The sequence below is a fragment of the Rissa tridactyla genome, chromosome 3 (assembly GCF_028500815.1).
Source record: "Rissa tridactyla isolate bRisTri1 chromosome 3, bRisTri1.patW.cur.20221130, whole genome shotgun sequence".
Lineage (NCBI taxonomy): Eukaryota > Metazoa > Chordata > Aves > Charadriiformes > Laridae > Rissa > Rissa tridactyla.
This window is the reverse complement of record NC_071468.1, coordinates 88,017,192-88,089,280: the sequence shown is the minus strand read 5'-3', so window position 1 is coordinate 88,089,280 and position 72,089 is coordinate 88,017,192. Positions and strand designations below refer to the sequence as shown.

Genomic DNA, 72,089 nt, shown 5'->3' with positions numbered 1-72,089 from the left:
TCAGAGACTCCAATTTGAAATTTTTAGCTAAGTTTCAGCGGGAATCAGTGCCAGAGCTGCAGTCAGCGCTCCAAAATCCCCAACTGTCCAATCTCCTAGTTCTCTCACACCAAAGCTGCCTCCCCTCCTCAAAAACAGCCCAGGAAGAAAAAACCACTAATGATCTTCACCCTTGCAAAGAAAACCATCTGAGTTTTGCGTTTGTGCAGCAAGAACTTCTTCTGTCCTTTCCCATAACAACCTGCTTAGATATTTTTTAAACAGCTGTAACCGATGCCGTTCTCAATAAAGTAAACGAAAGAGAGGAAAAACACGCGCCGCAGCACATTTGACAGTCAGACACCTAGAAGAGAAGTGGTTCAGGCCCCAGGGGACACGGCGTCAGCGCTCCACCGCCTGAAACTCCCCACGCCGGCTACGCTTGGAAAGTGTCATGTTTTTGACACCTTTCCCGCAGAAATGCTTCCCTGTGGCAGATGCTGCTGTGATTAACATTAGGGAAGCTGAGGAAGGGCATGACGTCATTGTGACATCATTCCCCCCTGTCCCTGGGGTACCTGGGAAGCAGAGCTTCCAGATACAATGCAGCACCCGCAACCGCCTTCCTAGGTGTGTTTTAAGGCAGCGAAGCTTTTAAAGCCTGTCTCCCGTCCTCTCACATCCCTAAGCTTGGCGTGAGCACCCTGTCCAGATTTACACTCCCTGTTTTACTAGCACATCAGGCCTGGGACATACCCTCTGGCAGAGACGTATGGAATGTAAGTAAGTGACTGTGTTATTTGGCAAAAGACAATTTCTCTGAGAAGCTAAAGATCTGAGGGTTTTTGCATAAAGCACTTTCTTTTTTTTTTTTTCCCCCCCTGAAGAAAGGTCAAAATTGAAGCTTTGGAATAGTCTAACACGTTTCCCAGACCAGTCCCACATGTAGTCCTGTTCCCGTCTTGCTAACCACTAGTCCTCCTCCACCTTATCCTTTGTTGGAAGTGTAAGAACATCTTGTGCATGTGTATATAGCTGGATAGATGCTGAAGCCTTCAAAATGGTCTGTTGGCTTGGAAGGGAACAGAGCAGCCAGTGCCTTTTTTCTTGGATCCTCTCAATAATGAGCATTTGATTAAAATGTTCTTGGCACCTCCCTTTTATTCCATCCAGCAAATAGAGCCTCTTTGAAAATGCCTAGTTTTCCTGTATCAAAACTCAGCATCTTTGAGGGAACGCTTCATTTACTCCACCAAGATGGGTCAGGATGACGAAGCAGCACACTAAAGATTTAACGATCATTTCTGGGTAGGTCTCCTCTTGCTTCATTTATTATAAAAATTAGGGTTCATGCCCATTCCTGGTGCAATGCAATTGCCTGTACCAACAGACAAGGGCTGAATTTAACCTCTTAATGCATACAGGACTAGATCACTCTTGGGGAGGAGCCCAGAAAACTTCTGCCTTGCCAGTTAAAAGCAAAATTTGAGCATGAGCGGGTTCTTACTGCATATATGAAGAATTCAGTAAAAAATAGTTTGGGCCCCATTGTGCTGGCCCCAAGGAAGATAGATCCTGCTGGGTTTTACATATAGCGCTTTTAAGAGAAGTATTTTGTGGACAAGAAAAACATTGAGAGAACCTGTCTGCAGGCGCTTTCAAGGAAACTGAATCCTGGACATCCAGAACCAAATACAGATCATGTGTGCATGACCAGAGCTCCACTGTTGTCAGTCATTTACCCTGCATCTGACTGTGGCTCTTTAGGCTTATTGCCTGTAAATGCGGGGCACAAGACCTGGATGGTTTTAAGAGATTTGCCACTTCCATAGATGAGAGATGGTCCAAAAGAGAGATTTCTTCTTTCTAATACAGTGGCTGTCATACCAAAGGACTACCTTTGCTGTGCCATACCTTTTAGCCAACTCAGAGAGGACACGTCTGGCTTATATTTGGCATGTCCTCCTGGGGAAAGAAAGGCAATTCCCTGTGATTCACCTTAGTTGTTTAGAAAAGACAAAACATTTCAGTGAGTAATGGCCTGTTGAAAAGACTGATCCTCTGGAGAATAACTCTTCCTTAAAGAGAAGATGGCCACTGGAGAGGAAAAGTGAGAGAAGAGGTGCTGAGCATTGTCACACGTTGGAACCACGTGCTGGGCTATAAATCATGGAGATATCCTTGGCTGCGATAAGGCATGGGCTCAGAACAATTCCCAACGAGGGGTTCTAGATGCTTGCTATTTCAGGATCTTATCTTGATGAATGGACGATGGCACTTCAGTGGATATTGCATTAGCCATTCTGCACTTTTACTGCTAATTGGCTGTAGGGTGAAGACAAATTGTCTCCTTTCCCCTCTGAACACTGTCAAGATTAAACAGTGAAAGGACATGGAAAGAATAATTGCTTAAGGCTCTGGCGTGATGTTTTCTCCTGTACAAACATACAATTAGGCTGTCTTAACCTCCCAATGTAGCAATAAACACCACTTCACAAACTAATTTACAGGCAAAAGTCAGAGACGGGGCTGGAGCTCTGCTCTGCAAGGCGAGGGCCCTGTCATTCAGCCAAAGGGGCAGTTCCACTAATTTAAGCCAGCAAAAATCCTTGTATGCTTTCCTCCAACTCAAATGAGACTGAAATAAAGTCTATACATTTGAATCACTGAGCAAACCAGCTAATAAAAACTGCATTTGTGACTGGTCATAAAAAAAGAATGTAATTGGTCATACTCAAGGAACTACTCGGAACAGGGAAGCGAGGGGAGCAAGGTCTTAATAATATTGACTTTTCTAACACTTCGACATTTTTCTGCCTCCATCGCTATCTGTCAGTCAGTAACACCTACGGACGGGAACTGCGAGCGCACATTTCTTCAGTCGGGCTGATGGCAGGGCCAGGTTTGCACTGGAGACCCTGTGCTTTTCATGCACCACGCGCTGCCCTCTTCTCACCAAGGGGGTCACCCGAACCATATTCCGTGCTGGATTTGCAATGACAGGACAAGCTTTTATTTTCTAAATGCAAAGAGCAGAGAGCAGTACAAACTGTGAAATACGAATTGACACTCCTCAGCACAGCAGGGGTTACAAGGGAAAGCTGCCCCGGGTCCTCCTCAGGCTGGCAGGGGTCCCACGTCCACCCCCATGCCACACTGGGCACTGCCCCAGCTGTAGGGCTACTGAGCCATGTGCAGCTCCGTGTGAAGGACAGGTCTCTGGGGAGATCTTAAGAGCTTTCCGGACTCTAAAGTTTGCTGCTCCAATTTATCTGACTTCAGTGAAAACAACCAAAAAGACACAGCAACTTGAGCGAGCTGCTCCAGGCTCCTGTATAAACCTGGAGTTGAGATACAGGCACTGCCTAAAACCCAAGTCATCTTGTTTTCACAGTGAATTCAGATTGAAATACAACACTTGGATTATCTAACCAGAGTTAGGAATGTACTTTTTTTGGCAATGCTTATCCGTGCTAGACCAAGAAATCCACAGCGTAAACTTTGAGAACTACACTGGTGTAAATAATCCCAAATTGTTGCCCATGACCCCTCTTGCACATACTCTCGGTGAAGCTGACCGTAATCCCAGTGTCACTGGCAACACTGGGAGGGATCCGGTCCACTCAGTCCTTTGGATGCCTGACATGAGTGAATTCTAGTTTCAGGTTTTGGTCCCTATCCCAGGAAGCAGATGGAGTCCTCAGCTCCCTTCATCCCCACCGCATCTCCATGCTTGGGCTTTGCCACAACCCCAGGTGGAGCTGAGGCTCCTCTCCAACCAACTCTGGGTCACAGAAGACTTCTGGGAGAGTGTGTGGGGGCAGATGGACATCCCCTTCCCAGAACAGGTACTTCTGGCCACTAACATTCATTGCTCCAGGATCCTTCAACCTAAGGAGAGAAGCATATAATGAATTTAGCTGCCTGTGAGCTTAGGAAAGTGGCTAGACCAGACTCTTCTTTAGGTCTTAGGTTCTGGAGTCTCCATTTAGGAGAAATTAATCCCACACTGTATAAAGAGGCATCATAAAAATATTCCCTGCCTCAGGGGGATCCACTCACTGGCTTAGGCGACGTGCATCACGCGTTATTCTCCACATCCATCACTGGCTAGTCACTGCAGTAAGTGTCACCTTTTTTTTTCATATACTCAGTGTGCATGATAGGTGTTTTCACTTTCTGTGACAAGCCAGGACGATCGATATTTTTGCCATTTTCAAAGCCATAATGCACTGATCTTTGCCTGCTGTTTTCATGTCAGCTTCACAAAAGCATAGTAAGCTGTATTTCCTTCATTTATTTCTTCCCATAAGCTGTCAGTATGGCCCATTGTCCATTGTTTTTTCTAATGTGTCCCTTAAGGGTAAACATGGCTCCGGATGACAATAACATTTTGCGGAGGCTCCTAACTAGCCCTTACTGTAAGGCTGTGTCTGGCTTTGTCGAAAGCAGTATCACTTTCTTCAATAAAATATCTTTGAACAGCAACAGCACCTCTGTATTTTGGAAGGTGGGCCAGCTCTAGCTGTGCCGCTGAGAAACTGCAGTCTTTCCATTCTTCCACAGCCTCCAACAGTATAACAAATAATAAGGTTACCAGAGGGTATGCAGCCTAGTGTGTAAAAAAAAAACCCTAATCAGATATCTTTATTTCCCATAAACACTTACAGCTGCAGCTTCTCTGCCAAAAAAAAAAAAGGGTGGTTTTTCCAGTGGGATTGCTAAATTCAGTCTCTCACTGGGAAATATCAATGGAGGGGAGGGCAAGAGAGTTTTTAACTTCCATATGACTAATGAAGGTAAATCCCAGGAGGAGCGAAAGACCTATCTCCAAGTAAAAGCCACCTGTGCTGCTCTGAATTGAGGATTTAGAGCAAGATATCTACCACAGGGTAAGCAAACACTCTTCCAGCAGTGAAGATGTAGCCTAAGAACAAAGTTGTTTCCAAGAATTTTAAAACTGATATAGATGTCTTTTCCTCTGAAAGCTGAGTAAATGCTGGTGGGATACTGATGAAGACCGCAGATGATATTACATCTTCAGGGTTGGACAGATGTCTTACACAGCAAAAGTTAAAAAATACCTTGAGGGCACCTGTGTGGGGAAACTGGGCAGCAGGAGAGAACGTGATTTAGGAAATGTTCCTGACTAGGACTCACCTAGAGGTTCTACATTCCAAGACAGGATACTGGCACCTCCCCAAGGCAACATTTTTGTAAATCTCAGTTTTTGAAATGTGTCTCAAGCCAATGTCTCTGAAGTAATCCTGGAAAATATGAGTCGTAACCAGGGTGGGCTTCATCTACACGCCAGGAGGCATTAGGCTCCTTTCATCATCAGAGACAGAGGCACTTGGAGGGTGCAGTTCACCTCAGCCTACCTTAGGCGCTTAGGGCTCTGGCCTGAGATGAATCCTGACCAGAATGTCCCCATGGCATGGTGCAGTGCCAACCAGGACACCCACCCCAGCTCTGAACTAGCATGCAGAGCAAACACCACAGTGGCCTAATGTCCCAGCCAGGCTAATATCTATGGGAAGGCTTCTTGAACTGCTGGGCACTGCACCACAGTAAAGGGACCCTACCTTGGGTCATCATGGGCATAGCAACCATGAGATTGGTTTTCTTTTTTACATATTCAGGGAATTGCTGGTTTACCATCAGGTTCCTGGGACTGCAGAGGTTCACCCAAATCCTGCTTATCAGGGGTGTCAAGCTTTCATCTCTACCTGTGGTAATCAGATGTGTACTTTTTGTCTGTTCTGACAGTAAAACCTTCCTGATGAAGTTGGTGGGAAAGGCCACCGAGTATTACAGCCCTGCATGTGAGCTCTGTGAGGATGCAGACAGCCAGAGCCAGCTGAAAGCCATAAAATCTCTGGGTAGGCAACTCAGTCTCCCCATTAACCTTGGTGCAGGGGTTGGACACGTGACCCTTCTGATGAACAGAGCAATTTCTAAAGGGAAGACACAAAAAGGCTCAATCCCCCCCTGGTTATCTCATGCTCCCATCCCACCCCACCCAAACATCAGTCATCTGGGGGAAGGCACAATGCCATTGCCTGTATAAAATCACTGGTTTGGAGGGTCAGCAGTCTCTTTGAGGTCCTACGCTGACCTGGTGTGGGAGATCCTGTCACTCAGCTCCCACCGTCTTCCCAGGCTTTGGATTTGGGGGAGTATTTCGATAGCAAATCTCTGGCAACTGCATCTTACTCTGGGAATCCGCTTTGCCCGGGAGCATGCGCCTTCAGTCTGGCAGGGCTAGCAGGCTGTTCACAACACACATTTTCAAAAGCGTATGGGCCAAAAGTCAATGAGACTTTTTTCCTGAGCAATGAGGCTGGGTTATCCAACATCAACACGCAGCTATTTCTGCAAATGTGTGACACCATGCCACAAACCTGCAGAGCAGTCTTCCCAAGAAATGCCACCAATGCATTAGGCTTCCTGCCATGATATTCTGGGCTTATGAGCGGCAGCAAGGCAGCCTGGGATCCACTCAAGAGCTGCAGCAAAAGCTGGGGTTTGCCTGGGAGCAGCATTCTTCTCTAAATTAAAACCCTGATATTTTATACTATGGAAGTCAGACTTGGAAAATGGGGGGCTTCGTCAAGGTAAGGAACAATTTAGTAGTTTAATTATGGGCCCTTTAATGTCTTTTCATAATCAGTTAATAAATACCTTAACAATAAAATTGAATTTAAGCTTTTAATAGGCTGTGTTGGATTGAACCTAAACAAAAGAATTAGCAGCTCCAGGCATTGTGCAATAACTTCTCACTGCTTGGTGCCAGGAGAAACAAAGCATTTCAAGTACATTTTTTTGTACCTCACTATAATAAACGCTTGTAATATTCCCCAATTTCTGGAGTGTAAGATGCAGATCTTATTTATCACAGTATGTGACACATCTGGCACATGGATCAGGAAACAACTGTTTTACTTCATTTCTGTCATCACCTTCCAACAGATTTCTTTCACATTCCAATTTGGACGAGAGAACTTGGACTTTCTCTCCATAAGTTCTCCATTAACAGTTTCACAGCAACGAGCACTATTGGTTCGTTCTCCTTCCACAGCAATTAGTTACACCAAGCTGCATATTTTGACTTTTATTACAAGCGAACATGTAAAAATTGCTGGTATTTACTCCTATCTGCTCCCAGCGCCTCTGTCGCAGGCAGAGCCGAGAGATGCTTGCTGACTGTCATTACCTCCGTTTAGTACCACTTTCAAGCAACGTTGCTGCCTGGATGCGCGTTGCCGGTTTCTGCCGCCCCCCGTCACTGTTATTAACATGTGTTTTATTTACAGTAGGGCTTTTGTTATGTCACAGAGTGTGTTTCACAGCTGAAGAGAGCACTCTGTCTTCTGCTCGAGCAGGGGCAGGCGTATCAAACTCGCCGAGATGGGAGCTTTGCAAGCTGCACAAACGACCGTGCACTAATAAAGCTTGAAAAGCTTGAATTACACTGGAACCCACAAAAATTTTCAAATTAAAAAGCCATATTTAGAGGCCCCCTGTGGACCATGATTTTATTTAGTTTAATCCCCTCTCGAGGCCAATTAGGTAGACACCCTTCTGCACATGCACACACCAGGACAAAAAAAAATAAAATATATAAGAGTAGTTAAAAAGGGGGGGTAGTATATCACTCATCCATTCAAAGACTGAAATTCTTTTCCCTTCTGTTGTCCCTGAAAATAACATGGCTGTCAGAAATCAATAAAAGTACACGCAAACAGTACTCATTTTATTTTTCTAGGCTGTGCTTTAACTTTACCTTGTTTCTTTCTGCAACATCTAGTAAATTTTCACCGTCGCATACTGTTTCACCAAATGTCTAATAAGTGCAAAACCTCCAGTGTTACTGGCAGGGAAGGGCCGCATGCCTTGTTTCTTAGCCTGGGAAGTAAAGAGGGGCTGTGAAATGAAATTCCTCAGGCAATCGATTGAAATTTATCATTTCTGCGTAAAGTGCATGCACAGGGTGGGGTAGGGACGCGCTCCACTCCCTAGCTGAATACCATTAAGTGCAATAGGCTTGTCCCAGCAGTGAGCCCAAAGAAAGTGTGACTCTATATGCACAGATTTAATTCATGCCTCCCCATCATTTTTTTTTGTTATTTTTTTTTCATGGACTGTTGGCAAGGAGCCAGCCTCCTCACTGCTGCTCTTTGCATCAGAAACTTTGCAAACTTTGTCTCCTTTGTACCAAGTGGCAGACACCACATGTCCCATATGAAAAAGGAGTTAATAAAACGCACACTGAAAATATAAAAGAAGGTCAGAGGTGATGTTTTGGTAATGAGGACTTCTCCAAGTGGGGAAAACAAAAGATCAAAGTTATTGTAACTGTTACAGCTGTCTACAGCAATGGGCAAATAACAAATAAATATCCCTGCTAGCCAACTGTCACTACTAGAGTGGGTTAAGAGCCCAAAATAATAAGTTCTTAAAACTTTGTCAGATATTTAGCAACAAAAGCACTTTTCCTGAAGGTAACACGCTCATGCTGAAGTATTTACAGGAGGGGAGTGTTTTATCCTGCCTGGATAAAACAGCCACCACAGCATGTCGTGGACCAAGCCGCCTCCTGGCCTGGGCACGGGCTCTGGGCACAGGCAGCACAGCGGTCTGCAGAGCCGCCCCCAGCGTATTTTGGGAGCAAACACGAGCTATGGCTAGGAGCCCCAGGCTGCCACCATGGTATAGGCAAAGCAAGCCCTGGTATGCAAAAGGAAAAGCCGATTCGTGAAATTCAGCAGCTCAAGTGAATTTTCAGGATAAGTGTCTTTCTGATTATCCGAGGAACTGCATGGGGTCTGTGCTCAGATACACTGACTTAAATCTTCAAGAACAACATAATGAAAACAAGGGCTAAGGAAACGTGCCTGAAATAAATGCAATTTTACGGCACTTTAAAACAGATTAGGGCAAAAATTCTATTTTGTTTTACAGGGGCTCTTATCCTGTGCTCACTGCTGTAGCATTGGAGCAGCGCTTAGCATCTCCCATGTGTTGTTTATTCTCTCATCTGCCACACAGGGGCAATGCGTCTGCAACAACTGTCATGTGTGGGGAGGCTCCTGCTTCGCTTTTTCAGAGAGATTGCACAGAGACGGCGGAGGGGGGGCACTGCTGCCAACACACGTTGCTTGGGATTTATGTTTGAGAAAGTCAGGTGAAAAAGGGAAAGCCTCTTCAAAACTAAACTAAGCAAATTCAGCCAGTTTTTCCACGGATAAAGCTGCATGGGAGAATCCTTATTCAAGTTACAGCTCGGGTAAAAAAAGTCACTTAAGACAAAGTGAATAATATTCTAAAAAGACTAAGGCTGTCATAACTTTGCAGATACTTAAAAGCATACAACACGCATACACAGACAATGTACAGAGCCACCTCTGGATCTGATTCAAAGCCTGGGAAAAGATGTCCTTCAGGCTCAAACTGAGATCTGGGCAAACCAAGGGAAGAAATCTTGCTGAAAAAAAATGACAATTTGTGAACTCAGCCACTGCAGCGTACCCCAATTTTACCCTGGTCCGACTGGAATGCAGCTTTGCAGAGCGCAAGAGAAAGGAGGAGAAGGTGGAAAAGACTCAGCACACACCCCCCCCCGCAGGAGATAAAACCGTGGACCAGATTGCCAAAGTCTTCTCCACGTCCTCCACAGGGCCAGCATCTGCCTCCCATCAGACACCTTCACGTGCACAGAGCTGGGTCTGGGGCAGTCCCCAAGTTCAGTTCCTGGGCTCATGAAGGTAGCTGCTGCTGTAGTGATATGAATCAACAAGTGCTACTATACCTCATCTGCATCAGACAAATAGGTTTGTTTACAAACTTGAGAGAAATTACACATATTGTATATTTACATACATATATACATACACACAAAGCACACATAATCCGGGGAGCATTATAACCATCGTGCATAATTTCATGGCAACAATGCGATTTTAATTTATTCTAAAACCACAGCAGATCTCCCACTGCCCGTTAGGTCTGCAGGAACTCAAAGGCTGCAATTTACGGCCAAACACTGTGCCGGTGTGAAGGTCTGACAGGGTGCCTGCAACGCTGCACGGCCACACAGCTCCCACCCATCTCGTGCAACACAAAACTTATTTACCTGCTTTTTAAAAATGCACCTGTGAGTGGCACCTAATGATAACTGCAAAAGCAGAGTCTGTAGGACAGTTAACTAGAAAAGATGTTCCTGACTCTTTGGGTTTCCCAGCATCTGTAAATTAGGGAGGCAGCTATTTTTTTTTTTTTTTTGTCCTGTGGAGAAAGCAAGCCCTAAGTCCTTACCATCCCCCTCCCATGGAGAAATGAGCAGGAAACTGCACGCTGAAATTCATTGAGTTTCCTCTACCCTACATGTGTTACTCCCCTGTAGGGGAGAATGGGGCCTTTTATACCTCTATAGCTCTGGGCTCTTTGAGTAATGAAGGGAACGCATTTATTGGTACAAGGTTTGGTGTTTATTGATGCTACCCATTTTTCACCAGGTTTAGCACTCTGTGGGGAAGGCACACGGACTTTCCAAAACACATTTTATAATCAAGCCATTTCAAGGTTTATGCAGTATAATATGTTTAACTGTTAAATTGTAAATAAAAGTCACTGCCCAATGCTGAGCCTCCTTCAAGGCATTATAGTCAGCTCCATCTTTAATTATCTGATTTATAAGCAACTCGCCAGCACTGCTGCACGTTACACACACATGCTGTTTACCTGGCAGATGCAGCATGCAAAATTATCCTTCTAGAAGGGGTTGTGGGCTTAACCTACCCCTGCCTCACCCTTGACTCGGCAAATAGGGGAAAAAAGCCCTTTCCCACCGTAAAAACAAAACATATTCCTGCCTCATCCTCTTCTCAAGTAGGCCTTCACTTTTTAACAAACCTGCCAAATGATTTGCCTTTGCTGCTGGGTGTTTCTTAAAGGATGCCTCCTGGCCCTCCCCGGCAGCTGCGCTCCCTCTTGTGGCAGCGCCGGCCCCGAGGAAACCCCAGAGCGCAGGGGATTTATTCCCAGCGAAGGGCCGGGAAGAAAACGCAGCTCCAGATATCCTGGGGGAAGGTGTTTTAGGAGGCAAAACCACAGGCATATGCACAAAAGCCCAGGCACCCCCAACCCGCACCAGATATTTCCCAGACTGTATATTCCTAATATAAATCAGCGGGGAATTACCTTGCTGAGTGTAAGAAATCCCGCGCTGTAGTTCAACGGAGGAGACACTGCTGCCCATCGCTCCGCACGCAGAGCTCCCCGGCTCTTTCGGGAGGCCATGCACAGGGCTCCGTTTGATGAGGCATATACTCCTCATGGAGTATTAACCGTTTCCAAAATCCTGCATCCGGTATTGATTTAACAAAGTCTGGCCCTGGCAAACACTCTTAGCACAAGAAAGGCTTGCAGGAGGGATCGTTCTGCCCTCCTTTGCCTTTCCCCTGCCAGCTACAAATGCTCCAACTATTTACTTCTCAGTTTGTTATTCCTCACCAAGAAGAAAACCCTTTAAGGAAGGAACAAACAAATAAAAACATTCCATCTCAGATTAAGGCTGAGAAACAGGTACCCCATCAGTTTTCATTAGTAAATCAAAATCTGCAGATGATGAAGTAGCGCTTATCTTTTATGACAGCACAACCAGATCAAACACTTTTCATGCCAAGAGACAAACCCACAGGGGGGAGCTCTCCTTTGCAGAGATTCATTTGCTACCCAGTATTGATGTGTTACTTAATTTATTGATCCAGAGAGGAACGGGAATCCAAAGGCAGTACAAACTGCATTCTGCATAGGTTCTTAGGGAGAAAAAGTTTTTCTCCTCTTCCTTCTTATAACAGTTTCTGAAAGTGGACACCCCTGTCATGGTCTCAGTATATTGTCATGGTACAAAAAAATTCAGGTTAGTTAAACCTGACGGCTTGTCAATACGGCTGTACAACAGGCCTTACTCTCCAGTTCATTCCTGTTGCTCACTTTGTCAGTACAAACTCTGCAGCTATCAATTTAAATAAATAACTTGCATGGAAACACGCTCTTTCATCCTTATTCTTCCTTTCAACTCAGGTTGAGATCTGTATTGCTAACTGCAGTTGGGTTGGTGAAATCTCACATAATAACAAAAACCTCTGAAAGAAGAATTGCAGAGTCTGGGACACGTTGCACCTGATTACTCTTTGCACCAAGTCTGCTGCTATTTACATTTTTCTTAGTGCCCATTTCAGTTGTCAGCAGAGTAGGACCAGGATTTCAGGTTTTATCTGGGGGACACATGGTGCTCCCAGCTCTTGATGTGTTGTACAGGGTTCCAGGTTCCACCATAACTGAAGCTTGTGACTCCTATTTCACCTTCCTTAATTTCAGCAACTGCCCCTGTAGGAATATGTGCTATCAAACAGTGGGATGTCATCAGCACTACCCTGCAATTGCTTCTTTCCGCAGTTCAAAGTCTTCCAATTGGGGCTCCATTTGATCAGAGATTTACTGCCTTCACATTGTCTAGATATCCTGTGGATATCCTTGACTTAGCAGCTGCTGAGAAATTAATAAGAAGGCTGAAGAAATTATGCCAAACATTTGCAGTTCTGACAGGTCTAGAACTTCTTTCCACAGTACTGCTCAAACACTTGAACTCTTTAGTAATAAAAATACTGGGTAACTAATTAAAAAGCAGAAATACTTCTTAAAAGTTTTTACCCAATGAAAGAGTCCCATTTTTTTAAACTTATTTCCTACCAAAGGAATTTTTCTCTCAGATTTATCACATCAAATTTTGCGATTGTCCCAAGAAACTATACAAGCAAAAATATAAAATCCCCCAAATATGCAAGTAGAAGGGTACGTTTGTTGAATATATCCTGTCTAGATTTTTGTCTAGACTCTTGAGCTCATTATTATTAAAGTCATGACCATGCATCCTACAGTGTTTCCTGATCTATTTACTGGTCTTCACACGTCTGCTGTGAGAGTTTACATTTTTTAATGCCTTTCATTTCCTTTTTAAATGGTCAAGCACAATTTTGGTTCTGGTTTAGTCCCTTAATGGAGTTTTTTCTCAAGTGGCAATTGTGAGAAGAGTTGGCAATGGGTGCCTTCCTTTATCAGGACTCAGAATCAGTAACTTCAGAGTTATCCTTGTGCATCTGCAGCCCAGAGTAAACTGGGGTTACACACTTACTCCTCTGATGCTGTTTTTATCCTCTTTGCCTACCTCATTCCTTTTTATGACACTGAAAAAATATTTACAAAAGCAATGAAAACAAAGCCAGAATGGTGCCTCTTGATCCTACCCTCGAGGCCCCCATGATGTAGATTTGACCATGAGCCAGCAATGTACCCTTGCAGCCAAGACTGCCAACAGCCTTCCGGGCTGCATGAGTGGGAGCATTACCAGGAGGTCAAGAGAGGTGATCCTTCCTCTCTGCTCAGCTCTGGTGAGATACATCTGGAGTGCCGGCTCCAGTTCTGGGGTCCCCAGATTCTTCCCAGTGGTATCCAGTGACAAAGCAAATGGGCACAAACTGAAACATGGGAGGTTCCCTCTGAGCATCAGAAAACACTCTGTTACTGTGAGGGTGACTGAGCACTGGAGAAAGTTGCCCAGAGAGTTGCCCCAGAGAACCTGTGGAGTTTCCATGCTTGGAGATATTCAAAACTGCTCTGGCTGACCCTGCTTGACCAGGGAGATTGGACCAGATGACCTCCAGAGGTCCCTTCCAAACTCATCTATTTCATGATTCTGTGTTATATGACACTGGATTCTCAGCTGACACCGCGGCTTTGGGCAAACCACGCTGAGCACCCCAAGAGAAGGAAAGCACGGCGGTGCAAAAGATTGTCTCACATCTGTAAACTTGCCATTGAGAAAGGGATATCAATGGGGATAGTCAAGAACAGGTTATTAAACTCTAGCTTTTGGGTGTGGAAAAAAAATATTATATAAATGCCTTCACAACTTTTATAGAGAACTTAGTTTATGCTATGAAAGTGGCATGCTGCTTATTTGAGGTATTATGTTTTCACTAGATCACCCAGACAGTATTGATGTCTCTCCTTTTCTCATCTGGGAGGAAGGACAAGAAGAGCTGTCTCCCTCCAGGCTGATTAACCCTTCAGTAAGAAGGAAATCCAAAAGATGCACACTCTTTTCCCACTGCAGGAACCAGGTGTCAGTAAGACCAAGGACTCATGGTTTCTCCTAGCTTCTTACACTTCAGCCAGGTACAAGTGACTAGACTCCAGCTTACCTGAAAAATCGTACCGAAAGTTTGGCTTTCACCAAAGCACTGGCTATAACTTTGCAAGGCTGCAGTAGGGAATTCACACACTCAGAAATTGTGGGGCTTGCAAAAATAAAGGTCTCGTCAGCTTTCATTTTTCCCTGTGGTCAATGACCATGCACATGGTGGCCATCTGGCCTCAAAACAATGCCACAGTAAAAAAAAAGCAACCTGTAAAGACTATATTACATTGCTTGCAAAAGATAATTCAGCAAACAAAAGATGCAATTCAATACGGAACTCCCTTAGCTGGTAGATGGACAAGCAAGAATATGGATACTGTATCATTCGGATTCTTGACATAACAAAAACAAGTATTGATCTTGTACAACTCGTGATCTTTACATGTTCAGTATGTCAGTGATCTTGGGCGCAGGACAGAGGGTACCACTCCAGTGTGGTACTGCTTGTTTGGAAACTCTGGATGGTGAGGGCTGAAAGAGAGAAGAAAAATAAGGAGAAATCTCACAATCATACAAACTAATGGCTCCCATTTGCCTCTTTGCCGCCAGCAGTACATTAAACCTGTGAACACAAGCACAATGCCTAAGAAAGTATTTCTTTTGTAATTGTCCACCCTTCTCTTGGTCTCCAGTGATCATTATTAATTGAATGTCCAACATATGTTTGCATTAAAGTGTATTAGGAAATGGTATGGTCTCCACCCATCTTCAGTGGGATTTCAGGACTATTTATCGGCATGACTCTGCTCCCATTTCAGTGAGAGGTAGTTTTTCATTGACTTGAGCAAAGACAGTGTTAGGCCTATATTGAGAGTTTTAGAGGAGAAAAAAAATTACCCATTACAACTGGCTCCAGACAATAACAGTATCGCTTTCTTATATTCAGAGCAGTAAAGCAAATATAAAACAAACAACAAAAAAATTGTCAAAAAAGGGAGTTCATTCTAAGTTCAGTCCATTAAGAATTTCAGTTTGATACTGTTGATTTCCCCTGAGTTCAATAAAGATAAACTCACAAAAAAATAAGCATATCTCTCCTTTTCCAAAAGGCATTAATGAAGGAAGGTAGTAATGAGATCTGACTTTATCTAATCAATGAATAACTCCAGCAATACAATTTTGTCTCCTGAAGTCACCGAGCTGCTGACAATCATAGTGTTACATGTAAAACTATGACGATGCAGTGATAAAAGCTGTTTTTAAATTAACAGGTTGTTAAGGGCACAGAATTATCTTCACACACGCAGTCAGCACACTGAGGAGTGGTTTCTCTCTGAGATCAAAGCTCCGACATGGAAGGATCTACATGAGAGTGTCTGTGGGCAAGAGGAGGATCAAAGCTCCCACCGTACTTGGTGGAGCTCCTAGTGCAGTTGGAGAAGCCTTGGCAGTGATTCATCTCATCCTTAGCTTGTCACTGAGAGCTCAGTCCAATTGACTAATATAGATGTCCAGTGTCATTTGAGATGCTCCATGGTATCCAAGACACCCTCATGGGGCTGGCAGATCTGACATGGGACCCTGGGGACACCTGTGACTGTCTTAAGCAAAAGCTGAAAGCTGACGGGATGCCTGTGAGCAATTCAAATACCACTATGTGCTTAAGTTTAGGCAACTGAGCCCCTTTACTGCCCCCCATGAGGACATCTAATTGTAAATTACTAAGTTAAGGTGCCTTATTCTTGAACTTAACCCCATCAAAGACAGATGAAGATACCAAAGAGGTCAAAAAGTTAAAAAACCCCAAATCCATAGTAATGCCCCTTTTCATGAATGCATAATAGTTTCGTCCTTCATCAGCCTGTAGGTAAACAAATAAAACAATCCAGCCACTATGGTATTTGCAGTCACCTTGATGAGTATCTTGCATCAAACACAAAAAAATAAAACCCACCCGGCTCTTCACAGTCTGCACTGAATGCTTATGGGAATAAAGCTGAAAGTGTTATTTTTGGCCTTGAAAGTTAAGCTGTGCAAAGTTAAGTAATGTTGGAAATTAGCATGGCATTGTCTAATGATGCATCCTTAGAGGTCTACTTCCCTTCTTTCTCTCCATCTGCATCCTCATCCACCCTGGGGGTGATGCAGCACAATATCTTTCGTCTGTCCACATTTTTCCATATGTGGCAATGCAAAATGTTTTGGTTTACTGCATTGTTTATTTACAGCTATCTGTTCCTTACTGCTCTCTATATGATACTAACCAGCTCAATAATTTCCATGCTCTCTTGAACTGCAATGGTACGTGCAGCTACTCCATTTTTTTACTTTTCTGAAATAACTTTTTTCTATCCCCTGCAGATTTGTAATTTTTTTTCTGCTTGCAATTGTTTTCCTTTAACAATCTGGTCACAGATCAGTCTTGTGACAACGCAAGTTCAGATATTTACAGATTTTCTGCCCAGCATGTATGGTTTTTAAATGCAAAATATTTAGAGCAATTTCGAAACAGAAAAAAAAGTAAAGCAATATAAGAGAAAAAGAAGTCCAGTTTCAGCATAAAGCTTTGAAACTCTGCACTTTTATCAGCAATCTGAATCCACCTCACACTTCTGACCATAAATCCTTACTGTCTTTATGTAATGAGCTGAACACATGAGCTCAGTTTCCAAAAGATGGGTATAAACATAATCTGTGGGCATTTTTGGTGGTAGATGCCAAATAGGATTCGTGTTTCAGAAATTACTGTTTCTTCTCCCATCACTGTTTTCTTCAAGGCAAATCGGAAGTAGGTTACTGAGATATTTCTGCCATTCCTGTGTCTGGTCCACACATACATGAAGGACTATTACATCTCATCATAGCATAACAGTTAAGAATATGTTAGGTTTAAAGATAAAAGCTATGAGTATCCATATGGTTTGAAAGATATGGTTGGAAATTTATGGAATCCACAGAAGCCATCTTATGAAGCTTATGAAACCCTTGAGTAGGAAGTGGTTGGAGCTGGGAATTATTACTGGGAGGTATCATATAGGCTTCACCTGACATGCTTGACTCCAGGTATCTCATTTTGGCCACACTTAAAGACTCGACACTAAACTTTCAGTCTAACCTAATATGTATGATTTTTGGTTTTTATATTCTTATATACATTCAAGAAGCAGACACAACACTGAAACGTGAAAGAAACTATAAAGGTTACCTCAAGCAGTCAAGGGTTACTAGATCAAAGTTGCCAATATGCCTGAGAAACAAAGACCCTCATTTGGAGGAAATACAGATCTGACATAAATACTCTGTCAAAAATATACCATGAACAATTGGACAATGAATAAAAGGTGGGAGATTTCTCTCCTAGAAATGGAAAATAATCTGAAAATAAATATCCACACACATGAGAAACTTTTTGCAAATCTCGTAAGCATATATTGCACGGCAGAAAGACAAAGACTATCTGCAAAGTAAACCTCTCCATCTTTCTTTTAATTTAACAGCTAAGGAATCACTGCACAATCAGCTACAAATTTAGTGGTGGATTTTGCGGGCTGTGAGAGTAAAACATGTTGACGAGCAACATCTTGGAAATAAACTTACATGAATTAAAATTTAATATCTTATGAAGAACAAAGTCTTTTGCACTTTTACAGCCTGATCCAACTCCTTATGAAGACAAAAGAAATATTCCCATTCGTTTGTGTGAGTGCTGGACTAGATCAATACCAAGAAAATAACAACACATATGGTTCTTATTCCACTGGTGTCTTGGTTGTGAAGAATAGTCACCTCTTTCTTTGACTAAGGAAGTACTATTACTCTCAAAAGAGAGTAAACCCTGATTTACACCATTTTGGGAGGAGAGTCTGGCCTGCCCTTGAGTGCATGCCTTCTTAACCCCTTAACACGTGGCAGTAAGTAAATCCTGCAGAAAAGCTGCTGAATTGCACACGCAGTAACTTCTAAAGTAAACTCCATGGCTGCCAAAAAGCGTATGAGGAAGCAGAAATAACTTACAATATGGCAGGTGTTACAGTGCAATAAGGGCATGTCTCAGGTACGTTATAAAACACAGACTGAAGTGGTTCCAGGATCTGAGAGTTATTACAATACAGCCTGTGAGGTTGCTATTTAGATGAAATTTCTCCTACCGTGTCTTCAAACCATTTTTTTCCCCCTTATTTGCTCCATTCACCACATTTAGATGCCACCATCTTGGATTTCCTTCTCTGCAAAGGAAATCCCCACTTCTCAGCATGAAACTTGAAAAGCTTTCAGTCGTAAAAGGAGCTGCTGAGCCTACGTCCTACACCCAGGTAACCTAAGCCATGTGGAAATAGGAACTGTTCACAACCTTCAAGTCCTCCAAAGCTGGCCAAGCTCAGGACCTAAGCCAGGACCTTTAGTACCTCAAGCAGCAGGCGGCAGCGGTTAGTGGGAAAGTCAAAAGTCAAGGGAGTGGGGAGAGTTGCCAAAGCACCTAAGAATATGTATGCATTAAACACCACTCTTGGAAAAGAGATGTTTGCACTAGTTCTGCGCGTGCCGGTACATCCCTATGACAATGTTGATATAGAAGAAGTAGCTGACTTTTGTCCCGAAAGTAGGATGCTGCCTCCCAACTAATAAGACCTGTCTCCGGTGGGATGCTGCCTCCTGACTAACAGTCCTTGTCTCCAGCCCACCGCAGCGTTGCTCCTGCACAGCAGCGCAGCCCCCCACCAGGTCGGCATGACCTTGGTGCCTGTGAGAAAGACATCTTTAGGTAGGGTATGTGCTCTACGACCACAAAGAGACAGGCTTCAGGGGAACTCTTGAGTCAAACCCGTGGGATTTCACAGCTCTAAGAATCTGACTTTTTGGCCCTTTTGAAAAATCTCACACCAGATCTTACAAAACTGGCAGTATCCACAAGAGTATAAATTAGGACTTCAAAAAGAATTACTCTGAGAAGTAAAACCCAGCCTTTCATTAAGCCAAGGTTTCATCCTGCAATGGCAAAAACCAGAAACCAGGACCACATTGCCCCATCTCTAATGTGAGACAAGAAAAGCTTTGGATACAGCTACAGTCAGGATTTTGCTTCACAGGAGGAAATCCAAGATGGTGACTGCGAAGTGACAAATTCCTGCTCGTGCTGTTTTATTTCAGCTGGACGTAATGAGGTTGTTTAACTAGCCTGGCCTTCACATGAAGTTAATTCCCGCACACACACGGCTTCATATTTTCTGGATCAGTAGCGCAGATATCGTGAGAAACACTTTTCATTTCAGTTTCCCTAGAAGGGTACTAAGAATATGGAGCAATAAAGCAAAACTTGTCTTCTCAAACCTGGATTTAGTCTCCAATTTATATAAAAAACTTTTTTTCACTTGCTGACAGGAAAACTATATACCTTCTTCAGTTCTGGGGTTTTGTTGGCTTGATTATTTTTATTTCTCAAGGCAGTAGAACTGTCTCCCCTCCCACACCCCCAGATGAGTGCAAGGTGGTAAAAATATATGCTGGTTTAGCCCGGGGCTTGTTTGGGGAGGAGGCCTGTCAGATTTTTTAAATCGTTAAGGTGGTTCCTTCTGTGGTGCTAACCCTTTCTCCTTCCCGGATATTATTCCTTATTGACTTCTCTCTTCTATCTGAGATCTGCTTTATTTGGTCTCTTCTCACCCTTTTTTCACATTGCAATGCAGCACGTCACACAGCAGCCATATCACAGAGCAGAGACACTACTACAGCTGGCAAATGGCTCCCTTCTCATCCAGGATTTCAGCTTCATTTGGCTTGTGATTAGTAGTCCTGGACTCCCTAACACAGAGGTGGACTCTCTTTTGCTCCTTTGCTCTGCCTCCTTTTTTTAATCCTCCACCGTGCCAAAAAAATTATTTGAAAGGTATTTGGAAGCTTTTCGACTTGAACATTTTTCAAGGTGTCAGGCTGGGACTTTCCCCAAAAATAGCAATAGTTAACTTAGCTAGCTATCATGTTTTAAATGTTTGTTATATTTTTAAAGAGGTTTTTTCCTTTCTTCTGAAATGTGCCAGAAATATGGGGTTTCTGTTCCATGCAGTGGTTCCCCTCACTTTTATTTTCTTGTTTTTAGTGGGAAAGTCAATGAACAGTGGTTTAGGAAGACGGGAAGGAGGCAGAGCAAATAGTAAGCACAAATCAAGGAGAATTTCCTTGTTCTTCCCTCAGAAAACCATGTCTCCTTTGTCTCTGGCTTTTTTTAAGGAACAGAAAAAAGTCACTCAAGTTAGCAAAAAAAGTCCCATTCCAGATGAACAACTGATATAGCTGAAAGTTATAGTGATAAGTGAGTATGTTATGAAGATGAAACCTGACCAGCTTAGACACTTTACTTGGACATCTTTTACTTAGCCACCGAAACGCGAGGGGTTGCCCTGTGCCTGCAAGCAGCTGCATGCAGATGGTGATGCATTGAACTCGCCCACAAGATTTTGAACGGCAAAGCATACAGTAAATCCATTTTGGATTGTAAACACGTGGGTTTTTTTTTTTCAAATTCCTTCTCATTTTCACTCATCCTGGCAAATTTTTGCCCTTCATGAGCTTCACAAGTCAAATCAGGCAAGGAGGACGCCACTTATTGTTCAACTCCAAGTGACAAAGGGTGGAGAAAGGATTCGTCATCGCACTAAGTTATGGGAAGGGTTTTGCTTCCCTAAGATTCCACTGTAGTCAGTGGAGAGAGATGGCAACTCCCGGCTCAAATTGCAGGTATGTGAAAGCACTCTCTGGAAAGGCTCTTTTCTCCCTCCGTGACTTTGGAAAGAACCCAGGTAATGAAGACAGATACAGATAGACAACAGCTGTAGAGAAAACCCCTCTTTTCTTCTTTTTATCAGTCATTGCTGTAAGGAGGAAAATGTTCACACACACCCTCTTTCTCTCTCTGTCCCCACTGCTACATTTTACAGCCCCAGGAAATGTAAGATACCTGACCCGGAATCAGGCCAGGACCCTGGGACTTAAATGTGCTACAAGTGCATATATATTTACATGCTTTACACAGCAAATGCATAAATGCTTGCACAGCATCAGGTACATAACTCAGCTTTGCATTCATGCAAGGTACCATGCTGGCTTTAGACTAAATTGTGCCCTTGCACACCAGCAATATTCATGTGAGGAAAACTGGATTTCACTTTAGTTTGGTGCAACTTGGTCAGGGAACTATTGTAGCAGGAAGAGAGCTGTATATTCCAGGCTAATGCTGGGGTTATGTGTCATCTGTCTCGGCAGCTCTGGGGCATTAACTGACATCGCGTATCAGGTTAGGTTAATAATCTACCACTTGGTTCTGCTTGAGCAGATCTGCATGCCCAGGGTAGAGATCAGTGACAAACACGGAGTCTCGGAGGGAACGGATTAGTTGCTGTGTGATCAGCGGGATGGCACTTGCACCACAAGACATACAGACTTAGTGCCTGGATCTGCTGTGAATCAGAAGCTACATCTGGAAAGTAGCAATACAAATCTGGCTCTCCAGGGATGCCCACAGCAGTGAAAGCAGGCTTGGATGACAAAATGACAGATACTGGCAACTCGGATGGGATATTACCAGAATGGGAGAAAAACTTAAAGGATATGAAAATACCTGCCTGTTTTAACAAGATGCCCCAAGAGACTGGGAAGACCTTCCCTCACTCCAAACAAGTTGGGAACTACCTAGTAGGCAAAATGATCAACAAGGGCTCCTTTGCCAAGGTGATGGAGGGGCTGCACATCCCCACGGGGGAGAAGGTAAGCTCCTAATTAACCCTAAGAGGGTACCACGCACTAGGAATCGCAAGTAACCTCACACTAACTTATGTCAGAGAATTTCAGACCATTTAATCCGCAAACCACAATCTACTCAGTGAATTATCCTCTGAACCTTATCCTCATAAATTAACCTCATAAATTGAGTTTATTGCTCATGTATAATCAGTCACATGTGTGAATATGTACTGAGTGCAACTGTTTTCACAATTATAAAACAATATAGAGAACAAAGATGCCCTCCTGCTGAAAGAGAATAGGATAATGGCAGGAGGACAATTTCATATCTGTTTTCCCTGATAATCCTCATTGAGTAATTAGTGACATGTATTTGACCTATAAAGTTATGGACAACACTTATGGAAAAGCCAGCCACTCCAACAGCAATCATTTATATGGTAGGATACAGATAACATCTGTTATCTCTAGCTCAGTCGGGCTAAAATAACATACCACTCGATGTAACTGTGGAAAGGTGGATTACTATCGAGTGCCTTTTTGATTTTTACTTTTCTTATGGCTTTAGCAGCTTCACTGGCTGACTAGCTGCCCAAATTGCAAAGGGTCTAATCCCAGCCCATTATAGCCAGTATCTTGAATGGCTTTTAGACCAAGTCAGAAGGAAGCATGTTAGAAAAAAAAATGTGGTAGAGTACAGATGCAGTTAACAGTCAAGCACGTAGGGACTTTTTGCATTTGAGAACATTTCATATATGTGTATTTATTAATGCAATCAGATAGGCAGATACAACAGTTCAGCCTTCTTGTTTTGGCTTCAAGAGAAATAAAAAGCGTATTCTTCCATCAAGAATGTTTCCCCCTGTGATACAGATTATCAACGTCACGTCAAAACCAGCTTCTCCCACATGTCAGCTTACTCACCATCCTTTTTGAAAATTAATGCAGGTTGCAAAGCTTGTTGACAATTTGAATATGTCCTACAATGTAGGTAGCCATAAAGGTCATTGACAAGAGAAAAGCCAAGCAGGATTCCTATGTTTTGAAAAATATGAAGCGTGAGACACGGATACACCAGATGATTAAGCACCCCAACGTTGTTCGGCTATATGAGACCTTGGAGACTGACAACTCCTATTACATGGTGATGGAGCTGTGCCTCGGCGGGGACCTCCTGGACAGAATTTGTGACAAAAAGAGACTCGCGGAAAGGGAAGTAAGGAGATACACCAGGCAAATTCTGTCTGCAGTGGAGCACCTGCATTGCCAGGGGATTGTTCACAGGTAAGATGTTTTCCTCCCTCCAAAGAACAGTAGGAAAAGAAAGTGCAAAAACACAGAGTACTCTTCTCTGAGAGCATTTCTTTCACTTTCCTTGTAAAAAAAGGGATTGCCAAGAAGACTATGTTCCCTCAGCCCATCTAAATAAAGCATTTTATTCTCAGTGGTGGTAGAAGATAAGCTGTCACACGCTCCTTGGGGAGTAAAGTAACAAAATCCAGGGATAAGAGCTGATGAGCGCAACAAATTAGTACTTTGCCACGATTATCTCAGAATTAGCTGGTGACAAGACTGTATCTAATTCAAATATTTCAGTGTGGCTGTGCATATAAATATTGATTTCATTTGCTTAGCCACAACATATTGAAATAAACACACATCACTCAGAAGAGAAGAACGAGGAATCACAGCTCAGTGTCTGCGCAGAGGACATGGTCCTGCGGGTCCAGAACTGTGGCAGGTCGCTGACCTTCCCCGCTGGCTTTTGCATTACAGGGACAGAACAAGACTTCAGCCACTGCTAGAGGGACCTGAGCAGCACATGCAAGGAGAGCTGATCTTCTTCCCCTCACCAGGGATGCCAAGATGCACATATGCCAAGAGCAGCAGAATAAGGACTGCCATTTTAGGTGGGAGAATAGGCAAGAAGGAGTTTTTCCCACCAGTTTTCTGTTTTACTTAATACTTCACGGTCAATCAGATCCTTAATTTTAAATGGTAAATGCACTCATCAAGCAAGCCTCCAGGACCTAGCAAGTAATCCAGTTGACTGTATTGTTACAGTAACAAATAAGCTCTGACTATGATGGCTAAGAATTTACAAGTACTTTGTGACTTGAAATGCTTACAGTACAGCACTTAATTATATTGGATTTGTTAATTAATAAGGAATGGTCAAGAAAGAAATAGTCAGTATCTGACCTAGAGAATTTAAACAAACAAACAAACAAAAAAACCCATGCCAGAAAACAAACCAAAGGTGCTTCACCCATTTAGTCCAGGCTGACATCCCTGCCTTGCTGGTTCCCTAACTAATCTATTTTGCAGCATTTCTTCAGTGCCCATGATCATAACATTTACATTCTTCCCATGACAACATGCCTCATGAATTTCTCAAGCCCTCTTCCCTTCTTTTTGTTTGGAAACAACCCTTCCCACTGAGCAGGGGAGTAGCCTTTCTTCTCCCGCTTTTCTTCTGTTGGTATCATTTTGCTGGGAAAGCTTTGTGAGAGAGAAGATTTTTGCTGCACAACCTGAGAGCAGCCAGGTATGAAGTGGTGTGAGCTCCTCCAGAGACTTGCTTTATTATCAAACCCCCCTGACCAAAGGAAAATTCATCCCTGGCTCTCAAGCGCCTTGTCATAGGGTTTATGAAATTGCATGGTCCGGCAGGAGCCCAGCTGTCTCGCTAGGTCGCGGGCACAGGTTCGGTCTTTGGTACCTCAACTCATGATCTGCTGCTAGCTTTGAGTTTCAGAGCTGCGGCCTTGACTTCATACCAGAAGCAGACTGGGAAGGATGTGGAAGGGCTTCCCCGCTCAGCTCCAGCTGCAGTGATTTATAGCAACTCACTGCGGAGGTTAAACCCATGAGGATAATTGTGGGCGTATCCTCTTCTGAAAAGGCGGCAACAATGCTTCCAGAAAGATGAGCAGAGAAATAGGAAAGTTACCTCACAAAGTCAATCTGACTTTCTCATCTAAGCACTGAGCAAAGCTCAACTCTTTGCGTTGCTTTAACACAAGGAAAGGAGGGTTCCCAAACTGCCTGGTGGGAATGGCTGCTGCTCCACGCTTACCCTGTAACCCCACATGTGTCAGGGCACTGCTGGGGAGGGTGCTGGTAAAATCACACCAGGTATCATAGTCATAATTTCATGAGATGGACAATTGTGTGCCAGTCATTGGGTCTATGCCTGGGGCCTCTTTATTTTACTAGAATGAAGGAGCCTGGTGATTGCAAGATCTCATTCCTAAGTGATGAGCTTCAGAATTTGCTAATCTAATTTACTTTTGCTCAGAAGTGTCTTATGGGCATTCCTGATTTTTAACTCTGGGATATACCTCGGAAAAACAATATTTTCTATTGTCTTAATAATATATACTTGATGAAAAACTGGCCGGTTTTATAACTATTTTTATTCCGAATTAATGTTGCTCATCAGAAATCCTGTGCTGTGTTTTGACAGCTATTTTGTTTCCTGAGCTTTTCTTTTCCTATTCAGCACTAAAATCAGCACTGATCCAACAAATCCTTATGGCTTAAATTAAGGTTGAGTCTACTTTTCACAGTAAAGGTAGTGCCTTTCTTGCCCACGCAAGACCACAGTTGATTTTGATGCCACAGTTGCCAAAATGATCAAGAAAATGGAGGATTGACTCGCTTGCCTATTCATCCAGCACGCAGCGTTTTACTGTGCCAGATATAAGAGGGCTCAGGCACAAGATCAGGTTCAACAGCTTCACAAGCTAACACTCATCGACTGAGCTCTGCTAACTATCCCTATGCCTGCTCTAGACATGGCCAAGTGGTGAGGTAATGCATCTGAGCTTAAAAACCTCCAATAAAGACATATAAGCTAAATCGCATTACCTCGCAATTGGATTGGGCTAGCGCATGCACACAGTCAGCTACCAACTCCTACAGCTGGCACTCGCTAAGTGACGGTAACTTGCTTGTATGTACAGTTCCTAATTTTTCCTGGATATTTTCCCTTCTCCCATATAAAAATGTCATATATCCTTTTGAATCACTACTGGACCAAAGACCTGGAGAAGCATCACAAGCTGCCTCCTAGGCACTCTCTCCGAAGTCCCCATGGGAATGAGAAAAAATTCGTGATGTGGCTTAAACTTACAGCATTTCTGGTAAGGTTTCCTTTGGAAAAAAAAGAACAAGATGTATCTTTGATGCATCTTAACTTCTGACACTATGTAAACTTTAATAGTGACCATTATCAGGTTTTTCAGGCAAGAAAGCGTACATTTTTATTAACTGTGTGAGCACTCAGCTCAGCCTATAGAACAGCAGTTGCGGCAATCCAATGTAACATTATTTAATTGTAGTGTAGTAAAAGTCATCAGAGTGCACTGTGGGGTGCTAAATCCAACAGAAATGTCAGATTTGCAGTGGCCTGAAAAACAACTAGTTTTAAACCACACAGTTTTAGTGCATGGGGATATGTCACAGGGATAGGCTATGAACAAAGTTATTTTAAATGTACCTCCCAGCTTTTGGGCACTGGCTTATTTGCCACTCTAGAAAACATGCTATTCAAATTAAAACTGATTTAAAAATTATCATTAAAACCCTCTCCATCCCATTCTCAGCCTGGGGCAGCAGAGGGTATTGACTGCAATGCTGTTCTTTCCAGAACCACGCAGATAAAAGGAAACTCCGATAAAACCACCCATGGGGACCACCGGGTACACCTCCAGATTTAAATCCCCTGCAGCAGTGCAGTGCTGTTCATGCAGTCATGTTCAAGGTTCTCACAGACCTTGCTCCTCGCTCCTCGCTCCTGCCCTTGTTTCCATCCCTCCTTCTGGTTTCTCCTCCTGTACTCTCCAAGGTCTTTGGGCTGACAAAAGCGCTTCACGACTTCAGAGAGGGTGGGAGGGATATCCACGTACCCAGAGCCGCTTCTCAAATTTGCTCTGTCCCCCCGCGTCCCCCGCAGAGCCGAGGGAAGCCCCCAGTGGCACGCGGGAGGCCGGGATGGGAGTCAGCAAAGCATCGCAGGCTCCTGGACCGCTTCCCAACACCCAAATTACACTGGCTGAGGATTCCCCCGTGCTGCGAAAGATTTCAGCTGCCACTTCAGGCACTCCCCACAGTGCAGCAATATTCCGGCTTTTGGTTTTAATTTGTAAGGATATAAATGTTCCCACAATAAGCAAGTACACGCCTGAGTCAGCTAACAGCATTTTTTCCTGCAGCTCTGAATTACGTCCTCCTGCAGGGGCGGCTGATACTGGTTGACCCTGTTTACATAAACATCACTGCGGAGATGTCTCCACGTTCAGGGTATCTGTCCCCGACCCAGCTTTGGTACACATCCTCTCCTCCACAGGGTCTTACTTTCCAGTTCCCTTCTTATCCTTCATACCTCTCAGGCACGATTTACTCACACGCACAAAAAAAAAGCAGAAATACTCAACACAGCTCAGTAGTTCAAAGACAAAAAAACTCCAGGTCCAACTATGTGCAACTTTCGTTTTTTACTCAAATGTAGAGATAAATACTCTTCATTTTTTTAAAAAAATACGTCAGTAGAATGGATGATTCCTAAAATTAATTGTCTATTTAAAATATATATTTGTAAAATACTGCCTGAAATACAGAAAGTTTCCATTTTCCCAACTGAAAACTTCAGGAAGGAATAAGGATCTTGTTACAATTGTAGGCAGAGCTGTGCAGAACTATTGTTATTATTTCAATTAAACTTTGCTAAAAACTATCTGCAAATGATTGGCTGGGACATCAGGCATCTTAAAAGTTTGCTTTCTGGCTTCGTTTCAGGGACCTAAAAATCGAAAATTTTCTTCTTGATGAGAACAACAACATCAAAATTGTCGGTAGGTGCACGTTATCTTTGAAGCTTGTTTTCAGCTTTTTGTGTGGTTTTCAGTGGCAGTTCAGCTACTATTGAAATAGCACATTTTATTAGTGAGCTTGTGATTATTCAACAAACATATTCGAGCTTTTAGAATAAATAAAAGTTATGAAGTATAACTTAACAGCTTGTTTATTTGAGCTTTAACTAAAACATATTTTTAAGAGAACAAGGAAAACAATTTTGCCTATTGTTTTCCCTTGTGTATTGCTGGAGAAGCAAGAAACAATTACAGCTTTTATGTGTAGAAAGCTGTTCCTAGCACGAGTGATTTGTAGACAAAGAAATAAATCTTCTGGGGTGAAATGCAGGTATGGACACATTAGCTTCTGTCGAGTCATTACTCCAACTAGAAACCTCATCATTTGGTATGTGTTAAAAAAAAAAAAAAAAAAAAAGACTTTTTTTGGTCACTGACAGAAACCTTGCTAGGGTTGTGAAGCAAACATTTATAAAAATGAGGGAATTTGCACCAAGCAGTTAACACAGCTCAGAGAAACATTAATTTTATTCTATGGAAACCACACAGAAAAATCCCCACAAGGGAAGCTCACTCTTAGAGACGCCACATGTTTAACCCAGTGTTTCCCAAACTTTTAAAAGCTTAACACCTCTGAGAAAAAAGGCACCAACTCTTCACCCCTGTTTTATAGCCAGCCAGTCCTTTACAATCACACCTTTCTCTTCCTCCCCCCCTTGCACACATGCACATACACAGAGAAAAAGGCTTAAGTTAGCACATTTTACCCCACGTTTTCAACGGGCTAAAGCAGACCCAGCTGAGCTGAATGCCGTAGCTCATTAAGCCGTGCTAGTGCAGCTGCACAGCTAAGCTCTTGTACCAGCATACAGTCAACCAAGGCAAACTAAAATAGCTAAACCAAAATCAACCAAACCAGGCCGATGGCCCCGTGGCTGGGTAACTTCACTGTTACACCTGCTAATTCTCGGCACATTTATTCGAACCCAAATTGGTATCCACAGCTGAGATGTCACCAGATGCTACAGACAGCTGACGTTTTCATCTTTCTCCTATCTTCAACCAATTCGTAAAGTTAAACTATTTTGAGAAGAGACTAAAACTTCTTCCTTGTTTTTGTGACCATCAGATTTCGGACTGAGCAATACTGCAAAGTTTGAGGGTCTCTCTCAGGAGCTGTTACATACCCAGTGTGGAAGCCCAGCTTATGCTGCCCCAGAACTCCTTGCTCAAAGGAAATATGGTCCAAAGGTGGACATCTGGTCCATGTAAGTAGATCTAAAAAGATGCTTATTGAACCACTCTCAGCACTGAATGGTTTAGACAAGACTCTGCTATAAATAGGTTAGTGGCACTCTGCTTTGGGGCATCAGTGTGGAAAGCAGAGATATATTGGAGAAGGGTTGCCGGAAAAAAAAATATTTACGGGTGTGAAAAATATATCTTGAAGTGTGTATTCATTGCGGAACACTGGAGAGAAAAATGAATGAGCAATGCACATGTTATTCTGGAGTAAGCCTGCAGCAAGGGAAGTCAGCAGAAGGTAGGGTATCCAGCTTTAAGAGCCTGCTCTGAACACACACAGAAAAGGCTTGTATGTATCAGCCCCCCCCAGACGAACCCGCCCCACCCTCTTGGCATTATGGCACACAGGTACAGCTGATATCTGAGTCACTTCTGTTAAAATCAGAAGCCCTGGAAACCCTGGGCTGACAAATGGGCATTTCTGTCTACTTTGACTAAAGAAGAAATACAAACAGAAAAATTGAGTCTCAGAGACACACAAAACAAAGATGTGGCTACAGCAGAGCCAGAAGACCTTCATCTGTACCTTGGCTAGGCCCTTATATCAGATTATGATTAAAAAATGGAGTTATTTACTTCATAGGTGGCACAAACCTGAGCGGACTCCATTTTATTTGTTCATTACATCTATAGGGTATGTCCCTTACAACAAAGAATAATGCAGAAGGTGCCATCAGAAGAGTAATTTTTCATATAAATCATCTCAGAGTTTTCAACTGTGTTTGCAGTTTGCAATTTTAGCAGTCAAGTTTGGGTTTTTTTTATTTTTTTTTCAGTTTTTCTGGATGGATCTGAGAAAATGATAGTATATTAAGTCCAATTTTGTATCCTTTGATCTTCATGGATCAGGATAGGAGAACTGTTCTCCATGTCCATCATTTGTACAAAGGCAGTTCATGTTTATCTGTAAGTATATGCGCCCACATATCAGCTTCTCCTCAGCTGTGTTCCACCCAGAACACATTTTTAAGCCCATTTCTAGCAGGTATGATTCAGGGCATAGAAGATGAGTATGAGTAACATAGACTAAGCCAAACCTTCATCTAGAGCAGTAAGATTCAAAAACGCAGCAGCTGGTCAAATGCACCTTTGTCCTGACTCCTCCCACCTATTTACAACTGCAACCATATTTCCCTGCAGTATCTCAACTAACAAGCGGTAGGGTAAAAGTCAGGGTGCTGTTGAAGACAATGAAAAAAGCCTGTGGATTTCAAACAGCTCAGAAGGCTTGTCAGTGTATTTGGGCTTTTTGGCTTAGAAGTGCCGCCTCCCACCCCACCCCACCCCACAACCGTGTCGGTCTAACGGATCTTAATGTTCTGCTTCTGTTCAACACACAACGCTGCATTTGATCCAAATCCAAACCACCTCACCCTGGTCACCTGCCAGAAGGGAATGGAGGTCTGGATGTACAGAACTGCTCGGAACTGGGATATTCCACCTGCTCATCCAGCTGCAAGAATATGGAGTCTCCTTGAGGAGTTCTCAGCAGTCTTTACTAAACCATGTATCTACAGAGGACAAAGGGGTTTAGTTCGATCTGCAAGGTTGCTGGTACCTACATATAGGATCTGATTTAGATGTCTAAAGTAGAAGCTAAGCACTCCTATATGGTCGAAAGAGAAAGAGGATTTATATACACATAAATACATAATGCACATTATTCCTCTCAAGACCTGCTTCTGGCAGACACACTATTAATTCGGGTTTTGACTTAACTATGATTCTTATACCTCAGCTTCCTCTAAATTTACAGGATATGAACAGTACAGAAAATTAAGGATGGAGGGAGAAGTTCTACAAAATTACTTCAGTATAAGTCTGGATTTCAAGAGTACTACTCTGGATTTATGTAGACATAACACAGAAAAATCAGGTCTAGAGGATGCTGTCACCACTTAAATAGGATTATACTTATTTCACATTTTAGATGTCTGAATGAAGGCAAAGCAGTAACCTAAGAACCATTTACTGAGCTCACTCTGTTAATAAACAGCACATAACAGGTCAAGGGCTACATAAAAATTATATAAGGCCCTTGGTATTTAACATAGACATATTCTACATTTTAGGCAGAAAACATATTTACCATTTAACCTGAATTATTTATATTATCATCATGGAAAAGGGAATTCTGATGAACTAAAATATTAATTAGAAAGATAAGTTACTTCTATTGTCACAAAATAAGTAAAGGATTACAGATGGACTGGACTCTGGCAAAAACCTCTAATGTGGTGGAGAAATTCTGACTCTGTGCAGCAGGACTGACAAGGAATCTTTACAACGGGAACCAGAAAGCCATATTCAGTCAGAAGCACATTCAGAAAACCAACCAGACCAAGGACACTACAGCTAAGGCTCCTGTGAGGCAACAGCGAACAGCAATCACTGTTTTGCCTAATCATGACTTTTGTGCATAGGATTTTAAAGATTCTTCGGAGGGAGGACTGCAAAGTTATTCGCTTTCGTGCATCAGCTGAATTGAGGAAACAGCTGTTGTACTCAAATCCAGATAGTTCAGTGGGATAGAGAAGAAGCAGTCTGTTGTAGTTAATAAACTTTCAAGTTTAACATGCCGTCAGATCCCAGCTACAATTAACTGCTAAGTGCATTACTGTTAACTAGGTACATTTAGTGCATAAGATTTTGAAAGAGATTTTTAGGATGGCAGGTACATCCACTCCCCAAATTCCTGTACCTTGGGGATTTCCCCATCCAGTAGGCTGATGAAAAGAACTATTGCCAGTTTAAAGCACCAATCATGTATATCATCACCAGCAATTTGAAGTGCATGGTAGTGTTTGCAGTGTTGAAAAGAAAAATGTATTCAATGTTGTAATGACATTAGAGGTCCATTTGCACTGCATGTTACTTCCACTCATCAGGGAATATCCAGGGACCCTTCTCTTGCTTCAACTCCAGTTACTTTTACTCCACATGTTATTATGTATTATAGAATGACAATCCTTGCTACTTCAGTCAACGCAATGTCATTTAATTTTCCTTTGTATCTCTGGGTTGGTTTTTTTTTACTCAAAGGATTAATCAGGAACATTTTGGAAAGCATTACATTCAAGGACGAGATTCGTCAGAAGGTTTGGTAAAGTGAGAAGAGAATTGATCTCACCTAAATTTAGCCATTTAACAACCAGGCATCTGGGTTATACCAGGCAGTTAGTGTCAGTGCAGGGAGATAGTTCATCTCCTGAGATACTTAACTGCAGCCTAAAATAGCTGTATAACATAGCTGTGATGAATCTCTCTTGGAGAGGCCTGTCTCTTTCCATTGATAACTACTGATATCTAGGTTTTAGATGGTTAAAGTGAGACAAGATAAGTCCTAGTCAAAAGTAATAAAAAGCATTTATCCATCGGTTACCGGTTCAAATGCAATCCAATGCAACATTTAGAAAAAGGTGCCACCATCTTCTCACGGCTTTTCAGTGATGCTATTGTCTTCTCATGGTTTTTCAACGGTTTGAAAACATTAAAAAAAGATTGTAGCTGTGCACGCCACGAAGAGATAACATTGTCATCATCTGCACTACTGTACGAGCCAGATCGATTAAATCAGAATTGCCTGAATTCCTAAAATGACCGTCTTGACTGAGTTCAATGGAGACACGGCAAAGAGTGGCGAAGAGAAGCGCTGCTGTGGTGGCCCCGCTCAGCTGGAGCAAGGAAGTACCATGGAGAGTGTTCAAGGAAACCTCCCCGTTCCCAAACTCGGGACAGCTAAGCAAGTTTTCCAAACGTTGGTACTTCTCCAAACAGAATGGCAAACCTTCACAAAGTCTGCTGATCGCTGCTAGCAGGTTGTTAGTCTTTCGCAAGAGCTAAAGTTTTAAGTTTTTAGCCAAGAGCAAGCTGTTACCAAATGAATGCCTTCTAGGCATAAGTCGCACCTAATTTAGCAATCTGAGCAAAGCAAGAAGAACTGAATTACTATTTGGAACAGGATCTATCGCATCAGTCCCAGCTCTGTGTTGTCACTCAGCCTCCAAACTGAAATGCTTTATTCTGATGGGCTGGGAACACTACACTGACACTCCAATGAGCTTATTTTAAAATAAACAGCAGGTTTCCACTTTCAACACTGCAGGCTTTCCAGTCACTCACTGTACAGTCTATTTTATATACACTTCCCACAACATTCTTTTCTAGATAAAATGGCATGTACACAAAGAAAAAAGGCGTAAGATGTGTATTCAGTACAAATTGCTGCTTAGAGGTAATTTGTAACCCCGTTCTTGATACTGAAGGCAAACCTCTGAAACCTGACTCATAGCTCTGTGGGATTTTTTAACAAATATTTATTTGCATTATATGGAGTTCTGATGTTTGTCTTTTTCTTTGACAGAGGTGTAAGCACGTTTGCTATGCTAACCGGCACATTACCCTTCACCGTGGAACCTTTCAATATCAAGCAACTACATCAAAAGATGTTAATTGGAGAAATCAGCCCTATTCCGTCAGATATCTCCCCTGGTAAAGCACTCCAATTTTTATAAAGAATAATGATCTATAAAAGGTCTAACCCATGTAATAAAGCAAACTTAGCAGTAACGCAACCTTCTGGAAAACAAGAGGTACCTTTACCAGTTCCTTTGTTTGCATTTAGAAATAACTTTTGTTTGCCTTAGGCAAGATCTCTTTATTTCAGGGTAGTAGGAAAATAACATTGTTGCCTCTTCAAAAGACCACTCTTCTTGGTTCTTACAGGGGAAATAAAATGTACATTGCTTTTACATAAGTGGAGCAGTTGTGCAGAAATTAGGACACAGTCATGTTTTCTATGTCCCATGTTGTGTGTCATAGCCAGACATTCTTTCCTGTTTTTCCCAAAAATCAGTTATCAAAACCTTAGATAATTTTTCCTGAAGAGCTTATCTTTTGGCTACAGACAGAACCCACAACATTGAGATAATTAAAGAAATCGGATGGCTATTTTTGTGAAGAGCCTGTTCATACTTTTCATGAGAAAGAACTGAAAAACGACATTTTCCAATGAATTTTACTGACATTCTTTAATGAGGTCCGGTCCGTGGAGTCTTTTAGGACAACTGGGAAAGAAAGTTCTCAAAATCTCTAGCCTGAATTACAGCCCATGGCTCTAAAACCCAGAAGTCATGTTGGTGTATATATGCTCTGGGTTAGCAGTCCAAAATTTACTTCCTCAAAGCTCAAAATTCTGCTGCTTTACAATGATTCCTATACACCTCTGGCTTTAGTCCCTATTTTCTCTCCACCTGGACTAGCATCTCCTTTGTTGACCATCACAGGCTTGGGCATCTTCTCACAGCCATTATCGTGCAGCTTCACTGACCAAGTGAGAAAGCAGAGCAGAACGAGACATGTTTTGCCCAGCTACCTACAAGCATGAGTCCAGATCTCCCCATCGTTTTGAGCAGCATTGCTCTGAGGTTAGGCAAGAATGAGCCCAGGAACCAAGATTAGCTTCAGTGGCTGCCTTGCAGCCAAGCACTGGGAAGCAGCAGACAGTTCCAGAATAAGCTAGCTGGAGCTAGTCCTTAGTTAGAGTATTAAGATAATGTGATGATTCAATTTCTTTTTCTCCCCGAGTAAATGGTATGAGGTACCGTAGCTGTCCAGAATGTTTGTACATTAGTCTCTCATTTATCTTTCTTTGGAGATTTGTTTCCAGATAGCAGCTCCATTTTTCTACAAGCCCTCCATATTTGCAATTATTATATTAGTAATTTTTCTTATTTATGCTATTGTTATAGCTTCTACTAATAAATGCATTATCTCTGCTTTTCTACAAAGCCCACACAGTGACTGGAAGATTGCGGATAACTCTATTGTTCCCTTGCCCATTGGGAATTTAGTGAGAGAGCAGTAGTAAACAAGCTTTGCATACTTTAGATCTAAGTTCCTCTGAAGGAGATTACAAGTGAAAGGAGCAGTATGTTCCCAGTTTAATGCTCACTTGCCATTTTGCTCATTTCAAAACTTCCCCAAGGAATACGGAAGAATTCAGTAGAGTTTTCCCAAGAAGAAAAAAAAAAAAGAGAGGGACTTTATGCAGTGTTGGAGCTGAGTGATAGACATATGGGAATGTTTGAGCTTTCTCTGTCCCAATTCCAGGAAGCCAAAGCACAATACATCATCTGAGCACATGGGTCATACAGAGAGTTTTATCAATGGGGTTAGCTTCTTTGTGGGAGGAAGGTAAATCCTGGGTAGTCACCTGGCACAGAACCCCCCCTTCTCAGAGCCGTGATCAAATGCTGAGTAAGCACAATGCTGAGATTGCTATTGATGCCATCGGCTGCATTCACTGGGGCAAATTAGGAAGCAAGATCCAGTGCTCTATCTATAGCAGCATCCATAGGTCCATAGCATGCATTCCGGCATGGTTTGGCCACGGCTGCCCACCCTGCTCAGGCATCCCTGGGGGAACCACATGAGACCACAGCAGTCTCAGAGGAGAGCTGGAGCCATTTATTCAGCAGTCCAGAGGTAGCCCTAGAGACTGGATTTTATCTGAGGTTCTTACAACGCGCAGAGCAGGGCAAGTGCCAGCTTTCTGAAAAAGGAAAATTTTGCACTGCCCAAATAATCAGATATCACTAGTAAACAAGCCATTTCATCTGAATACTGCACAGGAGCTGTACACTTCATGCAGTCCTTACTTGAGCCTGACCCTGCTAAGAGGCCTGGAGTCAAAGAAGCAATAAAAGACAAATGGTTGAATGAAGGCTTCACCAGAAAAATACTGAATGCTGCTACCTATAAGAACAGGTAACAAATTTCACTTCTCTCTTTTAGCTTGCGATTTCAGGATTCGAGATTTGGGGGGGAAGTGTTGGGGGTTTTAGGATTTTTTTTGTTTTGTCAGTTTTGGAAGCTTTTTATTATCTGCTCAGGGCTGTTCCGAAATGACAACATTTTATTTCAGAAAACAGCACATCTACTTTTCTAACCATGGATAAATTTTATATAAGAGGAAACTTATAGATCCTTATAGAACTGCCTATATCCATTGTATCAATAATTTTGTTCTTAACGTGCCTCAGTGGTGCCATTAATTTCTAGATGCTGTGCTTCTAATCCCTTACTGCAAAAGTAGGTCTTGCATGCCCTGAGGGAATGACGTTTTTATATTACACTGTATTTCTTGTTAGTCTAATAATTTCTATTCTCATGCATCTTTATAACTGGCCTTAAGTAGTCTCCCTTTTATCTTCACAAGCTGCTTTACAGCTTAGGATTATTATAAAAGTTTGAAATAGATATGTGCAATATGACATTTCACATAAACATTGCCAACTTTTGAGATGTTATTCATCTGTCATATTGGGAGGCTGCAAAGTATACTTTGCATGTCTTTAAATACCTAATTTCAGTGATGGACATTCTACATCTTCCTCACAGCTGAAAGTAGCTAGCCATGGGTCAAATATTTCACGACCAGATCATTCTGTAAAAGTCAATAGTTTACACTAATCAAAAAAGAGTGTAATTTGGCCTATGTAATCTGCACCAGCTGCAATGGTGTCTACAGGACATGTGGCAGGCTTTCCTGCCACAATCCAGGTGTTCCACTGTCAGTCACAGCTAGGGCTATTAGAAACCTATGCACAATTTGTTCATTTCTCTGAGAATTGTCCACTGTTCCTACCTTGCCTTCCTTCCCTCCCCTCAGATGTATCTGTGCCCATCCACACTGAATTTTGAAAAAATGTCTTAGAAGTCTCAGAAACCGGGGCTGTCATATTCTGAAATGCCTTTACTACACTTTACTACTCACAGAAGCCTGTGAGTAAAATAATTATCATTATAACATCAGCATTTTTATTTTACAATCTGATTTATATAAAAATACAAATCCTCTTGTACTTTCCTTAGTTCTTTTTTTTCCTTTGAGATTTTCCTGCCTACAGGGCTCTTCCTGTCCTCTTACGCGTGCGCACACACACACACACTATCTCTCTGTTAATCCATTTGAGACTACTGTGCTGAGAACCAAAATATACACACTCGATTAAAATGAGAAAATGCTGGTTTCTATCTTTTAATTTTTCAAGCTTAATCCTGGTGGGTGTCCTTTCGGAGTAATCAATTATATCAACAATAGGATATTTAATAATGCAGTAACAGAGCCTCAGCCCAGCTCTGTGAAGTTAGCGTAACCAGACAGAGAATTTTTGCACAACTGCGTATCATAACTTGACTGTACAATTGACTTAGCCTACTGCAGCTACATCACAAGAAGTGTGTTGTCCACTTACTGTAAATACTGACATTATATCTGGACACATCATTTGTATTTAAGTACTTTTTCCTAATATTTCAGACTTTGCCCCAGTGAATTGAATCCTGTTGTTTTAAACTACATGACAGAAATGATGGAGTTCAGTCTTTCAGAAGTTATCAACATTTTAATAAGTAACAGACCCTCTCCTGCCATGGCTTCTTATTGCTTATTGCTGAAGAAACTGCTCAGGTACCAGAAAGACCGCAAAAGAGCCCAGGTAAGATATCATGATCATGACAGGCATAAAGTGTTCCCTGGATTCTTATGAGGAATATCGCGACAGCCACACAGCACATGTGAAAAGGGTGCTTGTCCATGGAATGGAGACAAAACTCACTGAAAATAGTAATGAAATTGCAGATCTGGGTGCAGTCTCAGGAAACCTATGTTCTGGCATTCTCAGAGGTGATTATTTTAAGATATTTTTTTTCCCAGAGATAAATATACCCTTTTTTATGACTAATGAATTTTTAAAATGGGCTGCTGGTTGTAATGGGATTGAGAATTTTTTTGCTTTACATAAAATATTACTTTTCCATTGGGTAAAGGAGCATTAGCATTGCAGTGACTCCGTCATCCCTTCCCTTTCTCACTGGCCTGTGAGGGCCTGATCCAAAGTCTGGGGAGGTGAGTGGGAAGCTGTGAAAGTTGTAAAATGTTTTCCCAGCATCTTTTTTTTTTTATTTTTAACACTGTATCTTATGCTCACACTCCAGCTCCGACTCACTCAAGGACATGGAGTGAGATCAGAGGGGAGAAAAAATTAAAAATTAAATTCAGAAAATTATGGTAATTGCTGGTAAGGCCACAATTAGTTAAAAAGGCTGTAAGCTTTTCTTTTACAACCGTCTCCACTAAGGGGTTCACAGCTCAGTCATAAAAATTTTGCTTCAGGCAGAAACTAGGCAGACAGGAAGCCAAATTCCAGCTTCTAACACACAAGTGCAATGGGAAAAGTTTCAGCTACAAAACAACACACATCAGCGATTAGCCTCCCATTCAAAGCCTTTGCCCCGGAGAAGCTGTATTTTGAGAAGGTCCAGTTGACTCCTCTAGAAATTATTCAGATGAGCTTGAGCAGATCCAGATCTCCATCCCAGCACACAGCCCCAAGGTTGCAACAGCCTGTGCAGTGTTTGCAGGCAGAGCCATAACTCAAAAATATGAGTTGGGGAGTGTGTGTGTGCGTGTGCGCGTGCGCGCTTAGGGGGAGGAGGCTTTCCTTCACATATGTGATTTTTTTCATATTAAAATTTTGAATTGGATCTGCTAAATCATAAGTCACTCGGAAAGAGCTGTATTGTGAAGGCTATTGACCAGCTTTCTTGAATCTCTGGGTATCAAGCTGATTTACAGCCCCTAGAGATCTAGCCTTCCAGGCAAGTGGTAGCATTTCAAGTCCTCTATGACCTCTTTCAGCTTCCTACCCGGGTGGAAGAGGGAAGCAATCGTGTGTGCAAAGTAAGTTACAAGCTGATTAAGGGGCTGCATTGCTTCCCGCCACTCCTGGCATGCAAAATGCCCTCTTAAGGCAGAGAGTCAAGATGAATTCAAGCACAGACCCAAAAAATGGCTCTGATTGTAAGGCAGTAACACTAAAAATTATTGCTTTGAAATCCTAGTATTTATTTATTTATTTCGCAGGCAGGCTGGACATTTTGGTAGACCAAGGAAGAAAAGATGGGAAGTTTAACAAAGGAATGACTGACATTTTCTTTCTCTGTGTTGACATTTTTCCAGTCAAGGGTTTAAATCCAAATTGGTACTGACCCAAAATAACCTAGCTAGCTACCAGCTCAAAACAGTGGTGACTTTCACAGAATCTCAGACTGGGTGAGGGACCTCTGGAGGTCATCTGGTCCAACCCCCTTGCTCAAGCAGAGCCACCTAGAGCTTCTTGCCCAGGACCGCGTCCAGATGGTTTTTAAATATCTCCAAGGTTGGAGACTCCACAGCCTCCCTGGGCAACCTGTGACAATGCTTGGTCATCTTCACAGGGAAAAAGTGGTTCCTGATGTTCAGAGGGAACCTCCTGTGTTTCAGTTTGTGCCCATTGCATCTAGTCCTGTCACTGGGCGCCACTGAAAAGAGCCTGGCTCTTTGCACCCTCTCTTCAGATATTTGTATATACCGATGAGAATCCTCCTGAGCCTTCTCTTCTCCAGGTGGAAGAGTCCCGACCCTCTCAGCCTTTCCTCACAGGAGAGATACTCCAGTCCTTTAATCATCTTTGTGGCCTTTCACTGGACTGTCACCAGTATGTCCATGTCTTTCTTGTACTGAAGAGCCCAGACCTGGACACAGTACTCTGGGCGTGGCCTTACTGAGTAGAGGGGCAGCATCACCTCCCTTGACCTGCTGGCAACACTCCTCCTAGTGCAGCCCAGGATACCATTCGCCTTCTTTGCAGCAAGGTACACTGATAGCTCATGTTCAACTTGGTGTCCACCAGGACCCCCAGCTCCTTTCCTGACAAGCTGTTTTCCAGATGGGTGGCCCCAGCATATGCTGGTGCCTGGGGTTGTTCCTCCTCAGGGGAAGAACTTTGCACTTCCCCTTTCTGAACTAAACCTAGTGGGGACATGTCTAGCACGTGAACTGGGTACGCACTCTGGGGTCTGCTCGGTTGTACATATCACAACTCCCCATTTCTACACCTTCCCTATGTCCCTTTCTACGTAGCTCCCAGGTGTGCAGTTCTTTCTTCCACAGCACAAAAATGATGCTGAACTGCAAATCTTCGCGTGTTCAATGTGGGGACATCTTAAATTTGCATTTAGACAGACAGAACCTCCCTTTAACAGCTTTGGAGGGAACTGACTCGCTTTTAGGACATCTTTGATAAGAACCTGAAATATATGCACAAGCTAGATGCCTAAATTTGGCATCTAAGTTGTTAAAAGGTTGTTTCCTCGTTTGTTAACACAAGGTTTGTAAATGCTACCTTTAAATTCACAAACACAAAGCCTGCTACTAGTACCATTTAGAGATTTTTCTGTTATCAGAGTGTTTGTAAAACTCATAGGCTTTTTCCCAGATAGTCACTCTAAATCATTCCTTAGCTTTATTCCTCTACTTCCTCTTACATTCTTCTGTATTATGAAAATTAGTATTTCTCCCTTGCTAGTAGCCAGGCTCTGCAATTATTTGCAGCTAATATTGATCACCTCTCTATTGCTTCTTATTCAAGCTTTATACACAATTAACTTGTGCAATCACTCCTCCCCAGGAGCTCTTTTAAATCATGACTAGTAGTGCTGCCACCTTATGCGAGTTTCTCCAACGTTCAGTAACACTCATATTGCCCAGAAAGGCTGGGGTTTGGGCAAAAAGATGGGAGAGGGAAAGGCTGGCTAAGAAATCAAGTTGGGCATTCTTACTCAATGCTCTCATTTTTCCAGTATCCTCTGGCCTGTTCTTCAGCAAAAGTTACTTTATGCACATGCTTACACAATGGCAAAACTTAGCCCTAAGCGTATGCAAAGTATATAGGGAAAAGAAAAGAATGCAGCTCTCGGATCCTGAGGCAGAGCCCCACACGGGTGGCATGACGTTTTTGGGCAAAGGCAGAGCCAAGAGCAGCCCCCAGCTCCCCTGGAGCCCAGCCCGCACTGCGCTAGCACGGCACTCGGAGGAGGCAGCTGGCAGGGCATTATCGCGGGGGGAGGAATCTCTGCTTTGGTCTAAAAGAGGCCAAATTCAACCACCTCTTTGGCAGGCTGCAATGCACTCCTCTGACCACCCGGCCACAGAGAGTTGAAACCGAGGAAGACGCGTAAAAATTGTTAACTGAGTGTGAGGGGGAAATTTCCCACTTTTTCTTCATCTTCTTGTTGGGATCCTGATAATGTTACTGGATCTTAATTACAACTGCATGGGTATTTGATAGTTGTATTACAAATTATGCCAAGGATATTTCAAAATGCATAGATGGATATTCTTTCTATTCTGTATAATGCCAACTATTTGCTATTTATTACTAGCAGCGTGTGATCCGTCATTAAATCACATAATTTCCTTTCAGCTCTCCAGATCTTGCAAATGCATGCATCTGCTTTAACTTTAAGTATGTGAATAGTTTCACTGAGCTCAACAAGACCACTTGTGTGCATAAAATTAAAGCACAAAAATAAGCATTTGCATCTAAATGAGTACAAATTTAAATCTAAATGACCGAAACAAATAAGTAGCAACTAACAGTCACAGGTAAAATGAAGAACCCTGAAAACAAATTGCCATTCATTTACATTATTTCTGTCTATAAAGGACCATAAAGGCTATTGTGTATTCTTGTCTGCCTATGAAAAGAGATACGCACAGACAGAAAATATTTATAAGGGAGTAAATTAATGGTAAAAAAAATACCCCAGTATTTTTGAACAAATTAAAAACCTCCCCTCCCCTCAGTGAATTATAGAGAAAGTTGGCATCTGGCTCTTCTGAAAGTTCTGTCCAAAAAGAACCAAATGTATCAAATATCAACACAAACGAAAAAGTATTTGCATTCATGACAATGCTCATGAATAACATGCAATAAAAAATTCCACCAACACAATCAGCCCAAAACACTGTTTGGAATTCAAACACATATTCACAAACCACTGCATTCAACTCATTCCAGGCAGCAGACTACGCTATGATTTTTCACACAATACTGAAGAAACATGCAATTTCCTGGGGACAAATTTTCAGCTGAACTTCTAATCTACAACTGCAAAAAAGTCTGTGGAAATTATTTTTCATGTACAAAACCTCTCTGTTTGAAAAACCAGCGCGAGTCATTGTATTTGCAACTCCTCCTTGTATACACAAGCTAACATTTGTACATGCAAATAATAGTTTTGGTGGATGCAAACAGATGTGATTCTCATTTTTCTGGGTGCAATTAGAGAAGTCTGCTGAAAGCCTGACCCTGAAAAAAGCATAAGATCCTTTCCATGTTCAAATTTGAGCCATAAGTCATTGGACAAACTTAAAACACAGCCTGTCCTTTTATGCATCGTAATTTCTCCAAGCAATGTATTTACATTTTATGTGTTCTGTTGTAGAAGAGGGAGCCTTAATGATTACAATTTGCCATCCAGAACTTTATAGCTAGCCCTTGCAGAAAATAGCATTTCTGCCAAAAAGCTTCCTGCCCAGGTGCTTAACCAATTAGCTCTTAAGAGGTCTGGCAGTAAAACCAGTCATGGCAAGTTTTCTGATATACTGTATATAAGGTGACAGCTTGCAAAATGTAAGATGAAAATTTGTTTTCTTAACTAGCAGTGTGTAAAATCCTGGGAGACTATTTGATTGCATAGCCTAAAATGCTTATGACATCTCAAATTCCCAATTGATCTAGCGTGGTTTTAGCAATATGTTGTCAACTTAAACATACTGCGTTTCTTTTTATAAATACTTTGAAAATAATTTTCTTAATTGTGATTGGGTTCTGCAAATATGTAGGAAGGATGGAGTAACCCCACAAGTTTGAGGTTTGAGGCCCTTCAAATTTTTCCAAACATTTTTGCTAATTCACAAAATACATGCAAGCTTTCAAAAGCCCCTTTTCTCCACAAATTACACCCACTTTTTATAATGGCATGTTAGATTAAAAACATATTTTTCACAAGCGGAGTACTTTGCAATGCAAAGAATAGAAGAAAACCATGAAAGATAAATATTCCACACAGTAAAACAAATGACTTCTCTGATTCTGGAAGCAAGAAGTTTGTATTATGTGGGGATGGCAGTGAAAAGACCAAAACTCACTACAGATAATCCCCGAAGTGGTGTCTGCATAATGACAAAGTGGGTCTGCCTAAGATGACATGGAGAACATGCAAAAAAGCTTGGTATTGAACTGGAAGATCCATGTGGATAGTCAATACGTTCCAGAAATTTCATTTTCAGGAGTGCCAGACCTGAGAGAAGGTGGTCTTTGGCAGAAGCAGCACATGGCGCAGATAGCTCATCTTAGGACTTTGTAGTGTAGGAGGGGATTTATTTCACGGGGCAGCCCTTGCATCTTCACAACGTTTTGATACCTGAAACTCAGTGTGCATGAGGCTACCGCAGTGAGGACTCTGAAAATTTGGATCATGGGATAGACGAGTGTCCTACATATGAAAGCACACCCCCACGTGTATGTAGGATGCATGTAGGAGTAAGGTGACAGCAGTGCAGCAGGAGCGAGTCCTGGAGCCCATGCTTTTTATTAGGATCCTCAGTCCTGTTACGACAGCTCCATGGAGGTCTTCCTGCTGCAACCCCACTGCAAAACCTTCCCAGGACTGCTTTAGCCCTGTGCTGCCTTCCTGCCCTCACAGCAGACAGCAACAGGCCCACGACAATCTTCCTCCTGGATCGGGGGGGTGGCTCGCAGCATCCTATAATGTTTTTGCTTTGCAGCATGAGGTCTGTGGTACCCTGGTTAGCAGACTCCGTGAGCTGTAAGCCTGGAAGGAAGTGCTACAGGCTCTCCAAAGATGGCATTCTAGTCTCCAGTGGATTTTCATGAAAACTTGCTCCCTATGGCCTGTGGGGTAAAAGGCAAGGTCTGCCAGCCCACGTGCAGCTGGGTTTCAGGAAGAACCTCTGGTATGGGGTCTGCTCAGATGAAAAGTTCATGTGTGTAACCAAGGCTTGTGTGAAAACAAGATTTCCCATTGCTCGTGTTCTACTGTGATTTCCTTTAAAGTTCAAGGTGCTTTTTTTGTCCCATACTAATAGAATGGTGTCTGATCATTTTGCAGAGGGAAAATGAAGTAGAAAAACACAATATTAATCCTGATGAATATTTGAATAAGCAGTCGGAAATTCAGATTTCCCAGAAGGCTGAAATGGACACTCCAGAAAACTTCAGAAATTATGGCAACAGGGCATTTCCTTCTGTACTAACCCTGGCAGTGCCAGATGCTATTAAGGAAGATGAGATCTCAATTACATTAGAAAACCAAGAAAACTTGACAGAAGGTACTGTTCCAAAATATAGTCTTGGCATCTTAGTCTGAAAAGGGTACTAAGGTATCTGTCTGGGAAAAAAAGGGAACACGATTCCTGAAAATTCTATAGAAATATCCTTCCACTTTGTTTTGAAATTACAAGTATTTGAGCAATTGTTTCCCAGCCTGGTTACAAGTGTCACAACTTCATCGGTGGTAAGACACTGGCACAGGTTGCCCAGAGAAGCTGTGGATGCCCCATCCCTGGAAGCGTTCAAGGCCAGGCTGGATGGGGCTTTGAGCAGCCTGGTCTAGTGGGAGGTGTCCCTGCCCATGACAGGGGGGTTGGAACTACATGATCTTTAAGATCCCTTCCAACCCGAACCATTCTATGATTCTATAAGAAGGGGCTGCACTCATATCCATGGCATTATTTCCATAGTCTCAAAAATATAGAAGATGCACAGTACTGGATAATCAAATTCCACATCTGAATTTAAGCTTACTTCTGCTCCAGTTATTGCACGCCCAAAGCTATTCACATATGTGACATGGTTAAATTAATGCCATAAGTAGCCCCAGAAGCATAAATGAATAATAGTCACTAAAATTAAGCCAGGCAACTTTATGCTGAGATGGTCATTTAAGACTATTCACCCAACTAAAAAACTTGCTGATTGCCTACCAGCAGATCACCATTTGCTTTAAATCCTTGGTGCAAAATTTCATTCTAGGTCAAGATTTACTTTTATTTATGCCTTTACAAGTACTGACTTTTTTTTCTCATGAGATGAAGCTGTTTTGATATTAACATGTTATTTTTCTTGAAAACAACATTCCAGCAGAAGCTGATCTGATTTATTCTATATTCTCTTTAGTTTCCAAGTTTGCAGGCAGAGAGTTGGTCCACCTTGGACCTCCTAAGTCATCAAGCAAAAGTACGCCATGTCAGACCATGTATCAGCTGCTTTTGGACCTTCAGGAGAACAAGAATGATTTTGAAGATTTGACTGAAGCCAGAAAACCACGTATTCATGAGAAATTGCCATCCACAGCAGCAAATAACCAACTTCCTTTTTCAAACGTAGAAGCAATGACGTGTACAAGCAAAGCACCTCCCTGGTCCCTAATGGAAAACAAAATTATTACCAGGAGTCCTTTGCCTCATCAGGACATGAGGTTTAAAGACCTTCTGAAGGCAGGAGATGACAATATTTGCATCCCAACACGGTGGCACCTTGATAAAGAGGACACTGATCTCCTCATGACTGACTTTCCCCAGCTGTCACCTTTCCCCAGGCTGCAACAAGGTGCCCTGAGAGAAACCCTAGCTAGAAAGATTTCCTGTCTGGGGGCATCACAGCAACATACAAGTATCTGCCCTGTGTTTTTAGTCCATGGTTCAAAACCACCGGCATTCCCCATGTCCCAACAGCAAACATTTACCGTAAGAAGTATGAGGCAGTATAAAGAAAACCCAACTCATTTTTTCAACAAGAAAACTAAGAAAAACTTTATCCAACTCAGACATGCACCTAAAACTACAGACCTAAATCTTCCAGTTTTATCTCCACCACACCAAACCAGGCTGGGGCAAAAAACAGAGACTCAAAGGTTAAATTTTGCATAAATAAAACACCCACAAAGCATCAAAAGAAAATAGGATGAAGGGACAGGAAAGAAACAAAGACAGACAAAAACAGCGAGAAAAGGAAGGCAGGAGAGATGAATCCAATCTTAAAATGAGACACTTACAAACTGAAAGAAGGATGACATGATTTAAACTGCGTGTCCTCCGACACCTAGCAAACATTGGGCTACAAATTTTGCAGAGTGCATCAAAGACATAGAAAAACAGATGTCACTGTAACAGAACATCATCAAGCATATTTAGGCAAAAAAGCAGGCATTGCAGGCAGAAGATATAATTTTAAATATTTCCTATCAATACACGTACTATCCCAAACTTGTGTCACTTGTACTTATGTATTTCATTTGGAAAATAAACCCAGTCAGGCAATTTTCATTAAGCTGTGAACATAAGGCAGAAGGTAAACAAACAGTAACAACGGTGGAATAATTGATTTTGGGGGGATTGTTGTAATAAACAAAAAAGTCATTGCACTGATCTTTATTTATTTATTAGTTTTAACTGTGTGTATTCTGATTAATGGAGAACATGCAACCTAACTCCCCTGAAAGGAGCAAATCAACACATTTTCCTTGTAAATTTAACAGCTTAATTAGGACTGCTTATTTGTAACTGTGCGCCTTCACATTTGTCTCTTACTATTGAAAACATGCATTTGCTTTCAGTTTCAATGATTTATGCTGCTTCACTAGATTTTCATAGTACTAAGCTTTGAGCCTGATTCTGTCTTCAAATCAGTTTTTATTTCAGTTAAATCCCTTAACTTCAACAGATTTGAAGTTGATAGAGGTGAGAATACAATGGGAGTCTTCATATTTGCTGCTCGGTAAGCTCACATGTAGAAGTAAAAGATGCACAAAGGGTTTCTGAGTAATACTAGATGGATATACAAAGAATAGCAGCAAGAAAAAGCAGCAGCAGAAGCAGGTATAATCCTATGAGCTAAAACCAAGGCTTTTATCTGACAAGCACTGTGGTAAGCATTTGGTCACACTGAGGGGGCCCAAACCTGTGGTCCCGTTTTTGTCTGTCTCACCTTCCCCCACTTCACCGGGACCATGTCCATGGGGTGAGATCTTCATGGTCCACACAGCTCCTGACAAGCGTGCAGCGTTGCCTCACTGAGGGAAGCTTACGCAGACCGCATGGGTGCTGGCCACTCTGCCTTTTCCTCGGCTGGGCTGGAACAGCTATTGCGGAGCCCTGATCCCAGCCAGCCCTGAAAAATCCTCTGAATAAGAGACCCATTTTTAACTCAGGACATCTTTGCTGACCAGCCTTACAGGGCAAGTCCACAGCTGTAGCTGAAGAGCTGGAGAGGAAGGATGGGGCGCAAAGGCAGGAATTTATCACCACTGAAGAAAACATGCTGTGTGACTTTGTCCCGTGATCGTGTGGCTGCAAGTCAGATGTGCCACCTGGGCTTGCAGCTGAGCTAGGTGGAAAAGCTAGTGCCCCTGCCCTTTGCTTTTCTCCAAAGCTTAAAGTCTCCTCAGAGCATAACAGCACAGGTAGTCGCTCCAAAATCTAGTTGGTCAGAACCATCCAGATTGGAAAGAAACTTATTATTAAAAAATGCTTGGTGACCCCAGCAGGATTTGGCAGAACGTGGCCAGGAAGCAGATACACGTGTGGCATCTGTTCCCTTCTGCTCAGAGGGGATGAAAGGACCACTGGTCTCTGGGCAGGGGCAGTGGCAAGGAAGCTCAAACCCAGCAGTTTCCCTTATGCGCACCCAAGATAATGAGGACCGCAGGGGCCATTTGCTGTGCTTATAGCTCCAGCACCACGCAATTCAGAACCTAGAGGTGGCTGAGTGATTTCCATATAATGTTTTTCTCGGGAAATCTGATTTCCTTAGAATTCAGAAAATGTTTATGTCTTGAAAACATTTTTAGCTTTGAATCGCCCTTACAAAACATTTTGTTTGAATATATGGTTTGAAACAAATGGTTTCAGCTGTAAGTTGACATTTCAATTTACTGTTTCCTTTCACAATACTGAAATGCTTCCTTCTGACCGTAAGTGTCTAAAAGCTTTTTCCTCCACGTCATTTTTTTCTGAGAAAAATGTCTTTCCTTGACACTTTTTAATATTTTGTCTTTACACTCCAATTCCAGATGACAATAACATCAAAATGCTCTCACTTGTTTCACCAAGTCGAAAATCCATTTTCCAAACAGCTCTACCACCATCTTCCAGCTCCCCCATGAGCCCTCAGAGAGAGGAGAGCAAGAGGAGCTTATGCTTTTCCTTTACCAACTCAGTGCAGGAGTGTCTGTGTAGGTGCCAAGCAGACAACAGCCAGAGGAGAATAATCATTCCCCGCTAAAACAAAGTCTGGAAAGATAAGTGACTGCACCATGACCCAAGTGCAATAAGAGGCAGCTCTTCCTGGAGCAGCTCCAAATTGTGATGCCTTCATCCTCTCGTGGCCTTAGCTGCCTTCAGCCCAGCCTCTGCTCCAGCTGCGGCAGAGAACGGGGGTTTCCAAGGAGTGAGACACTTACAAGTGGTTGGAGAAAACATCAAGTCTTTGCAGTGTCCCTGCCACCTGCCTGTTCTTTCTGTCTTCAAGGTAATATGGTTTCTTATTTCTAGGAGTGGCTTAGTAAAAAGCAAGGGAATATCCCTTCTTCTGTCCTGTCTGGCACTTTAAAGGTCACAGTGCTGAAATAAATGTTTCTTCAACATGCCACAGCTGAGTATTGCTTTATAGACGTCATGTAGAGAGAAAAGAGATTTTCTACCTACGCTTTCCATATGCTCATTTAAGGGTTAGCTTCAGCCTGGCCTTCTCCCGAGCTGTTCCAACACCGCTGAAACATAGCACCGAGCGGCTGTGTCTGAGCAGGACCTCTCATCTACCGTGTATATTAACACTTTGAAATAAAAGCCATCTCGTTCCTGAAGGGCAAAAGGGAGAAGTGCAGTTAATGGTTCAATGCCATAAACGCGGGTCCCGGATCACGTGCAGAGGCGGGAAGGGGCAGGGAGCACAGTGCAGTATAGCCGATAACGCAGCCCATGACGATGGAAACACCTCCAGGCAGCCAGACTGCATGGGTGGCCCAGGCAGGGAGATGGTGCCAATATTTTAACAAGTGGCTCCCACAAAAACGTTTCCCTTCAGCAGGTGATAAATTTACGCTTCAGGGATGTGATGTCTGCAGAAAGAAGTGAGGGGCTCTGGAATCCGCCCTTTTATTTAACAGTGTAAAGAAAAAAATATGCTTCTAACTAAGGAAGGGGACATCACTGCTTGGCAAGAAAATGTACATTAAGACACACTTGGCCAGAAATGCACTGAGTCATGCAGAGTAGTGTTCAACCAGTGTAATTCATGTGTGGGGAGAGGAGGGAGCTGGAGCCTTGCATGGGAGTTCCACAGCATCCTCTTTCAGGAAGAGTTATTGAAAATACCTAACACCAAGTAGAGTCTTATTACAACCCTGATAGAAAGCCAATGCTAATAAGATGCAAGGCAAGGTGAAGTGGGACGGCAGGGCTTTCGCACCTCCTCTCTCGCATCTGGTAGCAGAAACGTAACAACAGGCTCCTAAAGAGACAGCTTCCAAAGGAGCATTTAGCTACTTCTTTACATCTACAGCAGTCCCTTGTACAAACAAACTTCACATAAAGTCTCCGCTGGGACTGGCACTGGATCTTTAGGTCCTTCAAGTCAGTCTCTATAAGTGGATCCTGCTATTTCCATGGTCTGTCAATGCAATCACAAGAGATTCTCAGCCCTCCATGTCATAGGTTTTCCATTTACACAGAGGAAATGGCACCTTTTACTACTATCCTGTTTCTGCGCCATATTAATAAGTTCAACTGCTTTATGTATTACCAGTTTGAGCACTGTTCTGCTTTTCAAATCACAACTGTTTTCATGTCAGCAAAAGAATTTCAAACCACAGGAAATTCTGAGGATGAAATACAAATATACACTTAGAAAGACCTATCAGGAAGCAGAATCAATCAAACCTACAGTTGGAAAAATACGAAACAAAAAGTCACTGCTTTCGTACTGCACTTTTAATTTCATCATTTATTAAACACATAAATGAACAAGATTAATAATTTAGCCAGTAAAGGAATTTCTTTTTAGCCTCTGAAAAATCCCTGAATAATTCAGAAGTTCTGACATTAGATAGCCTTTGTGATGCTGACCCATCCACGCTGGGTAAAATGCTGAATGGAGATCTAAGTGACTGACACATTCTCTCACAGCCCTCTCATGTTACAGCTTATGAACAACAAAACTCTGCAGATCAGAAGCTCACAAAAACGGAGAAAGCAGCTCAGGTTCACCTGTTGTCTGTGCCAGCAAGATGACAAGAAAGAGCAGACAGGACCATTTTGCTCATCCCTTATAAATACGGTGTTAAAACTGCAACACCTGATTTGCAGTCCAAAGAAATCCACTCCTTCGATTTCCCCAGGCTTTAATGATAAAGTACGTGAAAGGTTTAAGAAATTCAGAAAATATTCATCATACAAAAGTCATCTTGAAATCAGTGTTTGTTAAACTGAAAGTGAGCCTGAGAAATAGATAAGCACACTTTTTCTTTATAAAGCAGCAAGTACAATTTTTATGTTCCTTATGTGCAACATATATTTGCCTCACCCATACATCTGAAATTAAAATTTTTCAGTATCATAACGATAACGAACTATTCCCTTCCTCTTTTTCACCACTCTTTTCAGTTCTGGTCATTGTTTTGAGTTACAGACTATATAGATGGATACTACAGAAAAATATAAGGTAGTGAACTTAGGAAACATAGTCTTATTAAGAATAAAATATTTGAGATTTCTGTTACGATTCCTGGTATAAAACATTCTGGCATGCGAATCAGCAGGGACCTTCCTACCAAGTCCACCATTTTACTGGCTGCAGTGTTTGGGCTCCAGTCCCTTATACACACATATTTTACAGCTAGTCTATTAGAGAGAAAGTGAGAAGAGACTTTCAGGAAAGAGCTATTTCACAGAATCATAGATTCATAGAATCATTTAGGTTGGAAAAGACCCTTGGGATCATTGAGTCCAACCATCAACACCACTCTACAAAGTTCTCCCCTACACCATATCCCCTAACACCACATCTAAATGAGTCTTAAACACATTCAGGGATGGTGACTCCACCATGTCCCTGGGCAGCCTATTCCAGTGTCTGAACACTCTTTCTGTGAAGAATTTTTTCTTTATGTCCAGCCTAAACCTACCCTGCTGCAGCTTGAAGCCATTCCCTCTTGTTCTATCGCTAATTACCTGTGAGAAGAGACCAGCACCAACCTCTCCACAATGTCCTTTCAAGTAGTTGTAGAGAGTGATGAGGTCTCCCCTCAGCCTCCTCTTCCTCAAACTAAACAGTCCCAGCTCCTTCAATCACTCCTCATAAGATTTATTCTCCAGGCCCTTCACCAGCTTCGTTGCCCTCCTCTGCACTCACTCCAGCATCTCGATATCTCTCTCATATTGAGGTGCCAGAACTGGACACAATACTCAAGGTGTGGCCTCACCAGTGCTGAGTACAGGGGGACAATCACCTCCCTACTTCTGCTGGTCACACTATTTCTAATACAAGCCAGGATGCCATTGGCTTTCTTGGCCACCTGGGCACACTGCTGGCTCATGTTCAGCCGCTTGTCAATTAGAACACCCAGGTCCTTTTCTGGACCTATTTCCTATTTCCAGCTAGGAAGAAGCTATCATAGAGGTTAAGACTTCTAGCACCACTCAGGAGAGCAGGCAGGGGGCCAAAGGGAACAAATAGAGCCAAACGCCATGAGGCATACTTGGGTCAAGATTTTGAGGAGCAACAGGATCTTGCAGTGGGATGTTGCTTACCCTACCTTAAACAGCAGAAGCATCTCTGACTAAGCTGGTTGTTTAGACACCTTTGTAGTCAATGGAGACCATGGACATCTGGAAAAGGGGGAGAGTAAATTAGCTTTGGAAGCCCTTAAACAGACTCTTCAAAGTCTACCCAACTGCACTGCCATAAGGACGACTTGATCCAATATTTTGGGCTTTGAGTTTCTACAGACTGGGAAATAGGAAGAGAGCATCCATCTCATCTCATGACTGTTATAGCCACGTTATAGCCAGCAGGGCTCTTTCCTGACCACAGGAGCATGACAGTAAGATTTTTAAGTCCATATCTGGAGCGTATACCAGAGGCTCAGAAAGGTAGAAGGGAGGATCAAATGGGTCCTTAAACCTAAATGGCTGCTTCTAGGCAGGCAGATATTTTACTTGGCACATCTGTATTTAGTAACTGTAGCCTTTTGAGGCCAGCAAGAAGACTGAAGGCCACTTTTTACAAATCCTTTCTTAGAAAGAAAGTCGTCTGTTAAGCAGAAAGAGAGTATTCCCCTATTTAGACAAAAGAAGGATTTAAATATCAAGCCTATCCATTGCAGTAGCTCAAGAAGGCAATGAAAACCAGTAGGGACTATGTTACACAAGTCTTTTCTATGCTAATTGATACTTAACTCACATCAGCAGTTTCTACAGTACACTTCAATGGGACCAGAAAGGAAAGCAAGTGTTTCCCCAGCAAAGGAGGAGCCCTTTGGTTCAGGCCTTCAGGGTGTCTTTCCAGTGAAGCTCTGCATACAAGCCGTTGTGGGTATGGCAGTATTTCAAACTACTAAGAGGTCTCTTTCACAGAACACAGCCTACACATCTGCCAGCCAGCCACTCTTTGCCAGCCTACACCCTTTCCTAACATGACCACGAATTCCCACGAATTCCCACGAATTCCCATGAATTCCCACATTACGGAGACTCTGCTCTTTCTAGGCATTTCTACTTGCTGCTTCCCATATGCTTTAATAGCTCAGCACCTCTCCTGCAACTAAACCAAAAAACAACTCCCCGAGACAACTGACCTATAAGCCACATATATTTATTTACAGGCTTTTACCTGTAGGCTAACACAGAGAGGTGTGGACGATACACTGTTACAGAATGGATATGAAAGGTTAAGTGACATATTCTGTGTTTTTCTATAATGCCCCCCTTTTATTGCTGCAGGACCACCCCCAACTCCTCCAACAGTGATAAATGGGTCATAGAGACGATGATACAGTACCAGCTCAAGCTGTTTTGTTATGACAGCCTTCTAGAGAAAGAAAACCCTGTTCCAGCCACTTCACTGCTTTCAACAGGAGTAAGTAGGAAAATGACCCAATCCTGCAGATAAGAAGGAAATTTATGCTTCAGAAAACCCGCCCCAAATTGTCGGAAATGCTCTAAGGATACCCTGCTCCAATGAGTTTGATTCTCTTCCATTAAGCTCATTATCTCCCTTCCACAAAAAAGCAAGCAAGCACCCCTTGAGTTCCCAAAGGCAATCCTTCAAGAACAATGGATATTTGAGAGACTTCTGTGCTCATGGAATATATAGTAAAGATGGCAAAATTTCCCAGAAAGCCTGAAAAATACTCGGCAGTGACTGAAAGTCAGTAAAATCACAACTTGTCATATAACTATTATGTTATCCTGATAGATATCAGTATGGGGCAGTATGAACTAATAAACATCTGAGTTCAAAAGGCACAGCCTGTGACTACAGATCACACATTACATATCTCTATGCAATCTCAAAAATGATTTATAAGCTGCGCTTTCTTGCTGCTTTCTCTGCAGGAGTCTCTCTGCTTCTATGTCTAACTCTGCTTTTGCCCTGTGGATAGGATAGAAGAAATGCCAAGCACAGATTTCAATGTACAAACATGATGTGGCATGGTAAGAGAACCGCATAATAGCCCAATTTGGAAGTACTGAAAAATTGGCTTAGCAATAACTAAGAGCTGGGATTTTTGTCCTTTCATTAAAGCAAAGGAGAGCAAACCATGGCTTTAGGTTTAAGCAGTTGCATCAAGCTCAGCATCACTTCGGTGACTGGGTGCACTCACTATACTTTATGCCCTCGTATGCTGCGGTCTCTACAGATTTTTTCGCTTTAATTCATCGTGTGAAAATGAATGCCTGCTCGCCGCATCCTTGCTTTTGCTTTCTTGGGCCTATCATTGACCCAGAATTTGCATGTTGGAAAAACCAAGTTCAGTGTCTGAAATGAAAATAAAAACTCCCTTCAAATGGCACAAAGTTGCTTAAAAATGTTAATCTGCCTTATTTTTATGATGTGTTTAAAATTAAATGTTCCCATATGGGGACGTCAGGGCAAACCACGTCCTTCCATTTAAATAGCCTGTTTACTTTAAAATCTGAAACTAGCTACAAATTTAAACCCTTTTTGTTTTTGTCCACCTGGAAAAAATTATCAAATTCTTAAGTGTGCATTGTAATAGAAGCAAACACTGAAGAGTGTGAATTCTTAGGTTTCAATATCTATTTTTAAATTGTTTTTCATGTAAGCTTTTAATTTAGATTTAATAAGATTCTAACTGCATTTTTAAAAAAATACCAGTTGATTATTGAAGACATATTTCTGTAGGATTAACTTACATATCTTAGACTTTTAAAATATTGTTTTAAATAAAAATTTGGTATTTTATGATTTATGCTACCAAATCTAAATATAGTTAGTGTAAAATAATTACAGAATGGTTGCAAGAAATAGATTTATTGAGGATTATCCATTTTATAAGAGGCACACATCTCCTATGTAATTATTCAATGTCAATAAGTGTCTTCAGAAATCTGTTGGCAATTAATGTGTGATGAGTGCTTAGTTATATTTTAACATATTGCATAATTGAAGCCAATCGAAAGTTTTGCCATTTGCTGTACAGCTCAGAAACAGGAAAAAAATTAGAACGCTAAATTAAATGAGCTGTGCAGCTTCATTCTCAGGTCTTCTCCAGCTGTTTTTTGCCACTTCAGTTGTGCAAAAGAGCCAGAGACGCAGCAGTCTTGCTCTCCTGATGGTTCTCCATAAAGGGGAAATACCAGGTAATTCAAAGCAGCAATAGTGGCAGTGTGCCACCTTCCCTTCTCCAGCTAGAGGGTGTAGTGTCGATACTGCGTTTCTCCCTTGCTACCAGATGTACTCTTTGAGCTCACAGGTAGCCAAGATTATTTTATAATAGTTTTACAGCAGCCTAAAGATCTATAAAGTCATTTTTGCCTTGCTAATCTGGCACTGCCTGCTATAGCGGATCTGGGCCTTTAAGCACAGGAAGGTCTTATTTAACTGTAGTCTTAGGCTAACTGTAGGCTTTAGACCTGGATTGAAAAGGCATTAAAGTCACCTGGAATCCGTCCCTCACCCTCGCTGGGAGCCATGCAGCCCCTTGGCGTGCTGCATGCTCCATGGAAACTCCTGGCAGACAAAAATCTCCTGGAATGGTTGTTATAATGGATATTATAGGAAGGACTACACTGGCAGAGAGGTTAATGAGATAAACTATTTCTTCTTTTTCACTGATTCATTTTTACACTCTCATAAATACCACTTCTCATTCCACTCACTATTATCATGACACCCTCCACTGCACCCCCCAGATACTATATAGAGCATTCTCTTTAGGAGTTTTAGGATAGAAAATGCTTCTTTCCTGCCTTGTTTTGCTCTGTTCAGGTTAAGTCACCTGTTTTGATTTTTACTGTAACCTTGATGTATAAAACCTGAGCGAAATCAGCCATCCCATAGCACAGACCAACGTTCAAGAGGCACTAAGCACTTGAAGAACCTATAAAGGGAACATCTGCCTTGACGGTGTGTCTGCTGTGAGTAAAACTGCCCCTAAAGAAAAGTGTCGCAGAACGACAGCAGAAGAATGACTTCTCCATGTAGACGACTCTTCTCTTAAGTGCTTTAAATATTTGACTTAATACCATTTCATGTCAAAAGTTAGATCCTACAAAACTGCTGTACATGGCATGTAAGCCAAGTGCATGTCCCTCTGCACACCAGTAGGAACCTCCAAAGAGCTGGAAGACTTCTGGAGATCCACATCATCACAGGCAAAGTAACTGCTTGAGAGCGCACTGAGCATGGAGCTGTGTTTCTCTGCCACGAATCACTCTTCAAGTAGTTAAAACCAGTAAACAAGTCAGAACACAACAAAGAATAAATCCCCCAGTTCTGATGCTTGATCAAAGCCCTTGCTCCTTGTGCAATGCAGTGACACTACCCTGCCGGGCTGCTGAAGTCAGCTGCCAACCAGTGCTAACATGTCACCAGCCCAGGCTGCACCCAGCCCGGTGCGGGTTGGTAATGGCAACAGTCAATCCCAAAATAAAGGTTTATCTGAATCTAAAATATGATTCAAGTCATTGTTTTCTAGGCTTTTGAAAATTAGTGGAGACTAAGCTAATCAGCCTGCTCTGCCTTTATATTTACTGAAGACAAACATGTCCAATGGGGAGAAGATTAATGTGAATGTGGTCTCTCTGCTCAATGGAGCAAGAGACTGAGTGACAAAAAGCATGGAAAAGGCTGAGGTACTCCATTTCTTCTGTTTTCCCCTCAGTTTTCACTGGGCAAGTGTGTCCTCAAGCATTCCAGCCCCTGAAGGCTACTGGCAGAGTCTGTGGAAATGACACTGTACCTCCAGGAGAGGAAGGCAGGGTCAGGGCCCACTTAAGCAAACCAAGTACATGCAACCCACGGGAGCAGATCAGATACATCTTAGGGTGCTGAGGGAGCTGGCTGGCATCATTGCAAAAGAGCCATCATCCCTGAAAGGTCACTGGAGTCAGGGGAGGTTCCTGATGATTGAAACAAGGTAAACATCACACCCATCTTCAGAAAGGGCAAGCAGGATGACTCAGGTCAGTCAGCCTCACCTCAGCCCCCTCCAGGAAGTCATTTCTGATCACATGAAAGGCAAGAAGGTGACTGGGATTTAGCAAGGGCAAATCCTGCCTGACCAACCTGACAGGTTTCTATGATGATATGACCAGCTCCATGGACAATAGAAGAACAAAAAGCGTTGTACACCTTGACCTCAGCAAGGCTGATACTGTTTAGTCTTTACTAGCGACTGGACACACTCAGCCTCTTCACGGGTGATACCAAACTGGGGGGAGCAGTCAATATGCAGGGCACAGGCTGCTGTTCAGAGGGATCTGGACAGGCTGGAAAATGGGCTGACAGGAACCTCATGAGATTCAGCTAAGGAAAATACAAAGTCCTGCATCTGAGAGGGAATATCTCCATGCCGTATTAAAGGCCAGGGCTCAACCCTCTGGAAAACAGCTTGGCAGAAAAGGACCAGCGCATCCTGATGGGCAACATGCTGAACATTATTCAGCAGTGTGCCCTTGCAGCAATGAGGGCCAGCCACATCTTAAACTGTATTAGAAAGAGCATATCTTGCAGGTCAAGGGAAGCGTTTCTTTGCCTCTGTTTGGCCCTTGTAAAACTGCTTTTGGAGTACTGCAGCCAGTACCACAAAGACACAGACACGCTGTAGTGAGCCCAGTGGAGGGCCACCGAGATGGGCAGAAGGACAATGCACAGGATGCATGACAAGAGGCTGCATGAACTGGATTTGTTCCGCCTTCAGAAGAGAAGGCTCAGGAGGGACCTTATTGCTGTCTGTAACTACCTTATGAAAGGGAATAGGAAAGGCAGCGGGAGCCTCTTCTCAGAGGTGCACAGGCGTAAAATAAGATGCAAGAGATGCAAGCTGGAATTCAGGTGGATCAGAAATTCTGATAGAGTGAAAGGAAAAAACTTTTTACGTCGAGGGTGATCAAGCACTGGAACAGATTTCCCAGAAGATTACCAAAACCAGGCTGGACAGGTCCCTGAGCAGCTGGCCTGTCTTTGAGCTGGGAACTGGACTAGATGAGCTCCAGAGTTCACTTCTAACATGCACGATTCTGTGATTCTGTGATTCATTTTACGAAAAGATAGCACTAGATGCATTTGCCCCATGGCAGTGCCCATTTCTTTCCATTGAATACATATGGAGACAAAGCTGGCTAGTTTAGACAACCCAATAGAACAGAAAACCTCAGTAAAATAGAGACAGAGTAAGCACGGCATTGTACATTAAAGACTAGTAGAGCATCAGCGTTTAGCAAAGATACATACTACTAGATACTGTTATCCTTGAAAAAAGTTCCTAGTTTATTAGAAGTAGACGCTTTAACTCTTAGTTTTTTTCCTGTCTCCTATGTTTCACTCAAGATAGGAGAAACAGAACCAAAACCAGAAATATATTTGAAAAATATAATAGATAATTATATATCTTATAAGTACATATACAATCCACAATATACAGAAACATACATCCTTACTTGTGGGTCTAAAACAATTTCAGTAGTACAAAAGAAACCTCTATAGAGCTCTTCTAAGTGTTATTTATAAAAAACAGGAATTTCAGCACTAACGTGACTGGACACCAAGTTAAATAAGAAAGGATCATAATAGTTACAGGACATTTTATGTGATAAAGTCTTGATTCTGAAGGGTTTTTTTCCTCCCTTTGCTCCCCGGAGTCTGATTTTACTGATTTTGAGGTCTGTTGTACATCAGTATCTGTTTCCCCAAAGAATCCTGCGGTGAGGCTGACTGACTGGGAGAGGGTTGCGGCAGAGATTCAATCTGTGTGGTTTGAGTAGACTATTAAGGTTTGTATTTCAGTTTAGTTGGAAAATTGCATTTTTTTTTCTAATTAAAATATATATTGAGGTTTGATTTGGGGAAGGAAGAAATACTGTTTTCTATGGTTTAGACTTTAAGATCTGTATTGCCTTCTAGTGGTGTCCATCACTTTCCATTGACTGTAGGGAATTTCTCAAATTACCTTGTTCATTATTTAGGCCTTCCAACTAGGTGCTTAAAGTGATGTAGGGTAAACCAAGCCCTGCAAACTTATATGGCAGTGTATCATGATTTTGTGAATCATGGATCTGTGAGACAGGGTGCTGTTTTATTGAATTTTCTTTGACGTTATTTTTTAAAGGGACATCGGGGAGGATGTTGGCACACACTCTTGGCATTTGGTGGCCTTATTCCTGCTTGATAGGTGCATATTCCAAAGAACTTCTCTTACCCATGGCACCCTTGTCTGAGGTATGAAGCCTTTCTTATATGTTTTCTGGGTATGTAATCTGGGGGAAAATTTTCCAGGCTCTTCCACACAGAGGATATTGCAATTAGCTCATTTATGAGCAGCTAATGGCAGAAAGTATGGTGTGTACTTATCTGAACACCTGATTTCTACAATAACCACACCTCAAAAGTGAGAAATTGAGTACTTACTTTTAAAAGTGTGTTTACTTATTCATCAAATGAGTCTGGTTTGGGATAAGAATGACCCATGTGCATGTCTCTACTACATTTTCAGTAAATGCTAATACTTACATGGGAACTGGAATACTTCTGAAACTTTCAAAAGATGAGCTCTATTTTGCTTTGAAAATCCAACCTGGACCATTTCCCAGACCACTAAACACTTTCTAGACTTGGGTAGCATTTTCTGCATGATCTCTCCCTGTATTTCCTGACACTAGATAGAATACGGGATTGAAGCATCAATAAAACCACAAATCATTTGCAACATACTTACAGACACACACACCCCAAAAAATAAGGATTCTAAACACAAGTTAAAAAGTAATAACTTCTTACAGTATTTCCAGGGCAGTTTTGCGGGCTTTGCATCTTGACCTGCTGTTTTTACCTGCTAGGACAGTTTTGAATTGATAGTATTTTCCAAGTGAAGTGTAGTTAGCTCAGAGGAAACTTTGGGTACACAGGCAAAGAGCCGGGGCTAAATTTGTACCACAGTTCAATATCTGTCAAACAAACTGAGTCTATATAGGTCACAGACCTTCAGCTGGTGCAAATCAGCACAGCACTACTGCAATCATCTTTACCAGCAGTTGGGACTCTGGCATGGATAAAGCCTTTCTTGTTGAATTAATAGTACTTCTTCTTGTCAGCATCTCCCTCCCAGGCAGTCGTTCTCAAGAGCACTGATTATGGCTGCTCAAACATTTTGTGACTAGAGGACTAGATTAATAATGACAGGGCACACAATAACCATATTTCTTTAATCATTTACGTCTTCTTTTCATCACAAGGAACAGGTGCACCCAGGTCCCAGTCCCGTATTTCATCAATGTTGTCATTTAAAGTAGCAAAAAAGGCAACTGGGAAGCCTGTTATGCAGGTTGGAAAATAGGAAAAACCTTCTAGCAAGTTTGCTTTGTAAATACTGGAATAGACTTCCTTTAGAAATTACCGCTTCTTTGGTGGATGTCTTTAATAACAGGAACGATAAACTCATCGGGACCAACAGAGCTGTACTGCATCCTACCTCTGGGCAGGATAATGGACTAGGTGATGTCTTAGATCCTTCCTGGATTATTTTTCTCGCTCACTGATACAATCAATTATCCTTCAGTGCATGCAAATACTACATCTCCTTCCTACCTGCCATGTCAAAACATTTGTTCCTTTTACACCTCCTTCTGACATTGCAATATCACATTTAGTCCTTATTTGCCGCTGGTTGTTAAGCAAATCTGTGATCACTAATTTACAGCATCTCTCCTAAAATTTCTAAGTACCATAAATTTATTAATTCAAGCTTTCAAACAGTCCAAAATGTTGTTCTGGTTTAACCAGAAAGAAAGCACCAAATTATCAGATGCGAGACAGCAACCCAAATCGGAATTCATAGCTAGCTGTATATGTGGTCACAAATACTGTACCAGAGAGTGAATGACTCAGCCTCCCTCTGGGGGGATTATATGTAGGACTCTCTGCACAATTCTGGGTACTTCAATACCAGAAAGAGAGCAACAGAATGATGGGTATGTGAAAAAAAGCCATAAAAATGACTGAACAGCTGGAAGAGCTGATTTATGAGAAGAGATTAAAGGAATGATGTTTGATTGTCTGCACAATGTCCAACAGCCATATGGGAACCACTTCAAGTACCCGAAGAGTGTAAACACCAAGGAAGGGAGTAAATAAACAGGCTGGAACAAGAAGGTGTAACTAAAAATACAGAAAATGAATATTCTACGGGAAATTTTTAACAATGAGCTTTGTTAACTAGAGATAAGTAATTGAAGAAAAGCAGCAGGAGTCTTATTGTTCCTAGTAACTTAGAGAGCAAACTGGACAAATAATTGAAAAAAACCATTAGGTATTTGTCTGGGGATGGCTGGCAAGACAGCTTGCCAGCTATTACTCTTTGATAATTCCTTCCTTTATGATATTTATAAATCAAAACACAAAAGACAAGTTATGACTCATTCAACTGAATTAGCCATTTACATCACTTAACCTGACTTGTCTAAAATGTTACAACAAAGAATATACCACCCTTATGCAACCCTCATGAACACTTCCTGAAGGTATTTTCTGACAGACTTTTTAAAATAAATAAACCTCCACAACACTGCACATTTAAAGAACAAAAAAAAAAAAAAAAAAAACACAAAAAGATGTTCCTAATCAATAAGCAAAGTTGGAATTGCTAACAGAAAATCACCGTCTTCTGCTGTGTCATTCTCATGTCTCTCCCTAATGAAAGTATAAATCACTGTGGTTGTAATCCAGAATTCAGGGATTCCCATTTTCCTCTGCAGCTTCAGAAAATGTTATTTTGCACTTCTCCTTTGCTGCTCAGCAGCAAAGTTATAACAAGAAAAGTTTGTTCCTTGTCAAAAAGCTGGAATTACCATTTATTTGCAAAAGAGGAACTTGATATTCCCACTACTCTTGCACAAAGCCATATTGCTATTTACTAATTCCTTCTTAGTCTTGCTTTTGTGTTTTAGAGATGGATTAGAAGGTGCAAAAGATAAAAATGACTCAAGGTGGACTCCAGGGAAAGTTTCCCTCAAAAAACATATTCCATGCATATATCTATTTTGGAAATAATTAGACTCAAGCTGAGCCATATAAAGGACATATGGGTGTTGACTTTAATGCTACTCAATTAGCTACTCAACAATGTAGGAAAGGAGCTTATATCAAGAGTTGGCTCATTGAGACAAAAGCCCAGGAGTAAAGCAGTGCCTCTGCTGCTGGAAGCCAAGGTCCACAGTCAAAAGAGGGTACAAGCCAAATGAACTTTGCTGACACGCCAGTATGGCCTAGAGTAGATGTTCACAGCTTCATCTAAGGAGTACAGACAACAAAATGCTTATGAGTACCTAACATAGAAAAGGAAACCCTTTTTTTCCTAAAAAAAAGTTTTAACACAAGTTAAACATATTGCCTCAATCCAGTAATCAAGATTACAGCTCCCAATATTCTCCATTCAAAGCATTTCTAAAAAGTAGAGGTTGCTTTTTTCCAAATTGAAAGATTTCATCTTTTTATATTTTTCCTGGTTTTTAACTTTTTTTTCATTACTGGCCTGTTTTCTTTCTTTTCCATGCCATCCTTGAAGGAAGGAATCTAAAAAATGAAAGAAGGAAAAATGGGAAGGAAGAAAAGAAGAAAGAGAGAAAGAGAGAAAGAGAGAGAGAAGGAGAGAAGGAGAGAAGGAGAGAAAGGAAAGAAAGGAAAGAAAGGAAAGAAAGGAAAGAAAGGAAAGAAAGGAAAGAAAGGAAAGAAAGGAAAGAAAGGAAAGAAAGGAAAGAAAGGAAAGAAAGGAAAGAAAGGAAAGAAAGGAAAGAAAGGAAAGAAAGGAAAGAAAGGAAAGAAAGGAAAGGAAGCAAGGAAGGAAGCAAGGAAGGAAGCAAGGAAGGAAGGAGAAAGGAAGATCTAAGAGAGAAAAAAATCCACGAGAAACAAACAAAAAAAATTGTTCACTGAAAATATGTTTTAAAATCTCAGAAAAAGCAAATAAATTCTGAGAGCTCTCACTGGGATCCAGTGTGGGTCTTTCAGTTTACTATGAATGGACATATCCCATCCCTGGTGAAGCTTCTCACGGCCATCTACGAAAGCTCCAGCAGAATCATTAGTCAGATCAGGTGGAAATCCAGGACTGTGAGCAAGAATCTGTCCTGCCGAGCTGGCATCACCCACATGACCTGCTGGCTCTGGCCGCCTGGGAGGTTTAAGCCCACATCCTTAAAAGCAGTTAGTGCGCCTAATATGAGTCAGTGGAAATGAGGCACCTACGTAACGGTTAGTCATCTAAATACCTTTGCAGATTGAGGTCTTATTTCAGCAAAGGGCGCTACAGGGCATTTTTTTGTCCTGGGAATCGGGATTTGCCACAATACCAGTGACAGAAATTGCCACAGGTCTCCAGCCAAGCAGCTTTATTTGGAAATGATCACATCTACAGCAGCAGCTACTTTTCTGAGCGAATGGACATATTTACTCTTGGTTCGCAAGGAAACATTTGCAAGAATCCTGAAATATGGAAAGATTTTTGCCGTATCATATGTTTTCATAATAAGAAGTTTGTCCACAAACACGGTCTTCCAAAAAAAAAAAAAAGTGACTCAAGGAAAACGGCATCCAGGGCAGAACAGAAAGTGAGCTGACAGCCCTGTGAACCCAAAACAGCCCCCAAGAAGATTTGTCTGCCAGCAGAGCCAGCTGTGGCGTCAGCCAAAGAATTCAGCCACAAATCCAGACATGGCTGCTGGAAAAACACATTCCAGGTCCTACACACCGCTGCCAAGTCCACCCCAGGATAATAGCCATGGACTTTAGAGAACCCAGAGGAAGAAGGTGAAAAGGAATAGGATCAACATTGCCTACATCAGGAAGAGGCAGAGCCAAGGCAACACTGAAATTACCGGTAAGTCCCACTTTACTTTGTTCTTGCACTATTTTAATGCAGATTCTAGCTATAGTCTTTCAAAGTTTAAAGGAGATTTTGTCATTTTTGGCAGCAAACTCAGCTTTCTTAACAAACATGATAATGGCCTTACATTACATGGCCTTGTGCCCCAAAGGATTCCAAAGTGTTTTACAAACTTAAGCTGATACATGGCCAATGTACACAGGGACCCCTTCATCCACCACTGAAATGGGCTCAGCCTCCAGGACAACCTGTCATAAATGCTTAGCAAAGCACAGAAGCTCTCTGCAGTATTTTCGGCCGGGATGTGATGAATGCTTCACGCTACTGAATCTGAATGAGAAGGTGGAACATAATTATGTGAACAGAAATTCAGTTGCACACAACACTTTAACTCCTACTCCTTCAGCTCTACACGTACACTTAAACTCCTACTGCAGTTCCTTTTAGTGTTACAGTTTGATGAGAACCTTTGTTTTCCAAAGCCTTCTTCGGTAATGTCCTCAGCTACATGGTTGGATTCTCCTTCCCTTCTGACTGGTGCATCTACCATATCCACACATAGGTGTCCCACCACAGCTTCCCAACCAGACTCAGCTTCCTATGGGACAGCACTATATCAAGGCCAATAAAATTCTGGATGAGGTTTTGCAGATCTCTTTCTTACCTTTCAGTTATTTACTGCACAGTGATAATTTGCCACATATGATGCTCTCTTTCATAAGCACTGCTGGGTTTTAACTCTCTCCTCCCCTAAAAAAAAAAAAAGATAAAAGGATTTCACAATCAGTACAAAGTTTTCAGTCCCAGTAGCTACCTGTCCACAGTAGAAGAATTACTCTTAGCCACAATTTGCTTCCTATTCCGAATTCTACAATAAAATTATCTTTTTGATTCCACAATCTTTATTAAGCCACTTAATTCTCATGGCCATTCCAAAGTCAGGAGACCACTAAATGACTTAATCCTTTAAAAAAAAGCTTTATATAGCTAAGCAAATTTGTGCAAGTGCCTAACGTGATTGAGGGGTTTTGAACTGCAACAAACCACCTAATAAAGGTTTTCAGACACAAAGCCATCCCAAATTCATACAATACTGACTGTGGCTGACATTTTAAAACATCAACAGAAACACAGATATTCTGAACAATAAATAAAACCAAGCATACTTTTAAACTTCACCTACAGGACAGATAGATACAGGCACATATTTCTCTTCAAGGGATGTTAGGGAAAAAAAATGCTCTCTAATTCCAGTTGCTGTCAACTTTCTGTTTTTCCTATCTCCCTAATTATTTTCTCTGGTAACGAGCCTGATTTTTACAGCTGTCACTCATGCTGCACACAATTCTGGCCCCTCCAGGGCCACCATGGACTCATCTCAGAATAATCATAGTAAGAATGTCAAACTCATATTTTTTTTTATTTTAAGCTTATGAAAACAGACAGTGTCTTCTAAATACAAAATGTTTCTGGTCATGTGTGAGTGACAAATATTAACTGCCCATCTGACTCTGAAACTTGCATCCTAACTAATACTTAGCACTCATTCCCATCATTTTAGTACACCTGAATGTGTCATGCAGCACTACATTGTGCATCCAAGAACAAATCCAGGCCTTCCTCGTTTAGTTGATGAACTATCACTTCACAACAAACAGGCAGCAAATCTGTTACACTCTAGCACAAGTGATAAAAATATGACAAAACTCACTATACTTGCTTTAGGAAATGTCTATAAATCAGGCACATGCTAGCCTTGAGAAACTGCTTCCAAAAGCTCACACGCTTTAGAAGACTTGAAATAAAACTATTTACTATACCTTTTAACTACATCATTACACATCTAGTAAAAGCAAACAGATGTAATAGAGTTGAGCCTGTCAATCTCAAGCTGGGCTGAATTTCAGTGCTCTTATTTTCTTTACAAAGCTTCTCATATGCTAAAAGTGAGGAGGATGTGCTAGAACTGGATCACATAGTCTGACTTCCTGGGTCTTTAAATCACACCCAGTTACTCCCATGCTGGGCCCAGCAGGTTGTGCTTGGCTAAGGCATCTGCGCCCAGCTTTGGTGAGTCCAGCACACAGATCTAGCGCCGGGGTCTGGTCTGATTTGAAGATGTCCAGAGATGGAGACACTAACATTCCCTACGGTGGTATTTTCCAAAGGCTAATATTTTCCCTGTTGAAAACTCGTGTCTTATTTCCAATATGACTTGGTCTGGCTTCAGTTTCAGGCCATTGGTTTTCATTATTCCTTGGACAAATAAACCTGTTTATAATCATACACATAGATATCCAGCCCTGACATTCCTATCCTGTCTTCTCTGTGCTTCCAGAGATCTGAATAGATGGCAAAGGAAAACTAGCTCATGTGTTAAAAAGGTGAATGACCAGGTAGAGAGAAGATTGCAACACAAAAACCCTTTTTTTTTTTAAGACAAGAGCATCCACAAAGACATGCAGCATTTCAAGATTGCAGTCTTTTCTTGAACTTCTCACCACCAGCTCCTTGCAGGAGAGCTGCCTCCACAGAATCCCTATCCACAGCGGCTAGTGGTGAAAATACTTTTCCTTCTCCAATTTTTCTTGATGGGGGATCCAAGTTTATTCTTCGGTTTGCCACATTTCAAAGAGAAACATACAATGCCAATCTCTTCCAGTGCTGCTTTGTTGGACTGCTACTCTCAGCTGAGGCGGCTGCAGAAAATCACACCAGTGTTTTAATGAGGAATTCAGAGAAGTTAAAAGACCTTTCCATTGGTGTTTAAATCTCACACAAACAGCAGGCTGCAGCTGTAGCCTTTGCTGCCTATGGATAAACGTATTATTTTAGAGCATGGCCAAGACCTCCTTGTAGGAGGTCCTGCAGGAGTGGAGCCAATAAGTGATTATGAAAGGCAGCCTAAAGAACATTTGACACTGTTTTCTGCCTACGCTTAACAAGCACCTCGTAGTTCGGGCTGCAGTTTGCACGATTTTGGCTTTTAGAAAATATGAAACACCTTAGTAGATGGATTTTACGTCTAGGAGATTCCATCTGAGGCACTGAACCCACCCAATTTTATTACTTATACTTTCAAAAGGTTGGGAAAAGCTTCAAAGTCGCATCTGAAGAATTCATGAACTTATCCTAAAAAAATACCTGGAACTCTGGCATCCATGCACTTTTTTAAATAATAAACACAGAGGAAAAAAAACTACTTTTCAAATAAATCTCACTAGACTTATTTTCTTAAGCAAAAATCAATGTATTTTATTCATTATCTTGTATTTCATTTCCTTTGAATAAACAAGCCTTTATTTACTACCTCTTAATATACTGTTCAGTATGTCACACACAGCCCTAGTTTGCCTTGCAATTCAGTCACTGGGATGGAAGAACTGACTGGCAACTGAGAACATTTGAGTCAACTAAAAGAAAAGCGCAGAAGCTGCTGACTGGGCAGAGCTATGAAGGTGAAGAGAAGGGCATCTTCCATTTTGGGAGAGAAGCTGGGACCACTGTTGGGAACGCACTTCTTCCTGATGCCTCTCTCATGATTTTAATAAGACACCCAGGGCTTGACACACAAAGGGAGTTGTGCAAGTGATAACAAGCATCGCAATGGCTATCTTATACACTGCATGGCCACTAGTCTCAAACCCACACCACTGAACAGTCACTGCTGCTCTCTACACTGTGCACAGGACTGTCAGGCAGGTAAAGATTAGATTGGTAAGAGGGACCATACTGAGAAGCCAACAGAAAATGCTATGGAGAAGTGTCTTATACCATTTGGAAATTTAATTTTGGGTTAAATAGTGTAAACAGCCCTAAAAGAATGGATTAGAGGCCAGCTCTGGTCTTCCCCAAGTTACACTTACTTGGATATAAAGTCATCTGTCAAGGTCCATGAAAATTGCATTCAGTTCTACACAGAAGCTCAGCTTCAAAAAGTAGATTGGAAACTGTCCCTTACCACCATAAGCTGGTTAACGCTCTTCTCCTTCAGTAGTCTTCCAAGGGAAGAACCATCCTAGATTTCCCATTCCTTAGCAGTGAATAACAGCATATTTGAAAAGTGGGGCTGACTGCTGCTTTTTTTTGTCCTGCCCTTATTAATATTGTTTTGTGCTGGGTGTGGCTGGACACACTTCTTGGGTTGGCTGACTCCAAAGTGTTCATCAGATCCTCACCACCAACGTGAGGATCCCCAAGTGATGGAGGTGATGTATCCTGACAAAAAAAGTAGGAAGGGTGGAGAATCTAAGGGTTTCACTTGTGAATTTTGACCACTGCACTGTAAGAAATGTGATGATGGTGTGCTGGTCTTATTGTCTGCTTTTAGGTATATTGTAGTTGCTCGCCAGCGTGTGTTGTCTGCAGCATTGCCTGCTGCTTACCACTTTATCCCAGAGGGACTACAGATGCCAACTCATCAGAGGAATAGGAAGGAACTAAAAGACTTCTACAATATCCTGACTTGGCACCCCAGAATAAAGGCATTCATATACAGGAGGAGATCAATAGAAGTATGGGGGCAAGGGACAAAAGAGAGGGAGTGAAGCAGAGGGAGACAGCAGAAAGGAGGAAGACGGGAAAAATCAACACAAATGATAGATGGTTAGTAACAAGTTTCCACAAAAGCTTGAAGCCACAAATGAGAAAAGAAGAAATTAAAAGTTTCCTTTGACACCATTAAGGAAGGGGGAGCCTGGACAAGCAATGTAATGTATAAGAGGCAGGGCTGGACTTGTGCAGGCATTTGGCATTTCATTGGGAATGGAACAGCTTGACTTTATCCAAGAAGGAGCTCTGAGGCTAAAAAAGGAAGATGGGAGACAACATATACCATGGAGTCCTGTAGGATTACTAGCCCTCCTTTAAGAGGTTTGAGCCTGGCAGCAGACACCTAGGGACTCAAATGCTTCAAGAACATGCACAAGAGAGCAAGACCGCTGGAAGGCCAGTAACTAAGGAGAACTCCAGACCGAGAAAAGTCAGTGAGCCAGACGATGATGTGAGGAAAGAGCTCTGCCTCGCCCACGTGTAAAGAAAACAGTAACATGACATTTTGTTAGGCCAGTCAGCTCTCCAGCATTGCAAAGCTCCTTGTCCTCTGGTATCTGGCGTCAGATAATATGTCTAATTCAAGAAATTAAGGCGGAGAATATCTCAGTTGGCATTCACTGCTGTGTTTCTAAAAAAATAAGCATTGCTAAACCAAGAGTGCAGCTTTTCAACAAAGTTGCTATGCTACTCAACCTGGAAAATGAATTACTGTAAAACTACCTGCAAGAACCAGGTAGTGATCCCCACCACCACACCGCAAAGCCTGCGGTTTTCAGGGATTTAGTGTTTGCGTGCGCAGTGCTGACAAAGTTGCTGCAAAGTTATTCAGGTTAGCCCAGGAACAGGTTAGCTCTAGATTGTTTTAAATCCGCATTCCAGAATTCAAATACAAGACGCATCAATTTGTGATCAAGTTGTTTGAGCTTTCACCCTTCTGCTCTGCTTTCTGTGGATGTGTTACTAAACATGTTGCAGCTGAAAATAAACCAAAACAACTGTTAAGCTGTGGTAGTGAAATTAAAAGCAACTGAACATGCCTTCCAAAGTAAGGTAAATAATAGATGGAGCAAGTTAGGTCAATTATGCTTGATGATTCTCAGTTGGGGTGCTAAAACCGTTACTTATTACCCTGTTTGCCACTAGTTTGAACAACAACCTCGTTCTCTCTTCTTTATTTACTTTTCCACCCAATGTGGAATATCAGGACGTGTACTGTTTTTGAATTTGGAGAGGGGGATGAAAGTGTTCTTCTCTTAAAATGTTCTTTTTTTGTGCATGTACGTAATGCCTAAAGCAGGACTGTAATGGAAATTCTGGTTAAAATATTTTCTAGAGGAAAAGGTCAGCTTAAGCAAGAAAGAAGGATGATCTCATATTTCTGACAGTTCAGATACAAGCAAATCTTAGCACCAATAAGTTATGTCATCTGTTAAATTCACATAAGCAGAATGCCTCTGTACATTTTGCACTGTTATGACAAGGCTGTACAGAACAGGGGTAAATACTCCATATGAAATAGCTATCTCTACAGGGTTACTTGTGTCTATTCTTATCTTTAAATAAATCAACTGAGAATTAAAGCCGGCATGGTTTTCTATTCTGTCTTCAGAGACCTAAGCTGTGCCACATTAAACAACATAGTAAGCATAAATTCATATTTGGCCAGAATGACACTGAAAGTTATACCTTACTATCTTACTCATTGAGATACTGTCCATCCTGACCTTGGCTAAAACTTCATATTTTACACACCATTACTGTCATAGTAACAGACAGAGCCAACAATAATTTGCTCATACAATTTACAATACATTGTCTCCCAGCCACACTGAGGGCTCTTTAATCATCAGCAGATGTGTTGCTTGTATTAGCTATATTTGAACAAAGCAGAATCTATTCAGCTCTAAAATCCCTATGGCTGCTTGGCTGTGTCTTGAGCTTAGTGCATAGCTAATTTGGTGTTCATACCCTGTAACTAATTACAGCACGGCTGAGGAGTCAGAAGTTTTAGCCCACAACCTGCTGTCTAAATTTCACACGTTTCTCCCACTCCCAGCCTCAGAGTTTTAGGAGTCTACCTTCAGAGAGGTTAATCAGCAACTACATACTGTAGCTGCTCTGTGATGTTCAGCCCTTTAAATTGTTTCTATGTGAATAGTGTTGAAAGCTTCTTTCACCATAACCCTACAAACATTAAAGGTCACTTTTTAATGCTCAATATTTGTGCTTCATTATCAAGTCACAAAGTCTTATACAAATCTATATATTTTTATTAACATTCCTAAAAAGAAAGTAACGTAAAGAAGATAAAACACCATAACTGTTGTCTCACAAGACAGACATAGAGGCTGTGGCGTTCATTAAGGTGCAGGTACAGACCTACCTCTGGAGGCAAAGGCATTGAGAAAGAGGAGACTGGAGTAAAAGAAGGGGGAACTCCTTAGTTCCAGGTTTAGCTTCCGGACACAGCAATACAAATGTATCCAGCACGGTGCAATAAAGAACACAGCTATCGTTAACATTTTTTCTGGGTATAGAGCCATCCTGACCTGGTGAAATCTCTCATCTAGGATCAACAAATAACTTAAACCAGTTGTCCATGAACTCAAATTTATTTGTGTGAAAAAGCCCAAATAGCCCAAAAGGCTTCAGAGATCAGTAGGCTGAAGGCTACAAATACTATTTTTAACAGCTTCAGTAGACAACGAATGGCCTTCCCAGAAAATTCCCCAACCAACTTTTGCTTTGTATTAAAAGAGCATGAAGGAAGAAGAAACAGCTCGGAATGTTGCAATATTTTTTACATTTTTGCTAATATTTGCTCTTTTACTTTTCAGAATAAGAACTAGAGGGTGAAGAAGACGAGTTTGAAATTGCTGGGGTTGGCTTATGCAGCCTGTGTTTTCCTCCATCAACTTGCCCCTTCTTCTACAAGTAGTTCCTTGCACGCTTCACCCAGTGTACGGCCTTGTCTTTTTAATACCTTCATCCTGCCACTTATTTCCCTTCCTAGCATCCATAGTATCCCTCCCTGACATCTGCCTATTAAACATACCGTGGTAGCATAATGTAGAGCATGGTGTTTGTTGCCTATTGCCTGTTTTGCTTTTTGCCTATTTTGATGGTATGGCTCCACAGACCAAAGATTTTGCTCTTAAGCTCTTACGCCAACCTGCAACTGAATTGTATGGCATAGAGGAGTGCTCTTATGCTCACTAGAAAAAGAATTTATGTTCAGAATCTCCTCTTCTTCTTCTTCTTACTGCTTCCACAGGAGATAGTATTTCTCTAAGCTGATCCCCAGCTGCTTTATTGGCCCCTTGAGTCCATTGCCAGATAATACATAACCCCAAACAGCCTTAAGTTTGCTGGAAGTTCCTCCAAGGGTCTGGATGCAGGAACACTGCATCCCAGAAAAAGGCAGTTTTACACTTCCTCCCCTGGGTGTCCTTTTTGCTCCTTGGACATAATAGAGCATCCGGACTTCATATTTCATTTCTTTCTCTCTGCTTCCCTTTCTGCAGTCCTGATGCATGTCAGGCCTCCTGCCTCTTTGCAAAATCCAGGTGAATTTGCTATAAAATTGGATGTTGGTCTAATTAATGCAGACTGGATGTTTAATCCTTCTGCTGCTTCTTTTTGAAGGATCACAATGCCCAAACTGTCAAGCATTGGCAATGCTTCTCCGGGACCTTTTGTTCTTATATAATAATACTCATCTTAGTTGTGATGATTATGAAATGAAGGACCTTATCCCTTTTCCTAAGCTGGTTTTGCTTAGCTCCGACGTGCCTCCAAATTTTCTGAACTTCAGGGTAGTATTTGTCATCAGAATAGATAATTTTGTTCTTATACAGCTCTTCATTGTTCTTCCTGGCTGCCTGCAAAAAATTATTGCTGAGTTTGATAAT

The 72,089-nt window shown here is 42.0% G+C and overlaps 1 protein-coding gene across 1 annotated transcript; it reads left to right on the top strand.

Annotated features, from left to right (window-relative positions):
- The first annotated feature begins 21,688 nt into the window (after positions 1–21,688).
- On the top strand, positions 21,689–53,046 carry LOC128907528 (hormonally up-regulated neu tumor-associated kinase homolog A-like). Its single transcript, XM_054196486.1, is given in 11 exon segments — positions 21,689–21,940; positions 22,908–23,200; positions 27,719–27,774; positions 28,922–29,060; positions 33,461–33,588; positions 35,730–35,865; positions 37,421–37,633; positions 37,635–37,686; positions 44,119–44,338; positions 45,186–45,680; positions 53,006–53,046. Coding segments are annotated over 11 exon segments (2,025 nt in total).
- Positions 53,047–72,089: the final 19,043 nt, after the last annotated feature.